General features: G+C 38.9%; 1 protein-coding gene and 1 long non-coding RNA gene across 2 annotated transcripts; both read right to left on the reverse strand.

Moving 5' to 3' along the window:
- Nucleotides 1-13,870: 13,870 nt before the first annotated feature.
- Nucleotides 13,871-17,041, reverse strand: LOC122873451. The gene is made up of 3 exons (XR_006377455.1): nucleotides 16,964-17,041; nucleotides 16,103-16,181; nucleotides 13,871-14,684 (listed from the first exon to the last, which is right to left on the reverse strand). It is a non-coding gene; the product is annotated as an uncharacterized LOC122873451 (long non-coding RNA).
- Nucleotides 17,042-29,415: 12,374 nt separating this feature from the next.
- mtnr1aa (melatonin receptor 1A a) lies at nucleotides 29,416-60,646 on the reverse strand. Its single transcript, XM_044190877.1, has 2 exons — nucleotides 60,145-60,646; nucleotides 29,416-30,972 (listed from the first exon to the last, which is right to left on the reverse strand). Exons 1-2 carry the CDS (start codon nucleotides 60,326-60,328, stop codon nucleotides 30,104-30,106), a joined length of 1,053 nt encoding a protein of 350 aa, XP_044046812.1. The 5' UTR covers nucleotides 60,329-60,646; the 3' UTR covers nucleotides 29,416-30,103.
- Between the last annotated feature and the right edge of the window lie 3,441 nt (nucleotides 60,647-64,087).

Here is a 64,087-nt window from a genome sequence, read left to right on the forward strand (position 1 = left end):
ATATTCATATATATAATTGCCTCTATAATACTTCACCCCCGTAATATTTTTGTATTTCCCTATGCCTTTTTATTTGCTTTCCTCTGTTTTATGTATGTACAACACTTTGTAACTCTGCTTTTGAAAAGTGCTATGGAAATAAAGTTATTATTAAAGTTTAAAATTATTATCTAACAGGCAGGACATTCTCTGTGTCTCTTGACAACTTTAAAATTGGCAATTATAACATTTGTTGTGGGGTCCCACAAGGCTCAGTTCTAGGTCCATTAATTTTCAATCTACTTTATATATGCTGCCCATTGGTTCCATCATACAGAAGCACAATGTATCTTACAATTCATATGCTGATGATGACAATTGTATATTTCACTTTCACATGATAATCTCAGCCCTATAAATGACCTTGTCAACTGTATCAGTGACATCCGACACTGGATGACCCAAAACTTTCTGCAGTTAAACAAAGACAAGACTGAGATCCTTGTGGTAGATGCTAGAGATCAGAGACAGGAGATCCACTCAAAACTGAGTGGATCTTAGAAATCTAGGTGTTATCTTGATTTCGGAACTCAACTACACAAGCCACATTACATGTCCAACTAAGACAGCATTTTACCACCTAAAAAATATTTCCAAAGTTAAATCCATCTTGTCTCAGTCAGACACTGAAAAACTGGTTCAAGCATTCATCTCCTCTAGGCTAGACTACTGTAATGCCTTTCTTGCTGGACTTCCCAAAAAGACTGTGAGATGGCTCCAGCTCATTCAAAATGGTGCAGCCACAGTATACTTAGATCACTTCACTGTGATCAATGAGCTGAAAGATGCTGTGGAGAGCTGAGGGGAACTGCAGAGTCGGGTGATAGTTCTCTGTGAGTTTTTTCACTATGAGCGACTACTTTCACATTACACATAGTCGTTTGATCCATTGTTCACATAAAAATATTGATTAGTGCAGCTTTAAGTAGATATCTTGCTAAGGGACAAAAAACACTGAACTGCTTTGGCGAAGGTAATGATCTCATCTCATTTGCAGAATCCCTTAATACAATTTAAATTTTTATTGTAAGACAGCAGCATTTCACTCCTGGGCTGAAAGTGAGTCCCACTCCTCCACTGTACAAATTATTGTCTATAAAATTTTACATCTGGCTAATGCATTTAGGTGCACTAACTCTGTCTCGCTGTCTGCCTCTCTTTTTATCTCTCTCTCTCCACACATGACTATACTATACCATAAATAGCAGCAGCATTCCCCCAAATCATCTTCTCACTGGGTGGAAAGGAGCGTTAAACCTAAATAACCATGCTTTTGCCTGACAGGCAAAAGGCCAGTGTTTCACCTCTAAGCCTGACGCTAATCATGGTGACAATATTTAGAAAAAATACATAAAGATACTCACAGCAGCTCTGTCATCTCTGACATTTCCCATTTTCCATCTTATCTGCAGCCTTCTGTTGACATTCCCAAAGCCTCACATGCAGAGCCAGAAACAGTCGAAGGAGGATCTAAAAATAGCAGCAGCACACAGCTCAGTTTGCCAAATATGAGTGAGCACGTTTTTAATATCTCCTCATTAAATATGCATGAGATTAAGTACTCTAGACTTCCATGTTTATTGAGTGACGAGCATTGTTTTTCAATCCATCATCTCCCTGCACCCAGCCCCCCAAATTTGTTGTTTTTCCAGTTCAATAGATGAATAATTCTTGACTGATTGACATGTGAATGGTATCAAAACAGATATGATAGAAAGCATCCTGTACATAGTGTTGTAATTATTTACAATTTACAATACAAAAAACAGGAAAGGAGGTACACCTTCTGTCTCTACCACTGTTAGACTTGCACTGTTCAATCTTTTAATCATGGTCTGAGTGAATGATGGTCAAAGGTTACTTTCTCTGTGCAAATTTATGCTATAGAGCTCTCTGAAGGGTTCCGGGGGAAAATGTTGCTCTGCTGCGTTTTCTCATTAAACTGTGCTCATATACCTCTAATAATCTGTGCAGGTGCCACTAATTCAAATGTGGGTCATCACTCAAGACCCAACAGACTGGGCAGCATATGCCACAGTAGATGCTGACAGATCTGGCCAAACTTCATACATGTATTTCATCAAGACCAACTGTCTGTGGCAGACTCTCTTATTCAATTTTCTTGTAATAATTTACCAAGAAGATGCCATGTTTGCGGTAAAATAGGTGCAAATGTTACCAGGCAGCTAAAATCCCTTTGCTGAATCGGCTCCAGTGACAGCCTCTATAATCCGAAGGAACAGGTGTTGCCATGACAACAGCTTGCCCTAAGCTGAGCTGGCAAAGCTTACAAACAAATGATTACATGAGTGAAAAAACTTATGTCTGTGCCAGATATGTGTGTGAAGAGTATACAAGGCATTCTGACTTCTCTGCTGCTCTGGAGCATGAAAGCAGAAAAAGTCCTCAGCCAATTGTCATGGTTTGAGGGTTTATGTATAGTATTTCTTGTTTTATTTTGAAATGCTCTTTTCCCTAGTTTTACTTCTTTTCTTTGTTTGCTTTTCCACCAGTTTTTATTGTTTGCTCCGCCCTGATTAGTTTCACCTGTGTCTCGTTATCTCCCTTCACCTGAGTGTATTTAGTCTATGTGCTTCCCTTGTCCCTTTTTCAGATTGTTATTGTCCCTGTGTCAAGTGTCTTGGCATTCGTTTCCTGTAAGTTCTGTTGGATTTATTCTTTGTCTCCCTTGGACCGTGTCTGGATTCTGCCCTTTAAACTTTGTCTCCCTGTCAGATTTGTTTAGCCTTGTTGGACCAGGGAATGTCTGTAACCCATGTACGTTTTTCTTTACCATTAAAATGTATTGAACTGCACCTGCTCAGCCTCAGTGTTTGGGCATTTGGGTCCAATCCCTGGGTTCTCCTGCTACCCTGCTTGACATGTATCACAACACCAGTGCCTCAAACGAGAGCTAGAGACACAAGGTGGATACGACACAGTAGGCATGAAATGACCTTGGATCTATCAGGAGATAACTTTGTACAGGCGCTGTGGACTGACAGTGCATGGTGGTTTCATCGCTCCATTGGCTGAAGGTAAAACTAATAGAGCTACTCTATCTTACAACAGAGTACAGCACTACCACCAAACGCAAAGGCAGAAAATGGCCTGACAATGTGCTTCAAGCAAAGTGAATCCATGAGGAAGAAACTGTGTTGCTGATGACCAACAGTTCACGTAATTTGTGACCTTCAAAATCACCCTTATTTATTACTACAAACCTCAATAGTGAGTGGTGACTGGACACTGCTGTATGTGTAACATGGGTTCAAGTTGTCCATTAAGGTCATAGACTTTTATCCACTGAGGGATACAGTATGTGCTGCTTTGACAGATTGAGCTTATTTGGAAGTCTCGTTTTTCCAAATCCCTACTTGTTTATTTGCTCTTTAGTTGTTATCAACTACTACTGTGGGTACTAATCTTTAAAGAGGATAAGAACAAATGCTGGGCTTGCAGTGTTTCAGCAAGGTTAGGTTATCAGGTTATCTCATTTTAATAGTCAGGTTATCTCATTTTAATAGTCTGACAGTTTGGGAAATTATCACTTTCTTGCAGAGAGTTAGAAGAGAAGATTGATGCCACTTTAACAACTGAATGCTAAATAGTTGAAGCTAAATCCAGCATTTGGTTAGCTTTGCTTAGCCTAAAGACTGGAAGCAGTGAGGGCTGGGCGATATAGCTGAAAAATCTCAAATCTTCAATTTCAGTCTATCGATAATTAATTATTGATTTTTAATGACCGATTTTTAAAGGTGCAATGTGTAAGAATTTAAGACATAAGAGTTTAAAACATTCAAAACAGAAAAATACAACCATACATCTTCTGAATTCAAGTTTCTCTCTTACCAAACTAAGACCAGGTTAACTGCTTTGTTAAATCATCGTAAAACACACTTTGTTCAAACTCGACAGAAACATAGTAAAACTCACTAAAAACCGTCTTAGTCTTTCCACTGTTCCAACAATCACCAACTCTGGTTTGGCGGAAATTAATCCTTCTGGCTCTACACGTTGTCGCTACCTCTCTGATGCTCCCGCTTGACGCCTCTCCTGTCTCTGCAATCCCCGCTGTGTCCCCCACACCTGCTTGTGAAATCCTCCTCCCCTCGGCCGTCCAAAGCTCCTGTGCTAAGGAGCTGCAAAGTTAGCTGCACATCTAACTGTGCTAATTTCAACAAGTTTCCTCACTGTCTGCACTCACTTTCTCACACCACACTGTTTCTGTTGTTGTTGTCATGTGTCGATGGCGCAACCAAACACCTAAATGAAACACATGCGTATTCCTTATGTCCTTTCATGGCAGTTTGCATTTAATGCATTTAAAGTGAACTATCGAACGTTCTATCAAACAATGTTTGTATTGCTATTGATGAAGTGTCTATCGCTGGTACATATTGCTATCATTTTATCACCAAGGCCTAGAAGCAGGGGGAAACAGCTAGCCTGGCTCTGTTCAAAGGTAACAAAGTCCACCAAAAAACACCTGTAAAGCTCACTAATTAACAGGTTTCATTAATATGTGCAGTACCGAAGTGGAAAAAGACAAGTTGTGGTTTTATCGGGGGGGTTGTATGCTGGATTATTTCTTGGCCAAGGGCAGCATCTTCCTCTCGGTGATGACGAGACTCCAGGAAGAGCTAAGTTACGCAGCCAGTAAGTTTCCCCCTCTCTTCACATTGCTGAAAAGAACCGATAGATGAAAATAACCCTACTCCTATTACCCTGTATTGTCACCATTGCATTCACTCCATTCATGGTTAGTACAGAGAACATATTCATTCCTGTCTGGAACAATGCAATGCTTTGAGCAAAATAGGGCAAACAGGACATGCCATTACTCACCTTATATAGGCAGAACAGTTAGGGGAGTTTCTCTACGACAGAACAACAGTTGACACATTATAACACATCAAAGACACTATAGTCCCAGCCACAAAAATCCCAGACTGAAATCCTTCTGCAATCTTACTTACTGCAGTCAGTAGCAGCTGATTTTCTTTGAAATCTGGGACTTATGGTGTGTGATATATTTTTGATGCTTAATTTGTCTTGTCATTACTTATACAATTATTATGATTATTATTATTATTATCATTATTAATGTGGTGATACAATAGGAATACATCTTGAATGTATCTTTTTTTTTTTACACCAGCAAGTAGCTCAGATGGAGAAGACGACATGATACAAACCTACAACAACAAAACATCCACACTAGAGAGAGTAACATTAAATTGAAATACTTTTTTTTAGTTCATTAAAATATTGATCCAGCTTACATAAGTAAGTTATATTGCATTAACCATATGAATTATGATACAGTATTATTGGATTTTTATTACATTGTAGGCTTTACTACACTTATTTTTTTCTTTTTACATTGCATTTTAAGTACTCAGCAGTAGATGGTGGCCTGAGATATGACTGCAACATCTGAGGATGCTTTACTATTTGGCCGACTCAGCACCTGTCAACAGGACAAACATAGTGCATTTACCTCACCACAGAGTATTTCTCTAAGTAGAAGAAACAGTTCTCTTCTTTTGTAGAGTAATAATTGAAAAAGGCAATGGGATAATCCTGTTTATCACTTCCTATCCAATAAAGAATGTTTTTGGCTTTGTACACCAGCACAGCAAACAAAAGTGAAGGACACTAAGATGTAAACATACTGGAAGTCTTTGTTTGGTTATACTTAGATATTGCGGCCTGAGCTGTTTTGTTTATTACATTATAAATTAGTCTCATGTACATCTGTTTTGTGAGAGAAAGTAAAATGGAACTGTGTTTTGTGGTCATACAAAAACACATGATGTTGAATATTGTAGAAAGGGTTTCAGTCATAGTCATCTGGACACTGTTTTCAGAATCATGACTACGACTGAAACCCTTTCTATGATAGAACACTCCTGGACGAATGAGGGACTACACTGTCTTATGATGTTGAATACATAAATATGTAAAGTTTCACTTTCATTGATGGTGATAGAAAAACAGGGACTAAATGACAGAAGGACTGCTAGCAGCCCCTAGTCTGTAATACTCATTAACACCCATAAAATGAAAGTGTTGGGCAGAATAGATATCATTAAGTACATTTCATGTAAATCTGCCAATTAGATATTCCTCGATACAACTGAAAATTTTGGCATTGATTGCACCAGGAAAATATCAACATAAACAGAAAAAGTCATGGAAATCCATCCATTGCTTTTTGAGATACTTTATCATGGACCAAGTGTTGGAGAAGAGGACATTTTGATGTGATGGTGATGCCAAAAGAAAGGTTAGTGGACCATAAATATCTTTACTGAATTCCTTTTGTGTCAGTTCTGTGAATCCCTCAGGTAACACAGTTTGTCTCATTTTGGCACGTAAAAATCTGTTTCATTTATATTGTGGAACTTATTTATTTGGCTTCCCATTACAGACTGCACGGGCATTAAAAATTTACAGAGTCAATGCCTTGTGAAATTATTTTTGGGAGCCACAACCCACAAAAGCTACCTTTCCCTGGGTAGCACAGGCTGCCAGGATAATTTACGTTTCTAAAACCAGCCTCACGTTTGCGCTTGTGATAGAGCATTAAAGCATGGAGGCATTATAAGTCCGTCTCTGTGGACTCCGGCTTATATTCTCGCAGAGCTGTCTCATCCAGGAACACTTCAAATTAGCATCTCTGCCCACAAGGCAGTACTAGGAAAACACTGGACTGTCTGTAACGTGGGAGCCAGGAGCTGGCTGACAAAGCCCAGAGGGCCAGAGCAGCCTTCTGCCTTTGGTTTGAGGTGGGAGAGATAGAAAGAGTAGGTGGACAGTTTCATCAGTGTGAAGAAAGGGAGGAAGGAGGGTGCTCTCTCAAATAGTTCTTGAGGGTGGTGGTAACAATTAAAGAAGAACAGAGTTGAGTTGATTACTAAATGTGAGAAAAAGCACACCTAAGTACCCTATCAGCCATTCAAACCCAACAATCGCTCCCAGGCATGTCTGTATACTCAAAATGAATTTGAGACTGCATGAGAAACAGTCAAATTAATAAAAAGGCAAATCACATCCATTGAACATGCAAGAGGCCTTTTCAACGATTCAGCAACCATAGCTTTCTAATTATACATATGCATATAAACATCATCAATTATGCACATGAATTAGTCACCTTACTAGAGTGTCAGAGAGAGCAGAAACAGGAAGAATTGGGCTTTGAATCTAATATCACAGGAAGGGATTTCCAATGTTTCTTTTCAGACAATTCCAAGTTGTTGCTAAATAGTAATCGGCAAAGTGAACAAAAATTACTGCTTCATATAACAATTCACATTCATCAATAGTTTTAGCCAGTGAAATCAGTTTTGGCCAGTGAAGTCAGTGTTTAACAGTCAGTGAAAGATGTGAAACCAACATACTTGTACCCCACAGGGTATTTTTCCAGGTACCCCCTGGTAATTGCAGACTAAAAAAATCGAAATTCATATTTTAGTATACAGTAATTATATATTCAAATATTTCTGTTTGAAAGAAAAAAATAGAAATACAAACTGGTGTGATGCTGAACTTTAACATATCTAACAACCAATAACCTTCCATCTAAGACAGGCCGACTGCACAGGACACACATTGTAACATTTTTACACCAAATTATGGTGTGATTACAGTTGCTACAAGGTGGTACAAGAATCATCAAAGTCCTGGCACTGCTTTGCCACCAGTTGTCAAAAGTTGAACATGCATATATGCATCTGGACATGTAGAGTGATCTAGGGCCAATATGGTCTGCATATGCTGCATTGTTTGGCTGTAATTTTGGACTTTTTAAACAATCTTTAAAAATGATCATGTCATGAGCAATGTTTATAACAAGACAATGTTTGGGAATGCCAAAAAAGACCGCTCAAGTCATTGATTTTGCACAAAAATAGCTGCATAAATTAACCTGCAACTTAATACCTAAAATTCTAAATTTCATCCACTATTTGTCAAGAATCTTAGAAAGCCTGCATTTTCTCTTCAACCAAGAAGCCTTCCACTTTCATCTTCCCATTTCTATTTTTGGATCTGTTCTGTGCTGTCCAGCATAGCCTTTCCTTCCAGAGGCTTGTTACTTAGAGCTGGTGGGATCTGGGCACATGTGTCCCTATTTGTTGCCGATGTATTTTCAGAGAGGTTAATGCGTGCTGACATCACATAAATGTCCTCTCATCCAACTGAGAATATGCCAACCATGCAGCAAGCAAGCCAACTGCACACACGCACTCACACTTTTTATCACTCTGTCCTTACCTCCTATCTGAGTTGATCTTTCTTACACTGTAATCCCATCTATCTTATTTCTATCTGTAACCAGGCTGTCCTGCTTACTCTGACAAGTTCATTTAACTGTATCGGTATGTCTGCCTTATATTCTGTAAGAGTGCAGGGAGTTTTCCAGATCTTCCATTCAGTAGTGTTGGAGCAATTAAGAGCTTTACAGTAAATACTTTTTTTTAAAAGTAGAAATAGAATTTTAAAGGGGAAATGCACCGTTTTTATACATCAAAGCAGGTTTATAAAAGTTTGAAAATGAAAAAAATCAGGGGATGTGAGGTTACCAGACTTCTGTACCCGCTCCTCATCTCTGCTTGAGGCTAGCAGCTCGAGGCTGCATTAGTTTCTGCTAACCTTAAAAGTCGCCGGTGGATGCCGATAGCCTTTGAGCGGCAGTCTGTAGCTAGCTAACGTTAACTAATAGAGATGAAAAGGCAGCAATCCTTTCATTCATGATTCACTCTTCTGACGGTTTCTTCATTTGTGATGCATTACAAAGCCAGCCTGTTAAACTTGGCCAGCTTGTGCTGAAACCACAATGCCTGCAGGAAATTAAAGCTTGCTTACCGGTAGCTCCGTTTTCAATGCCTAGCCTATTAGATAAGCTTGACCTCTGCCTGCACTACAACTTTTCCTCAGAATGGATGTTTCCAATGTGGGTTAATTTGCTTGGCACAAGTAAATGAAATAATTCAAAACACAAACTACTTGTGTTCATTCACCTATAAGTTACTGCTTAATGCCACGCTAATTACAACCTACTACATCCATGGTATCGCCTAATACTACTTAGCTAGATATTTGGCTGACTGCCACGTAATATTCTCAACATGATGAAACTAGTAATGAAGTCAGTCTAACATCATGTGGTCAGTTATATACACATATATCTTGCTGCCCAGTATGTATCAACATACCACAACCTGAGGGACAGTGATTGACCTACACACACACCCAAACACACACATTCATAAAAAACATTTTTGCAGTGTTTATGTAATTTTCACTGTTTGTATTTGCATTATAACTGCAAGTCTACAATTTATTATTATTTTTTTTTTAAATAAATATTATCTTATCTTACCTATCTGTATATATTTTAATATCACAATTCTTCTGTTTATGTATGTTTTTATTTTACACATCCTTTTTTTGGCAATGTTAACTTAATCTGTTTCCCATGCCAATAAAGCCCAATTGAATTGAGAGAGAAAGAACATCAGTATTTTAAATAATAGTTTAAATAATTACCTTATGAAATAAAATAGCCTATTGCTTGAATATTGTAGATCTTGTTTTATTATTTTTCACGTGCAGCTACACATTGCCGGTGTTCTGACGATTTATGCTGCCTTGTTGAAAAATGCCACATTATATGTTTCCATGTCAAGTTGTGTATATCCCGTAAGGGTACCATGCAGTTTCCCAAGCGAACAATGACACAGCAAGTAATATAACTAACCAATCGGTCCAAGCCACTTTGTTTCTTTCTCATGTACAGAGCCAGGGCAAACACCAGATTTTTTTTCAGCGCACACACAGAACGGACAGCTAGCGGACCATGAGAATATGTTCTCTGAATTTGACAAAAAGACGTGTATTGGATTAGAATTGCATACCCCACCTTAAAGTAGAATTTATAAGTTATATATTTTACCTGAAGTTCTTTAAATTATTTATATTAAATGACTGAGAAAGTTCTGCTATTTAACATTTACGTCACAATGAAGGGTGCTATTTGGATGTCTTTCTTGCACTTCCATAGACCCATTGTGTTTATTGTTAAACTGATAAAGCGATGTATTGGCACATCACTAGGTTTGTTAACCACTTTTGCTCCTACAGATAATGCAAGCAGTATATATATAAAATGCTTTACAGTGGGTGAATCCAATCATAAAATTCCACAGGCAAATGACAACGGAGAAGGAAATTAAATTCTTGTGTGAAATCGTGGTTTGACCGACCTTCAAAATGAAGCGTAACATGAAAAAAGAGATGACAACTGGTTATCTTAAATGTAAGTTTACAGAATTTATTGAACTTTATTTTCTGAAGAAAAATGCATATGATTGCTGAGAGCAAAATGTTATAAATTGATCAGCTCTAAACGGAGCATCCGTTGCGGTCAAAGCTGCAAAAACTTGCTACATTTTTACATTTTGAGACAGAAGTTGCTTGAGTGAACATCATGATGTCTGTGAAGAGTAAAAAAAAGTGGGACTTGGAGCACCCTTAACAGCTCTTCACAAAGAAGTACCCCGTGGAGTGTTTGACCACTAGTAGCGCTGTGGAGCAAACCTACCAATGTGTCAACAAAGGTTGTGAAGAAGAAGACTGCACAATTTAAAATGTTTAAACAATTGGCTTTGCAAATGCTTCATGATGAAGAAAATGCATTCAACACATAGGGTGAGAAACCTCTGAGTGTAAACATAACTTTTGTTTGTTTACAAGAAAACTCCACAGAGCACCCAAAAACTGTGATTTCTGAAAACAAAAAATATGAGATACAAAGCTGAATTAAAGTAAATAAAGTACAAAGAGAGGTGACCTGTTAAAAGTTTGAATTAACATTCTAGCTGAAACGTGGGAAGAGCTAAAAGAGAGGCGTGAATGAACATTACTCTTATGGACAGGGAAATATAAATATTATAACATTAAAAAGTTTCATAAAAGCAAAAATATCTGAATATTTCACAGTGTTCAGGCAAGATTTGTGTTTGGGTGTTTATATTAAAGAATTCAGTATTTCTATATGTCTCAGGGAAAGAAACTTTCTTTAAATATTGTACATACTTATGCAACACAACATATTGCATATAGCCATCTTGACAAACATTTCTTTTTTTTGCCAGTTATGTGAGGGGCATCCAGACAGGGCTGTCTGTCTCAACCTGATATACAGCTGCAGCAAGGCTGCAAAGAGAGAGGAGAACAAATGAGACTCAGACTTTTCACCTCCTGCAGTAAATGTTTTGGAATATTGCGTCCATTTCTGCAGAGATGTACAGTGGTGTGGAAAAGAGTTATACCCCTTCCAGATTTCTTATTTTTTTGCATATTTGTCACACTTAAATGTTTCAGGTGATCAAACAAATTTAAATATTAGTCAAAGATAACATAAGTAAACACAAAATGCAGTTATTAAATGAAGGTTGTTATTATTAAGGGAAAACAAAATCCAGCCTACATGGCCCTGTGTGAAAAAGTGATTGCCCCACCTGTTAAAACATAACTGTGGTTTATCACACCTGAGTTCAATTTCTCTAGCCACACCCAGGCCTGATTACTGCCACACCTGTTCTCAATCAAGAAATCACTTAAATAGGACCTGCCTGACAAAGTGAAGTAGAACAAAAGATTGTCCTCATGCTGAGATCCAAAGAAAGGCAGGAACAAATGAGAATGAAATTAATTGAGATCTATCAGTCTGGAAAAGGTTATAAAGCCATTTCTAAAACTTTGGGACTCCAGCAAACCACAGTGAGAGTCATTATCCACAAATGGCGAAAACATGGAACAGTGGTGAACCTTCCCAAGAGTGGCCGGCCGACCAAAATTACCCCAAGAGCGCAGCGACGACTCATCCAAGAGGTCACAAAAGACCCCACAACAACATCCAAAGAACTACAGGCCTCACTTGCCACAGTTAAGGTCAGTGTTCATGACTCCACCATAAGAAAGAGACAGGGCAAAAATGGCCTGCATGGCAGAGTTCCAAGACGAAAACCACTGCTGAGCAAAAAGAACATTAAGGCTCGTCTCTGTTTTGCCAGAAAACACTGTGATGATCCCCAAGACTTTTGGGAAAATACTCTGTGGACTGACAAGACAAAAGTTAAACTTTTTGGAAGGTGTGTGTCCCATTACATGTGGCATAAAAGTAACACCACATTTCAGAAAAAGAACATCATACTAACAGTAAAATATGGTGGTGGAAGACTTGCTGTGATAAATGGAACCATGAATTCTGCTGTCTACCAAAAACTCCTGAAGGAGAATGTCCGGCCATCTGTTCGTGACCTCAAGCTGAAGCGAACTTGGGTTCTGCAGCAGGACAATGATCCACAACACACCAGCAAGTCCACCTCTGAATGGCTAAAGAAGAACAAAATGAAGACTTTAGAGTGGCCTAGTCAAAGTCCTGACCTGAATCCTATTGAGATGCTGTGGCATGACCTTAAAAAGGCAGTTCATGCTCGAAAACCCTCCAATGTGGCTGAATTACAACAATTCTGCAAAGATGAGTGGGCCCAAATTCCTCCACAGCGCTGTAAAAGACTTATTGCAAGGTATTGCAAACTTGCTGCTTGATTGTAGTTGTTGCTGCTAACGGTGGCCCAACCAGTTATTAGGTTTAGGGGGCAATCACTTTTTCACACAGGGCCATGTAGGTTTGGATTTTGTTTTCCCTTAATAACAACCTTAATTTAAAAACTGCATTTTGTGTTATCTTTGACGATCTGAAACATTTAAGTGTGACAAATAAGGAAAAAAATAAATCAGGAAGGGGGCAAACACTTTTTCACACCACTGTATTAGGCGTTTTTGGACCGGAGGAACTTTTTCATGGTTCTAAGAACAGTTGGAGGACAACCAAACCCCCTCCAAGAACTGGTACATGTGTGTGCACTGTAGTTGCATATTCTAGAGAGATGTATAGTGTATAGAAAGCAGAGTACAAGTCTTGTACAAAAAGAGAAATGTATACTTAATAGACTGAAAAGTCTTCATTCCTGTGGGTGGAAATTGTGACATCTCTCATAATAACCTAATCAGTGCTGTGGCAGCATTGCTGACATGCTCCCAAGCAATAAAGGAACACATCTCTTTGAAAAAAAATTGTATGCATTGTTAGCATCCAATTTTACATATATCTTGTTCTTATAATCATACAAGCTGTTTTTCCTCCACTGCACCATTAACACAAACATTAATTAGTTTACCCTGTGGCTACATAATGAGCTATAATATCAAGTTAGATTGCTCTGTGTCTTACTATCACACTCAAATACTTACCACACTGGACCTCTTAGTCTAAAAGACTACTTAAATCTTCTGACTAGTTCTCTTGACTGAAAGTGTACTTGCTCCCTTGACAGCAGTGGTAATTTACTGCCATTAAATATGGAAGGAGACATGATCATTTCCATCACACCAGACTGGCCCAAATAATTAAATCGAGAGTGCTGCTTCCATGTATTATGGCTGGAAAAGTGGGTTCTGTCTGTTTTAAACATGTCTTTTTTGTCATTCAGTCACTGTCCTCAACTGTGACCTTCTCCAACCCATGTGCCCAGTAGCATCACTAAAATTACTGCACGAAACTTACAGTATATTACATTGAGTTTCTCGTGTTTGAAAAAAGGTGATTCAGGCTAAATGACACAAGATAGCCTCTTTGTCTCAACAAAGTGACACTGAAGGCCAAAAAGCAATACGAATCATCTATCAACACATTCACAGACATAGACACATACAGGAACATGCGCACATAGGAGCATAACACACTGACCTTTGGAGTGTTATCATACACAGTGGGGTATTATATGGCAGACATAGCCACCTGGAAAAAAGGAGGAACTGTTCTCTACCAAGCAAGAGAAGACATATGTCCTGTACAACACAGTTCATTAACCCCATATGTTAACCTCAGCACAACACACACACCACATACCAGCAGTGTACAATACAGGAGAAGAGTAAAGTCGTGTCAGTGCCAAAAAAACAAGCTGGTTCAATGTGACTCACTTTTATCCCTTTTTCTATATGGATAAAAAGATATTTTGGGATGATACATGTGAAACAAAATGTGTTTCTGAGAAGAAAAGGAATTCCTCATTATCAACAAGTAAAGCTAGAGTTAAAATAACTAAAACAACTTTTCTTCCACAAACTGTAATTTCTTGTATATTCTGTTTACATTTCTACCCTTTAACACACAGTTTCAGATGTGCACAATAAAAAGATGAGTCTGTTCAATACATACTGTATTTAATGTTTCATAGTATTAGCTGTTTGTGGAAGTTCTACCGTACATAGTGCAAAAATCAGATGGTATGTCAATGTGTGGCCACTGGGGACACTAGATTAGATTTGAGGTGAAAATTTAAAAATGTTTAATTTTCTCTAATTTTAATGTGTCCGAGTGGTACTATGGGAGTGTATGACCATCTTTATAATGCTGATCAGAGGTTATTCTTGCGTGGAGATAAAGGACAGGAAGATGAGGTTTGAAGAAGGCATCTTTGTTTCAGTGTATGACAGTCTTCAGTATGCAAACGCACAGGCACACACATGTTAAGAATCCTGTGTTCCTGCAGGTATTTTTTGCCCTAGAAAGGAAGAGGAAGATGATTTGAGTGAGTATCCCCAATAAGTACCACAATCTCAATTCCCAGAATTCAACCCTAGTAATGACAGATAAAAACTGATCCTTGTCCAATTCCCATTAGCATCTCAGTGTGTTGAGGGCCATCAAGGTAATCTGCTACCCAAATCTGATGGATCCTGAGAAAGCATCAGGGTTTGGGTCAGGCTTGGGTCATTTTGTCACTGCTTCAGGTTTGATTATTTCCAAATGTAATAAATTAAAATGGGTAGCTTAACACAAGCTGAAAAGCAGTGTTTGACTGCCCTCTCTAGCCGAAGGTCTAGAGTCTCACAGTTTCACAGTGATGTCAAGGTGTACTGATACAGTTTGGAGTAAACATCTACATCACAGCAGTGAAGAGACAGAGTGTAGCCAATGCATTGCATTAGCCTGCTGAGATAACATGATACATAATACATGCAGTCTTAGGTGGGTTCATGTCTTAGGCCTGTACAGAACTCTACATCCATTCCATCAGTCACCTGCAGCAGGAGGTTCATCTCCACAGTCCAGCAACACAAATGCTCTGTTATATATTGTATAATGTAAACCCTCTTTTTTGCTTTCATTGGGGGTGTTTACCCTTAAAAGCTACTTCAAAATGGGGACTAATCATTTTCTGTAAATTCAAACACGCAATAAAAAAAAGAAAGTGTCTCCTGGTTAGACCTGTATATTACATTATATAGTACAATAGAGCACAGCAAAACATGCAAGGTAATTAATCTTGTAACAACAAAATGACAAGGCAAGCACCCTTCCAGCTAAAGTGACAAGAATCTGAGCCCCTATTACATCCAGGGATTCTGTCACTGACTGTTTATTATAATTGGATATAGCGCATTAACATTCACAAGATTTAGAAGACAAAGTTCAAATAATCTGACAAGTTAAGCTAGGTCAGATGTCATCATCATTGAAAATGTTGAACAGCAAAAGCTGCAAAGAAATTAAAAACATATGTGCCACTTGGTCAGCTTTGGTACCAACTTACACATTTACAGATAAGATCTTTAAGGCATATTATTTCCATTAAGATCAGTGTCAGGTAATACAGTGACTGGGAGAGAGCGGTTACAGTGATATGAGCTCAGCAGAGAGAAAGAAAATGGCAAAGAATAACACTACTCCATGAGCATGACAGATAATTGGGCAGCAGCACCAACATGCCGTTGAAGGTATTTGAGTCTTGTCACAAAACAGTGTAACACATCAGATCCAGCCTAGTTGAGACAAGGTGACTTTGGATTTGGCAGCCCCATAAGGTATTCTGCCCCCTTGAGAAATGCTCTCGTATGTGAGTCTGGCAGGGGTACAAGGCTTGTATTTGTTTCCTTGACTTGTTTTTGAACAGATGTGCGACCATTTGTCTTTGCTCACCTTGGCTGCGTGAGTTCTAATTGTTCTGTAATTGATTGTAGAAGATGTTCATGTGCCATGTGGTCCTCAGGGTGACTGCCTGGAGGTTACACAACACAGAATAGAAATGGGTGTTAGGTGGTACAATTTTAATTTTGGTGTCTCAAAAGTTTAGTCTGTGCTGTATTTAATGTGATTTAAAACAATTATTTCATTGACAATACATAAAAATACACACACAAACCACAAAAGTTGTTTAAAGTCAAAATTGAAGTTGAAATGTGAATTCTCCTGACTCTTTTTGTGCAAGGAAATTTAAACTATGATACTGCAGCTATTGTGCACTTTTTTTTTCAGTGGAAACATCTGAGTGCCAGCCACATGCTGTCAACATCCAAATGGAGCACATCATAATCTTGTATAGACCACTGACATTGAAACAAGATGTTTTTTCCTCCCTTTATAAAACAACCCTATATAGCAAAAGTTTTCCAGACATCTAACCCTGTACAACAGACAATATTTTGAAGGACCCATCATGCTTTTAAGTGGAAGCACAAGCTAGGCTAACTAGCTTCCACTCTTATTGAGCATAGCTTGCTAAAGTTAGCAGTGATTCTCACTAGATGCAGAGCTGCCAAATCTCACCCATTGACCGTGAGACTCACGCAATTGACACTTTTCACACTTCACGTCCATTTTCTCATGCAGCAAAAAACAAATTTATAGGCTAATTGATAACAGCACGAGAAGAGGACAGTGCAAGGACAGACAGACAGTAGCACAGCGCAAGAGCAGCACCATGCAGCAGCAGCAGCAAGTTATTCAGACCATCAGGGGGAAAGCAAGAAATATCCACAAATCTATTATATTGTAATTTACTCCCATGCATGCTGCTCTGAGTAATCTCAGTCAGCAGCCTCTCAGCGGCAGCAGGCAGGCCCAACATAGCAACAGGGACGAACTGACAAAGAGCAAAGGAAGGACAGAGACTTAAATACACTAGTGAAGGAGACAACGAGACACAGGTGAAACTGATCAAGACACAGGTGAAAACAATCAAAGCAATCAAAGACAGGAAGCAAAACTAAAAGACACTTGAGGGAAGGAGACTATTATCAAAATAAAACAGGAAATGAACACAAACCCCAAAACCATGACACTCACTTAAATTAACATTTACATTACTGCCTAGGACAACATAATAACTGACATAATGACCTTAAGTGTCTTACTTAATTATACTCAACGGCTGTATTCAACAGATTGTAGCTTCTGTTCACTAATCATTTTCCATGATTTTGACATTGTTAAGTCAAGGTGATGAAATACCCGCACATGTGTTTGTTTTTGCTTTACAGAACTGAAAGAGAGAAATGTGAGATGAAGGAGAGATGAAAAATGTGGTTGTTGAGGTATGTACAGTATAAACGTGTGTGTGCAAGACTTCCTCAAAGAGAGAGAGTGAGCCATGCTAGTCAAGGAGGATATATTCTACCCCAGCTAGCCCAGTTAACACTATTAATGGCTTCCCAGCACGTCCAAAAGCTGTCTTGCTCCCTCATTAGGAGAAAGTGTAACTGCCTGGACCTTTGCTAAAAGGGACCCCTGCTATGAACGGAAACATTTTAATTACATATCTGTACACCAGCTTCTGTTCACTAATCAGTTTCCATGATTTTGACATTGTTAAATCAAGGTGATGAAATAGCTGAGCTGCACATCTGTTCGTCTTTGCTGTACAGAACTGAAAGAGAGATGAAAAATGTGGTTGTTGAGGTATGTACAGTATAAATGTGTGTGTGCAAGACTTCCACAAAGAGAGAGAGAGAGACATGCTATGTCATGGAGGATATATTCTGCCCCAGCTAGCCCAGTTAACACCATTAATGGCTACCCAGCACGTCCAAAAGCTGTCTTGCTCCCTCATTAGGAGAAAGTGTAACTGCCTGGACCTTTGCTAAAAGGGACCCCTGCTATGAACTGAAACAGAGCAGACCAATATCTCCTACTGGGGCCGCCCCTTGAGCGTCTCTCTCTCTCTCTTTCTGGCTCTCTCTCTCTCATCTCTAAACCCATCCATCATTGCGTTTCCTGTTTTATCCATGATCCGAGGAGGACTTCTTAATTAATGCAGTCATTAAAAGGAAAAAATCTTACAAAGACGCAGTGGAGCCATGCCCTAATTCCACATTCAGACGCCATCATTCCTCCATTGATGGGATAGATTGGATGGTCTGAATATGCCACTTTATAATGAAAAGGGCTAAAAAATAACTATTCACTCAGTTTAATACAGTGATTTATCCATTTGAAAAACCATCAAGACTTCCTCAATTCTCTTTGAGATGTCAATGCACTTGTACAGTATCTGTCTATTTAATGTGACGTCTACAGACATGTGGGAAGATATGAACTGGTGGTGAAACTTTGTTGTCACTATTGCTAAAGTAATTACACAATCTTGCACATGCACTGCCTTTAGTTTTATTGGAATAAAACATTAAAATGCAACTTTAAAAAGGCCATGGGTCTTAGAGAGATATGTATAGTTATAATTACAATGAAATAATTATCTTTATTTTATTTTCTTTCAGCACTGTGGAACATGAGTCCTATGCAGTCCCAGAGCCAGAGCAAAGTGTCAGGGGTTCAGAGTTGACAACTAGACAGAGCAGAGGTCGCTGTGGCGAGAGTCCTTCAACACCAACTCCGTCCACCTCGAAGCTATCAAGACCCTGCCTCCATGATCTCTGCCTGTGACACCTGGAGTGAGTGTGTTTTCGTTATTTTCATCTTTTGGGTGGTTGTGGAGTGCTTGGTGTGTTTTGGTTTTTGTTTGTCTGTTCGTTCTCTCTCCTCTGTGTTTGTGGGCGGTTCCCTGTTGCTCTCCTGGCTTGGCGCTCTCCACATACCTGCTAGTCATCTGCAATCAGCACACCGTTGTGCCATACACGGTTTGTGTAAACGGTTTGTGGTACAAATGTTAACATTACTTTAAAGGGACAGTTCACCCCAAAAGGAGGAGTTCTGCACCCCAATTTGACAGCGCGATTGTTTAGAGGGCGAGATGATGGCTCTCCATAGCCTATGTAGTTACTGATGCCTATGTCGTTGCCACAGCAACCAATGCAGATAGTTGCTGCATTGGTGATATTGATCACTTAATATAACAATACAAACAAATACAAACAATGTGGCAGTCTGTCTTAAAGATCTGATTTGAGAAACAAATCGAATTTGCCTGCAGTCTGTACAATGCCCAATTCACCTGTCACTCCAGATCCTGTTTTTATCAGACCAGCAGTATAGCCCTCAGTGTGTTCCCACCATTCCAGTCACCTGATTCCCACACCTATCCGTGCACCTGCTTCCCATTTCCTAATTAGTCTCCTACTCCCTTACAAAGGCAAGCAGAGTGCAGTAACTACAGAAGCAGTAAAGTGAGGGGGGAAAAGGGTCTAAAGCTTTCAGGCTAGACGTCTTTTTAGGTTGATTATTTTACTCCTAAAAATGCAGATTGTGCTCTGCCTTTAGACAATTTTAGACAATTTTCACTGAATGCTCAGAGAAACTGCTACCAACAAAATGTGTTCTCTCAGCTTTCTTATCCATTTTAACATTTGTTTAAGAAAATTGACTTTTATTATTTACAGTCCATAGCTTATATGAATCAAGTGGTTCTGTGTTTGACTCATTTTAACTGTGAGTACTATTAATATTTATATTGAAATCAATATAATACATTCATTTACAATTGATTACATTAAGTATGTGATTTAAAGGTAGCTTACACACCAAATCACATGGAATTCACCAGTCAAAAAATTTGATGGCAGCTCAATGAGATCTGCTAAGCTAGCAACCATTAGCAAGCCTTTAGCTGTTTTCTTTTCTTCTTCATCACTGATTGATTTAGCTGCTATCTTATTTATTTATGTGGAATAACCATAATGCCAGTTCATCTAAAAACGAGGGCATAATCAATAACTAAACTTAGCTTTAGTTTTAGTCAAGCTTTTTACAAAGTGTGTAATCCAGTTTCTTTCAGCATAGTGAAACTAGCAAATAAGTAATGAATTACAGCATGTAAGAGGTTGATTTAGACCAGCCAGCACTTTTTGGAAAAGAATAAAGGTGATTTTTTTTCTGTTTTTGAAAGCAGCTGCTGCTCGATTCCATAGATATCCAGCAACTGAGCTAATCTAGGCTATGTGAGTTTGTCTGAGTAAGTATGGAAAGTAGTCCCCATAAATCAGCTATCCCTTAAGTGTGTTAATTGTGATTAGTGAATCATTTGATCATTTAATTGTTTATTACACTGTTTTTCTATTTGCTGAAAGTTAATAACAGTAAATGTAAAGTTGTGTATTGGCAGTGTTGGTACCTACAGCAGTATTCACTGCTGTACTCCATGAGTTTTTTTAGAAAATGTATAGCCTTTACAGAGCAACTGTACTATCTCATTCATTAACTTGCACTTTGGTAAAACAGTGTCAGCTCCAACCAACCATTGCATAAACATACTCATGGATGCACCCAACCAAAAAAACCTATCCAGGCAGCAAGGGCATGCCTGCACTCAGTTGAACTTACACTTCAGGTACATTCAGTAGAAGAACAGTCAAACTGAATATAAAGACTTTGAAATAACATCTGCATTCGATTGTGTTTCTCATTTTAACACATGATTACTCACACCCTGCAGTGTCTTTTTCACATTTACCAGTGACTGATGACCACCTGAATGCAAATATCTGCTAAATACAATGTGGTCAAATATTTTCTGAAATAAGATCATGACGTTTGCCTGAATGTGTCATTTACAATAATTTACAATGTGCTATGGATTATGGGACATTGGGGACTGCAATGGATACACCACGGCCTTTGGGGGAATCGTTGAAATGGGGAAATAGGTCCTTGTTGACCCATTATGATGTATTTGGTCTAGAAATGAGGACTTATGAGGATCTAGCCTCTGAATTGGGGAACTGCCTAAGTGCATATGGAAGGGGGGGGGCTCCTGACTTTGAAATCTCAAAGGAACCTGCTCGTCCTTACATGATTGAGTGTATTATCCATGTAACCATCAGGACTACAAATATTAATTCATCTCAGCAAATTCAATTGACATTGATAGTGTTATGACAACTTCAGTGAGAAAAAGATACCTTTTCTTTGCCTTGTCACTGGGCTGTCAATTATTTTATTCTTTTCTAACTTGAAATGCACCCAAATGTTAAGTCAAAGTGAGTTTATTAGATTTCATGTTGTACCTGCATGTTCTCTTAACTGTCCTGCATCAACATCTGTGAATTGTATGTTTCTGAAACTGTGTCTCTATTAGCTTTTCTCTGCCTCACACAAACAGTGACACACACAAACATACACACACACATACACACACTGGGAATTTGACCCAGATAACCTTTCGTGCCTAAACTTCTCCATAAGTTCTAAAAATAGCTGCCAACATTAAATGAAATATGACTGCACTTCAGTGTAAATAATGCAATGAGTGGGTAAGGACATAGACATCTAGACTACCATGCTGGTTGTACATTCAGAGTTCTACACAAATGTTGATTTCCATTTGCTTCACTGATGGTTTCAAATGTGTTCTAAAAACAGTTTGACCATGAAAGACAAAATTTTACCATGGCGTGGATACTTTTCATTTTGAAAAATGTTTTGATTGTTATACAGAACATTTAACATCCTGTTGAACTAGTTTAGTTGAAGAGTACATGATTGACCCACTTTAAAAAATTTAACATTTTTAAGATTTTACGCATTATAGGGGACGCTGCAGACAAAAGGCACTGCAGCGCTGGTTTAGATGTCGGATCAACAACATGACGTTTTGATTTTATTAGTCGGATTTTGCACTATGAAGGTTTATTCTGTTCACAGAATGTGTGTGCGGTTGATGGTGACTTTTATCAGTCAGAGAGGCTGAATACATTCAGTTTGTATTACAGATAGTTCTCATAGACTGAATGCAATCTATGATATTCTTTACTTATGTAATTCTTTAAGTATCATGAAGTGACACAAAACTTTTGCTGTGGGATGTGGGGATTCTTAAAATGGCATCTGAGCTCTGACAGATCACTGAAAACTATTGTCCTCTTTTTCTGCTTTTCTCTGCTTTCCCCATCACCTGATCTCATCCACTTTCCAGGTGAGGTGCAGTTCATCTCGAGCAAGCCTATTGGCTTACTGAGACACTTAAATAGAACAGAGCCATTTTCACTGCAATTAGTAACACCTGTGCTTTTCCTGCTATGACAAGTATGTGTGTGATAAAGACATCACCTGCAAAGTGAGTTTTAAATAATTTTTAATTATCTCACAAAGTAAAAGTAGTATCACACTAATTAGGGCACAGACATCTCACCTCATTCTATTAGTACATCAGCCTCACACTCCCCTGGCAGGTGTTCCTCAAGAACACTGAAGGTGGTCACATGCACACATGACTGGAGCACGAAATTCATGTCCAAAGAAATGCATGTGTCCACATGTACCACACGTGATGTTTAAAACTAAAGTAATAAAAATGATGTGTGCTAGAAAAAATGTCAGTATTGTCTGAGAGCCACCTGAAACCCAGTTCCTCAAATATCATTGTGCCTTTCCTGGCAGTATCCTCTGATGAAATAATCGAGTGCTCACACACAGTATTGTACACACTCATACGAATAAAGAAAATGATGCTTGCTTAATGTCAACTACTCCAATTTGAAACCTGTCTTACCTCTCAAAGTAATTTTCTACAGTGTCTAATCACTTATCTGTCTCTGCATAGACATACTATATTTCTCATTCTGAACTCTCAAATTTCACTGAAGCTCATACTGAAATCATATGATCATATAACATATGTTATAATGTGTCATCTAGAGATGAAATTGTCTACCATTGATCCTTAAATGTGTACATTGTAAACTGTTTGGTTGAAAAACGTCATGTTGACGTCATAACCTTTTGAGATAAACACACAAAATTGGATATTGCGATTGGGAATTTGAATTAGCCAGGTGACTTTTCTAAATTAAACAAGGAACAGTTTAACTTCAGTCCATGTTCTAGATTTGAGAGGCCTCCAGGTTTTAAATTAATGACTTAATTTAGTAATCCATCTTAGTGAGACAGGCCTCAGGTACAGCTCTTCCTTAGTTTTTTTAGGCCATCTCTGCCAATGAGCTAATTGGATCGTAAATCAATTGTTACTGTCCCATAGCCATATCCAGTGAATTTCAACAATCCAACCATTCCCCAAAAGTTGTTGGCAAATGCACACTGATGCACATATAAGTGGATGAACTGATTTGAAATTTCAGGTATACTGGCGACTACAGTTGTTCATCTTTTGGAAGCTTTTGTTGATGTTTTTGTTTTTTTTAACCCTGATGCTGATGTTCTGTTTAAAGCTGAATTAAACATATAAGCAATCAATCTAGGTTACAGCAGTATTTGATTTTTTTCTTTTTGTGGCCATTTGGCAGCAGTACAAGCTTTAAACACAACACTGATATATTATCACCATCTAAAGTAGATATGGCAAATGTGTGGGCAAACAGTTGCCTAACTGCACATCCAGCAGGCACTACCATTCATTTGGAGCCGTATTTCTGGCCACCTCACGAATGATCCAATATCAACTCTACTTTTAGCTCTGTTTTGGTCTTTGCCAACTCCTAAAGGAAATGTCTGTCTCTTTAGCTGCTAAATGCTCCACTATGTTCACAAGCTAGTTGCTAATTGACTGCCGTTTGGTAGTGTACAATGGGTTTATCAAGGTTTTTTTTCCTTAAAACATCTGCTTGCTGGGGGTGGAAAGAAGATTGATGAAAATGATGAGAGTGAACCAGAACAGTAAAGCTGTGGGCAGTAAAACCAAAATGATCAGATGTAAGTCACTAAAATGTTCCTTAGCACTGATACATTTTCTGTGGGTTCAACACTACCCCTTTCACATTAAAGTGCAGCTTTAATGTTTTTGTTTTTGTTATTTGATGGTTTTAGATTGTTTTTAAATTGTATTTAATGTGTATACTTAATTGGCGACTTTACTTGCAGTTTTCAATTTTAGTTCAGAATTTAGGTTAAATTCTGACATCCTGATCTGATGCATTTTGTTTTAACTTTTTGTCTTTAACTCAGAAATCAGATTATTAAAATTGGTGATTGCTTCCTCACCAATCAACTACTTGATTAAGGGTTCATTGATGTGACTTTGTTTTGTTGTTTTTTTAGTCCAAAGCAGCGGTCAAAAAAATCACATAATGCAGCTTTAAGTTTGAGGTACTGTTCAAAATGTAGGCAATTTTGGATATTGGTAAGGTCAGTTCAGATAAAACTAGCTAAACTTCAGTATAAAGTGGAGGGTGAACTGAGAAATGGCAACTCATGTGTAGCCTGGAAGGTCATCAAATCTATGGTTGGAATGCAGAATAAAAAGAGAAATGTGGAGTGTTTTGATATGTCTGACATTGAATTAGCAGAGGAGTTAAATAAATTTTGTTTCAGGTTTGATGCACACTATTTTAATAATTTTTTGAGACAGAGTAGAGGGCTGTAAGATACAGATTGATGAAGCCACAGTATGTAAATCTTTCAGCCTTATCAAGGAGAGGAAAAGTCCTGGTCCTGGCCGCATTGGGTGTAAACTCCGGAAATGCTGTGCTAGACTGTGCTAGTCATTTTTACATATATCTTTCAGTCTTCTTTGGAACAGTAGGTACCCAGACTTTAGAAAGAATCTACTGTAGTTCTAGTGGCTAAAGTCAAAAGGTCACATGGCTCTTACCTCCCTTGTAATGAAAACCTGAACAAATTGTTAAAAACAAGATTTTACCTATGTCATTTGCACGTATACAGTATATATTCTATGGATTGCCATTTTTTTGTTAATTGTTGTATTTACTATTGACTGCTGCCTCTCTGCAAGCCAAATTGCCCCTCAGGGACATTAAAGTTTTACTCTACTCCATTTGAACCAGGTGAGCAGATAATCTGACCAATACAGGTGGTGTGTATTGAGAAGAAAAGGGGATCAAGCACCACTCCTTGTGGTACACCAGAGGAAAGTAAGTAATGCTTGGACACCTCTCCTTGCCAATCCACTTTAAAGAATCACCCTTTGGGGTAGGACTCAAATCAAAGGAGCACTGTAGGCCTACTCGAGATGACAGAATAACCGGAAGGATCTGGTTTGAATGAAGTACATCATTTTGTGCAAGGAAATTGGAAACATGAATATATTCCAAACAATCAACACTTTCACATTATATAATCTTATGTGACTCAGTCACCATGTTATGAAGAGGCAACATACTGCTGCTACTTCACCTATCAGCTAGCTGGTTGAGGGAAGCAAAACTAACTCTGGACAATAACTCTCCAATGTTTGCTGATGTTTTTGAATGAAAGCCATGAGCTGAAATGTGCTACTCTTCCAGTACATCAGTTAGAGCTACAGTGTGGTGAAGAAAAAAAGGTCACACATGTATCTCCATTATGGCATAACATATGAAAATGGTGCACAATTTTTTTTTTTTTTTTGTTAGAATGTAGAAAGAAACTGAAAAGCTTTTTTCCACTTTATCCTATAGATTCAGATTTTTTTTAATGATACAAAATAAGAGCATTTTCAGCCTACATTGTTACTCTCTTTTTCTTTTCTGTTGGTATATTTCTCTCAATTCAATTCCTTCTGCTTTGAAGAAGTCTGTATCATTCTTGTGTGGTCAGGCAGAAACCAGAGTTGACATGCTCCACTGGGAAATGTGGTAAATGGTACTGTATGCGAAAACAACTATTATTGGATGAAAGCTGGAGAAAGCAAGACAAAACCTGCGAAAGAAAATGAATGAGGCGGGAAGCAAAGCTGCTGCTCATGTTGGAAAGAATTAAATAAATATGCAGTAGCAAAAAGAAGCAACAATGGTTTCTTGCAATTTTTCAAGCAAGATGCACTTTGTCATGCTGCTGAATATTATGAAAATAACTATTTTTTCACCACAAAAGTAGAGGATTGATGGTTTTGTGAAAGTGCAGTATAAAAATCATTCCTAGTGACATTTTGTAGAACTGTTACTGCCTGTATAAATTTTTGTATGGTGTCAGTTGGAACACAACTAGGCTGCTAATGGTTTCCATCTCTTTTCAACACATACCTTTGTCATGTCATTTTATGTAACTCCACTGGTGGTGATATCATTATAATCATCTCTCAGCCGGCTTTCTCAGACTATAGAGTGCAGTGTTTTCTCATACCAGGCTTTGACAGCTCTGGGGAGCTTTCAGGGGCCCAGGTGGCAGCACTGAATCCCCGGTGGATTATGTCTCTGTGAGAGAAAAATGGGGTCAATTTTAACAATTTTAGTTGGCTCTAAGACTCAGAGCCAACCAAAACAAATATCGAAGACACAGTGGCACCTTCCAAGCAAGATGATAGCAGGTCTCTTTATAGAATATCCATGACAGTGTCACAGTCACTGTGCTGTACAGCAGTGCTAATCAGTGAGAAAGAAGTAAGACAAAAGGAAAACTAAATGACTTCAATATATAAGAATTTTTCCAGGTTTATTGCTAACATGGGGGCTAGAATGTGTTTGTTGGATTTTTTAATCCAACAAACCCAGAGTCTGGTTCTGCTCGAGGTTTCTGCCCATAAAATGGGAGTTTTTCCTTGCCCCTGTTGACAAGTGCTTACTCATGGAGGGAATTGTTGGATCTCTTAAAATAAAGACTACGGTCTAGATCTGCTCTCTGTGAAAAGTGCCCTGAGATAACTTGTTATGATTTGGCGCTATATAAATAAAAATAAATTGCATTGAATTTCTTTTTAAATTTTTTCTTAAAATTCTCTAAAGCTACACCAAACTATTTTTATACTGACAATGAATCAAATGACTATGTGTAATGTAAAAGTTGCTGCTTGCAGTGACGAACCCACAGATAATTATTACCGACTGCAGTTCTCCTCAGCTCTACAGAGCTTTTTTAGCATCTTTCAGCTGATTGTTTTGATTTTATGGGTTTATACTGTTGTTGACTTTAATATTTTGGTTCACTTACCACTTTCATCAACCTCGTGTCCAACAGCAGCAGGCAGCTGCTCTGATAAACCCACTGTACACCACCTGTAGCACCAAACAGCAGACAGACAAGTTAACAACTAGATGGTGAAGGGTAGGATATTTCCCTCATAAGTTGGTTGAGACCAAAACAGAGCTAAAAGGAGAAGATGAGGAAAAGATGTGTATTCAACTTATATTCATCAGGTGGACAGAAATACAACTCGAAATAACCGGTAATGTTGCTCTGTGTCTGCTGGATGTGTAAATAGGCAACTATTTGCTAACACATTCACTATAGGAACTTTTTAAGGTTATTTTATATCCATGTTGTGTTCACAGCTTGTTGCACTGCCCCCAAGTGGCCAAAAACACAAATTAATGTAGGGTTAGTTCAGTTTAAATTGGAACAATTAGATGGAGAACTGACACCCTGCAAACACGTCAACATATCAAATTTGATCCAAAGTGAGATAATAAGACAGAGCAATTTTACTCAAAGGGTGGTTTACATCCTGTATCCATCAAGTGTTTTTAAAGAACAGTAGTCAGTTGAAAGTAAAAATATTAAAGAGTCCATTTTTTTATCAAGACAAATAAAATTGCAAGGAAAGGAGATTCAGGTTCAAAAATCAAGATTCATTGTAAGATAGTTGAAAAAGGCATGAAAAACAAATGAGAGAAAAAAATTCAAAAATGAGGCTTAGGGGTTAGGGGTAAGGGTTGGGGTTAGGGTTAGAATATCTGTCAAAATATTCTAAGACTCACTTACTTTTTTTCAGTGCTTTCGACAGCATCCCATGGCCTTCAGCAAATGGAACTTGCTTAGGTGTCATTAAGAGGTGGTTGTGTATGGCTGGAGACTGCAACAGGTTTTGTCACCCCCCCAAAGCTAGCAAGTAATAGTATATGGTTCAACAGAGTACCACTCCAGGGGCGGAATTTACTTGGCTGAGAGTCTAGTGGATAGATATTGTATAGACATGTTTAGTGTATGAATATTCTTCAATTTTACCGCCAACAACAACATTTTCCAAGAAACTGAAATCTTTCCTAGTTTACTCAGATTGCAGAACTTTACTGAAGCCCTTTACTGTTGTGTTTTTCTTTTCAGAGGAAAAGCTCTGCTGGAGCTTCGCTCTATGGCCTTGTCAAAGTGAAGGACACATTCAATACCAAGAAAAGAAAATAGAATCAGTAATAGAAGATGGGCCTAAATCAGTGCCATTGGTCATGTAACACCTGACTTCTACTATTTTGTTGTATATCCTCTGCAATAAAAATCTTTGGGCCCAGATTACAGTATAACTCTGTTTCGGGGCAGTGTAAATCCCTGGGATTTTTACATTTGCTCATCCCCAACCCATTCAATCTTTTCCTACCACACACAGCTCTTGGGATTAAACAGATAGAGAAGGGGGCAGGGAGGCCAGGGAGTTCAGCTCTTGCTTTGAGGATGATGGTCAGCGGCTGTTATGTAAGCCAAGTGGATTTCAGATGCATAGTTGAGCTGTTCTCCTCTATGATGCATGATGCCTTTGTCTGTGTTCCACTAACAGGGTTGCCCATGCACGCTATGCAACACACATGCAAACGCTGATGTACAGTAGGCTATATTGTCTCTGACTTCTATGCACTGCAGAGTCCTTCACATTGTTTGGGGAAAAAGAACAATTCAAATACACTCAGTTGCCAATTTATTAGGTACAGTGAAAAGTAGCAGCGTGCACAGCTCCAAATCTTAAACACTGCATCGAGTGCACAGTTGTAGTTACGATCAAAACAATGAGTGTCGGCATTCTGTTTGGTTTGTTTCAATTTATTAAGTACACCTAGCTAAATCTATTTGAGTCTACAGCCCTGCACTAAATCCCTCTTTAATGAAAGTTCATTTTTTGTTGAAATTGTTCAAGAGAGATTTAACTTTATTATTTAGGAGACCATAGTATATGGTGCTGTTGAATTGTATTGTTTTAGCAAGGTGTACCCAATAAACTGGCATCTGAGTGTACATTTTGTGGTATTTGTATAAAACCTTGATGACATTTTTCTGATCATCTAACAGCTCATATTTCCTGCTCTGTTAAACTCCTGTTTAGTGAGGCTGTGTACCGAGATCACAACAATTGCTTTGGGGAGTACACTGTTATGATAATGGTATATGGTGATAGTTCAGAATTGTTGAATGCATTTACAGAATTGCAATTAACTTTGTGAGTAAATTGGACACAGGACTAAAGGAGATCCACCATCATTATCAGATTTTATTTTGCATATGAATAATTCCTGATATCCATGCATACAGTATAATGAGCTCACAAGGTGGCAGAGAGAGAGAGAAAGAGAGAGAGAGAGAGAGAGAGAGAGAAAGAGACTAAAATATATATTCACCTAATGAATTGCAAGGTATAATAAGACAGCAGCAACCCACATTGCACTCAGTTAGTGTTACAGTGTCACAATGAGGTTATTAAAATTGGTTAACTTCATTTATAAACTTCTGGTTATATTTTCAACCAAGTTTTGTAGAAATGTTTAATTGGCCTGATACAATACAGTCTTCATTTAACTGGAACCTGATATATCTTACTATATATCTACATGACATTTCATACAAAATAAATACTTATATAATGCATGATACATTTATATCATCACTGTAAACATGAAAACAAAATGGACATCATATTTACTGTACTACAGGTACTGCAAACAAAAGTGCTTGATAAAAGACAAAGATAATACGCACCTCTGTTTTTACTGTGATTGTTCAGAGGTCAGATAGCACCAAAAGACAGTCTGTGGACAGCTTAGAGGATAGAAGCTGTTTTATATTTATTTTTGGTATTTTTCTAACTCAGATTTTTTTCTTTTTCTTTTTTACTCTCAGTTACAGCATATCAGTCCCTTCTATATTGCTCTCAGTTCCGGTTCAGACAGAGTCCACCTTGACCTGGTTATTGTTGGTCATGAGTGGTGATGGTTTACTCTTGAGCCTCTCCCCTGCATCGTTGGAGCTGTCCTGAAAAAAGATGCGTGCCGTGCACACTGACACTACAATGCGCTTGTACTCACGGCGGAAGTTCTGGTTCAGCACACCATACACAATGGCATTAAGGCAGCTATTGAAGTAGGCCATGAAGTAGCTGGCCACAAATAACCACTCAGGGATGAGGGGAACCACTACCTCTGGTTTGATTGCAACAGCCAGACCAATGAAGTTGAGTGGCGCCCAGCAAACAGCAAAGAGCACAAACACCACAAACATGGTGACAAAGTTTCTAACGTCGTGTGGTGTTAGCTTAGGCCGATTGTCTGGCTTGACCCGTCTCCTCACCTGTATGACCAGTATCCAAATGCGCAGGTAGCAGTAGGTGACAATCATGATGGGTAAAATAAAGTGAAAGAAAACCACTGCGATAGTGTACGCTGAGCTGGCTGACTGTTCAAAGGTGCAGGAGTAAACTCGCGGGTCATACTGAAGTGAACCCACAAACAGGTTGGGCACGATGGCCACCACAGTTAGTGCCCAGATTAACATCACATAGCAGACAGAGTTTTTGTCACTGTACAGTTTATCATACTTGAGGCTGTGGCAGATGTAACAGTATCGATTGATGGCGATGCCGGTGATGTTGAAGATGGAGCCGATGACGCTGACGCCCATGAGGAAGCCGCTGATCTGACAGTGGACGTAACCCAGGTTCCAGCCATTGTGGAAGATGGAGGTGAGAACCAGAGGGTATGGGTAGATGGCCACCACAAGGTCTGCCACTGCCAGGCTCACCACAAAGATGTTCCCTACAGACAAAACACACACCCACGGGAGAGACAAGGGAGGGCACATGAGTCATTGACAACAGAAGCAGAGCAGATTGGTCATCCAAATGAACGAGACAAAGACAGTGTGAGTGATTGTGCAGAGAGAATGCCAAATTATTCATTCAGAAACATTTTCTAATTATCTGCCTGAGAAAGGACTGTGCCACTATTTTGCTTGTTTTAGCATTTGCTTTTTCCCACCTTTCAGGCAGCCATTTGTTTCAGTATGGAGAAAGAAATGTCAGCTTACAGAGGACACAGTACAAAAACATGAACATCACAGAGAAAGAAAAAACACCTGTAATGTCACCCAGGTGGTTTCTGAAGGGACAATTTCAAGCTTGGGTTAAGGTTTACTAGTCACTGTCATCTTCGTCCTTTACTTAAGCCAGAAACTCCTAATTTAGACGATGAAGTTGAGTGGCAACTGCATTAGCACAGAACAATAACATAGCTTTGACAAATTTTAAACCATCACACTGAAGATCCATGTGATGATCTAAATCAAGGATCAAGGCTCTTCATTTTTATACCGCATTGACATTTAAAAGAAAAGCAAAAGCTGCCTGGCGGGAAGGATAATCCTTTTGAAAATCCAAAAAGCTATGGTATGCTTTGGAAAATGCCTGGCAGTAATTTAAGTATACATGATTTGTAAATATGCTAAAACATGCAGAAACTCCAGCACAATCCTTTAGAGACATTTGTTTTTGTTGCTACTTCGTTACATAAGCCAGAGGGAAAGGGCCTCAAGGCTAGATGTTGAGAGGGCATGCATCTGCAAATTTTGTATTGTTTGTGTGTATGTGTATACTTGTATGTGCGCTTGTGTGAACACATTTGGTAGTTTCCCCCCTGTGTAAACTTCAACTTGCATTCAATTGTCAGCTTTTGATGTTGGTGAATAATGAAAGGGAGGTCCCTGTCACAAAATAATGCATATTCTACTTGCAAGCATGGACTCCACTTTGTGCATCCCAGGCAAACATGATCTACAGGCCAGGTGGTAATCAAGGGCGCACGAGTATATTCTTTGACTGATGGGAATATTTGACCAAAAAACAAACAAAAATTTGGCTTGTTAGGGAACACACTGTTGCATGCAGAGAGATGATGGACAGCGACTGTGATCCTCAACCTCTTTTAAGTGAAATACATAACGTGCACTTGAAAGAGCAAATATCTTATTACGCTCTGTGGAAACAGCCTCACTTGTGTGTGTAGGCACACACTGCTTATCTCCAGTTTTCCTTAATTATGCAGACCTCTGTATTTTAGTATTATTTACTGTTGAGTGGCCTGTCATGTGATGTTGGAGGATCCTAACATCTAGCCACACAGCATTTTCACAGCTGCCACTTACCTATTATATTATGAATGTGTTGTATGTATATGTAAGCACCATATTATGAGGCCCAAATCCAGTTTTGCCTATGTGACAACACCGTGTCACAGATGATAAGATGCATTTACTGCATGTCAGATGGGAACTAACCATATCGTATAACTCCACAATCACTGTAGTGCAAGACGCAATTTCGTTTCTGTGCTGATGTTTGGCCTGTATTAGACACACTCCCCCGACCTGCAGGCAGACCTGTCAGTCTCACCTGAGCATTAGAAGCACACTACTCATCAGCCCGGTGGCCCGTTATCTCCCGTAGAACATACCAACCCTTCTACTGCTAGGGATCACATGTGGCTATTAATTACATTTCTTTTTTCCCCTTTTATATCTGTCATTCAGCTGCCCTCTATAGGGAATTAGGTGCACCTGCTGTTGTCATGGTCCCATGGCTGCTAGAAAGCTTCACTCTATGTATGTGTGTGAGCCTCTGTGTGTGAGTGTGAGGACACTTTTTGGAAAGTGAGAACATTTTTCCAATTCCATTTGTGGACAAACTAGCTGATCCCTACAATTTTATGGTTAAGGCTTGGTTATTGGTAAAGCTTCGGGTTGAGAATGTAGTGATTATAGTTAAGGTTAGACTAGGCTTCCAAGGAATTAATGTAAGTCAGTGCCAGGTCCTCTTAAATGACAAAAACAAGTGAATGTGTGTGTGTGTGTGTGTGTGTGTGTGTGTGTGTGTGTGTGTGTGTGTGTGTGTGTGTGTGTGTGTGTGTGTGCAGAGATAAGCGCTGGCTGCTCCATGCATACTGCCAAATGAGAACATGTTTTCCATGTTCAAAGGTGTTGAGCTAACGTGCAAACAGTCATCTTTAAGGGGCTCCCTTTCCCCCTTTTGACTATTCCTAACTGTAACAATCCTGTTATAGGATTTTAAACTCAAGTCACTCAGTATTAACAGTCGTGACCTTGACAAGGTCATGTTGTAAGAGGCCCACAGGCAGCTGGCTCTTTTGGCTGTTGGACTCTCTCACTCACTGTCTCTGTCACTGTGACTATTCCTGTGATTGACACATCACTCTGAGTTTTCATTTAGCTTGAGGAGAGATATGGCCTGGTGGTGCGTCCCTTTTCCATTTCTGCAATCCCACACTTTCTAACACTTTCTGTTAGGATTTAGGTACAAGCGAAGCCTATCTGAGCATTTTTTGCCACTGTAGCTCTCAATGAATTTTGACATACACTGCAAGCTAAAGATATATACAGTGCATTTGGACAGTATGCAGCATAATCTCAAAATGGAATTGATTTTTTTCAGGGGCGGACTAGGGGTGACTCACAAAAAAAAAGTTTTTAGAATTGTATTTTCATACATACATATATTTTGGCAGTAATGACACCTTTGAGTCTGTATCAGCCTGGACCATCTGAATTTGGATTTTGTCCCATTTTTCAGAGCACAGTTACTCCAGTTCAGTCAAGCTGAAAGTGAAGCATCTGTGAGCAGGTATACTGAAGTCTTCCCACAAATTTTCCAAAGGGATTTAAGGCCTGGCTTTTACTGGGTCATACCAGGACTTTCTTGTCCTGAAGCCACTGCAGTGATAAGGAAGGGCTGTGATTTGATATGGAGCTTAGTGTAAGTGCAGACAGAGGAGACGATTATATTATTAAGTCTTCTTCTACTTGTTCATTGACTAATTTGATCTAATCAATTAAGCTCCGCCTCTTGTCTCTTCACCATTCACAAATTTTGCCTCTTCTTTAAATCAAATCAGGTCAAATTCATGAGGCTACTCCCTATTGGTTCACATCATCCAATCAAATAATCTTAATACTGTCCACTCATTATATCCACACAGAAGCCACTTCTGCACTTCCATCTCACAATGCTGACCTCTCCCACAGATAGGGTTGGATGATATGACAGTAAATACCATGCAATGGTAGAAATGTGTCCACTGGTAGATATTTGGCAATACCGTTTCCACCGCGGAAGCTATCTCTTAGTGTTTCTGCTATATAATCAGGGCAGGCTATGTAGCAAATCAGGGCTGGATTCTCACGTGATCTTGTGATTCTCTCGGGATCTTGCAAATCCAGATGCCTCGCAAGGTAACATGATTTGGGCAGCAGGACTGTTTAACACGTTCTCTCGTGACGTGAGTGCGACATTCTAAGCTGGTTTGCCAACCACCGCAGAAGAAGAGAGTGACAAGAAAATATGGAGGAGGAGAGTGAATTGTTTCTGTTTGTTTGGAAGTTCCAAATAAAAGAAGAAAATAATCAAATGTGATTAAGTATGCTATGGTATGGTTATTTTAAACCATTTCTTAATTGAATTTAGAGAACAATGACTGTAACATTATATATACCTTTACTGTGATATAAAATTACATATACTGTGATAGAAGATTTTGGCCATATCGCCCACCCCTACCCACAGATAACTAAACATTGACACTGGCCAAGCCACAGGGCTGACCAATTATATGGTTATTCCCCATAATTGGGCATTAGCCCCGAATTAAGTCTTAGCCAAGAACTGATCTATGTTTAATCAGTGAGACTTTGGATTCATAAACATAGTCTCTCCTGACTGAATTGGCTGTATATCCCTCCTGTGGGAAGACAAACTGCCACCATAACATAAGGCTTCACATTTGGCTGCTTTTATTCTTCCTCCAACCTTACAAGTTCCCTGTTCCTCTGGGCTGAAAAGAGCACCCACAGCATGAGAGTGCCACCATCATGCTTTACAGTAAGGATGTTAGACTGGTGGTGAGCTGTCCGTTTCCTCCAGATGACTTTGGATGACATATGAAGAGTTACATTTTTCATTGGATCAGACCAATGTTTTCTAGCAATTTTTCCAGCGATGTTCCAGTGATATCTTTCAGTACTCCGATATGTCGCCCAGCAAGTGCTGCTCTGACTGTCCATTCAAAATGTGCTATCTCAACAAACTCTGTAGTTCTGTCAGTGGTCCTTGGATTCTTTGTCACCCCTCTGACTGAGGCCCTCATTGCCCAGTTTGTTTGGTAAAACAGCTTGCTGTGAATATTGTATTGCTGTGTGTATTTCCCAAAAAATCATTTCAAACCTCAGCAAATCACTTTGAATTTTAACCTAACTAAACATATTTTGAGTGCCATATGGGCGTATTTCTGGCAAAATATCAGACATCAACCTACTGGCAATCTGCGCAGACAACTGTCTACCAACTGTTATAGGCTGTTTTACTGATGAATAAATATGAATATGATGCCTCTTTCTTAAAATGGAAGAAACAAGTTCTGATAATGTTTGAACAGGAGAATGTGTGTGTTCAGTTTAATTTGAGATTTTGCGCAGTTAGTATACAGTGTAACATTTTTGCCTTCACCATATGATGCATGTTATGATTATGTTATGAGGTTAGCAGCAGGTGGAGCAAGTCTGAATACGTCAGCCTAGACACACTGGCCTTATGTCCCCAAGGCACTAATGAACTACTGTAGGCATTCCATTACCCACAGTCAAGTCTAACTGCATACCTTGTCAGGGGAGGTTACTGAGGCCAGAGCGGAATGTGCAGAAAAAGCATGTAAAGGCCTTAACTCCACCGCCCTTGGCAGAACATACTGCAAAACGTTAATTTTAATGTATGTGAGTGTATGAAAAACCAGCCCAGGAATATGAATACATTTCAAAGTGTAAATGTCAAGTATATATGTAAATTCTGATAATAATGACACTACATGTATAGTCAAATGCATATATAATATTATGAATTTCAATTATAAACATCTGGCTCTGTTTTAATGGCAGTGCAAAGACTATTAAAAGCTATGCTATAAGACGTGGGTATTTTCCTGACCTTGAAATGTACTTGTCATGCCCATTGCTGTGAGCAAGATGTATGAAGTAGCATAAAGGGACAGTGTTGATATTTTGCTGAAATGTCAGAAATAGTACTAAATACTCTTTAAAACACTTTAAAGTGCTCCGTCTCAAACCGGAAGACGCATTTAGTTCCAGATGAAAACTACTGTTTTTAACGCAACTATAGCGGTATTGCAGGTTAGTGCCACAACTGCTTTAGACAACATGAATGCCTTGCCCTAGAGTTGATCAAATCTCTAAAACCATCAAAAGGCAGAAGGGCAGATATATGTTTTCCTTCTGTGATGTCTAATTTGGAAAGTGTCATGGCAAAGTGCAGTACTATTGCACTTGGTAATATGCAGTTTTTCTTATTAAATCAACTGCAAACACCAGACTGCTGCAAAAATAACTACAAAAACTTCTGTGTTTCAGTGCACATCAAAAAGTATAACCTGTTATTTTCCAGTTTATCGGAATCAGAATCAGAAATACTTTATTGATCCCCGAGGGGAATCTCTTTTGCTACAGCAGCTCACTATCACGTCAGTGCTCACAGGAATAGAAATACTAAGCAAAAAAAAAAAAAAAAAGAAGCTTAATGCGTGATGTCACACGAAAGAAATCTTGAGACAATTCAAAACTCACTCCTCTCTCATTCTGGTTCCCATCCACTCTCCCTTCCTCTTTTATTATACACATTTTTATTGTAGCCTACAGCAGAGTCAGCAATTGAACAGAACAGTTTTTATGTGGATCACTTTGTTGCAAAACAAAAATGTTCAATATTACACCCCAAAAACTTGACACATAGATGAACAAAAAGAAAATCAAAATTGAAAATCAAAAAACAAAATAAAGACTTCAAATATCTCCACAAACGTAAATTCAACTTGACATTTATCTCCATTTGGTGAGCCATTTTCATCACGCATCACTGACTGACACAGCAGTTTAAATTGTATGGCACAAATAATGTGACACATCACCCATCCGACTTATATTCCACTTTGTTGGAAAAAAAAGAAACATCTTTTTGAACAGAAATAGAAGATGCACTTGGATACACATTAATTGACCTTGCCACCATGACCTAGTACTTTGTGTTGGTCTATGCCATTGCGCCATTTAAACAGAACCCTCAATGACTTAACTTTCTGCACATTTTCTTTTCCTCTAAGAGATCATATTCTTCTTGTGAATTTCCTTTCATCATTACTGAGCTCCTTACTGCTCATACATGATTCAGCGATCAGTAACTGTGCCAACAAATTCGTTAGTCTTGAATAAAGATGAGTCCTTGATGAATGAGAGGATATAATGTGTTTTTGTGAGTCTGTGACTGTGTGTTGGGGGCATTTAGCGAGGTCTTGTAGAATTCACTCAAAATATCTCCCAGCTACCGCTATGACAGGGAAGGAAAAAAGAATCAGATTATCATGGCACTCCATCTGGCACAACTAGGGTGGCAGCTCCCGGGTGTGCACAGAGAAATGTGACAAAATGCACACAAAACAGCAACTGTGATGTTGGATCTGCTTTAATAATAAGAGAAAGGGAAACACAGAGAGAGAGAAAGAGGTAGAGAAAGAGAGAGAAGAAGAAACACATAAAAAGAGAGAGAGATGGAGGCAGCCATATGAAGAAGCAGAGTGATTATGTCCCTGGGTCACTATTGGATTTGGGGATATTGTGTTTATGAATGAAGCCAGTGACAGGCGTGGATGATGAGACTCCGTGGGTTTAATCTCCTCACTTCTCTTACTGAAGCTATTTCAAGAGTCTAGGATGAGCACAAAAACACACCTAACGTACAGTACATTAATAATAAAACATGGATGCTGGAAGACAAAATCTGTCACTGGCCTTCTCCGTTGCTGTATGGAGAATTTGTTTTCAGCTGCTGAGAGAATAGTGAAAAAGGAAGCATTTTTGACATGGATTTAGGTAGAAGTGGTTTATTCCTACCCTGGTGTAACAAAGGAAAGAAGGGATTTACAAACTGACCTCAAGTGCCCTCTCTGCTGGGGAAGTACCAACCAGAAACAGCAGAGTGGAAAGCAGCATTATGCACTGCCAACCTGATTCTAGCTCACATCAAGCACCACGGCTGTTTTCATAAAGCAGCCTGGCGCAAGTAGCCCGGAGATTATCTAAATGTCAGAATCAAGTTTTAATCACAACAGTTAACACACAACACACAAACATTGGCAGTTAAGAAATGCTTATGACCATGACAGCTCAATGTATTTTTTGTGGGCTGTGTTTTAGTTCAAGGTTATTTCCTGACTCATGACATCCAACAATGTTTACCACTATGTGCTCTTGTGTAATTCTCTTATCAGATGGAGAACATTTTCCCATTGGGAAGGAAATTCCTTCAAGATATTCCCAGGTTAGCACACAATGTTCTTTGTCCAGCACAAATTTTGAAACAGCATTCTCTTTCACCAGTGAGAAAGGAATTTTGCTAACAGCTACACATTTCAGATCTCTATTAAGTATTTTGTCTTTGCTTTATTTAAGGAAAGACTAATGAGCTCCTGTTCTTCTTGGCAGTGTTATGATGTCCTGTGGGTGTTAGCACTGGGACACAACTTGAGTGAGATTTTAACATCTCAGATCCAGTGAGGTTTACCACCTAACTGTCCAGCCTCGTCAAACCTGAAAAACCTAAATAAGCAGTCTCAATCTTAAATTGCTGGGCCTCTTTCTTACAGTCACCACTGCAATTTTGAGGATCATGTGTTGTGAAAATACCTGTCCGCCACACTTACTTTCTCTGGTCAGGGAGCAGAGATGACAAAACACCACGGGTGGTGTCACACTGGATGTCAGCCAGGCCCCCACAGCTGGTGGACTGACACAGCCTGACAGGTCCAGTCACGTCTTCCAGATAAAGCCCCCTAGACAAGTTGTCCAATGTCATGTTGTCAATCTGATTACACAGTCGTCATGTGTCATGAACTACTGGCAAAACAGGATATAAAAAATTAACCTGTTTGTCAGACCAGGAATGAAAATTAACTATTTTTGCAACTCTAATATCTGTGAAACACCAGTATTGTCAGCTTTCGTCATAGATGTACAAGCATTTATCGTTCCATCACACTGATCTTGATGATCAGGTCAGTGTGTGGGGGATACTGTACTTTTAGATTCCCTGAGGAGCTGTGGGTTGGGTGAACCATGTGGCCACAGCTTTTGTAGCTGCTGGTGCTGCTAACATTTACAGTACTCCAGCTGCTCCCCAGTGAGGCACACTCAGTGTGGCTCAGCTACAGCATCTGTTATAGAGAAAAATTAAATACCGTTTGCAGTTCTATGCAATGTAGGATATTCTGTCTTCTTTTTACCATCCAAGACTACAGATAGAGGACATAAAGTAGGACAATGCCTGCAGGTGAGGCTGTTTGCTGACTTTGCAAAATGCAGCTGCCTTACAGTAACGGTAGCTTGTCACTCAAGTGAGGCAGCAGAAGAACCATGAATAATCAGAACAACATAAATTTTACAACACAGTTCAGGATTAGGCTAAATGGGTTGTGTTTAAATTAATTCTAACAAATGACTTACTAGGTCTACTTTGTTCGAACTTGAACTTTGAAAACAGCGCTACTAGTTTTAGCTAACACTGTATTCTCACGATGCTGCTGGAAATCCTTCATTATTTTCATAATTTAGACTTTTTCCATTATTTTTGCACAATGACCACATTTTACAGTGTCACTTTTGTGTTTTCTGAAGCTTAGCTTTGCTTTGAAAGCCGGTTTTCTTCACAAATCCCCAAAGAGCACAATTTCTCAAAACCTAATTCTAAAAGCATCATTGTTGCAAAACGGACCTTTACACATACAAACCCACAAACATGCACACTACATTACAACCACCAAAATAAGGGTTGGAGTTCTGTATGAATTAGTTTGTTTGCTGTGTGAAAATCCCTTCAAACATACAAAGAACAAAATGGAAGTGCAACATGTTTGAACACAATACAGACACATTATCTGCTCTAAATAGATTTTTGAGGCTGTTCTTACCCCACCTGTCCTACTCACAAAAGGGTACCTTTCCACCCCCCTCCATCCTGCCTCAGTGTTCAACAGGTGATTCCAGTCTGAGTAGTAGAGTAGCTGTCTGAAAGGCAGACCAGTGCAGAGCGTGGCAGAGGGCTGATGGGCTGACCCAGATAGGGGGAGACAGACTTAAAGTTCAACCAGGATAGGTTTGTGTACAGTGTTATGGTGACCAATGCTTCTCTCTCTCTCTCTGTATCTCTCACGCACCAGCTCTGCAGACAGAGGGCTACTGTATACATGAACAGAGGTACTGTCTGCAGATGGTCACATGGAGGGTGTTGAAACATCCGATTCTGCTCCTAGTTATGATCCAGCAGGTTAGTGGATGATGACAAAGAGCCTCAAGGCTTTAGAACATTACATGGAGCCATGTTTGATAGTTGAAATGATAAACAAGTCTGACACCCTTATGGTACAGCATATCTGATCTGATGTTTGTGGCCATTAAGAGTGGTGTTAAAAGGGTGGATACTTTTTTTTCAATGACAGCTATCAAGAAAAATATTTGCAGGCACCACAGTATCACCGGGTAGAGCGCTCACCACATATCAGGGCTGAGTCCTTACCGCAGTTCGAATCCGGCCCCGGGCCCTTGCTGCATGTCATCCCCTCTCTCTCTCCCTGCCTTTCCTGTCACTCTCTACTATCACTATCCAAATAAAGCAAAATGGAAAAAAAAGAAAGAATAAAGAAAAATATTTGTTGGTCACAGCAAATCCACAACAAAAACGAAACAATAACTTAATAGCTTGTAACTAAAAGCTGTGACAAAACTGAATGAACGTTCAGTCAGTCGTAAACAGGTAAACAGAGCCAGGTAACACTGTGTCACCATAGTGACAGTTCACAGCAAAGATGATGACTGTGGAATCCTTAAAGCCCTGTCATACCAGAAACTGATGCAGCAAAATTCTTCCACGCATCTTCAAGAAATAGGTGGTGCTAGAGTCTGCTGTAGCTGGTGAGCTAACCGCTAACAGGCTGGCAAGGGAACATGCTAGTGCTAGTCAGTCACAATAGCTCTCTGAGCTTCTTTCCATTTTCTAGCTCAATCGCTAACCGGATAACAGTTCACGCAGTTCATTCAAAAGACGTATTTGCACCATCAACTCCTGTCTCATAACTGTCTGCAAACAATTGATGTTTGTTGAGCAGTTTGTACTGCAACAGAGGTGGATAATTAAAACTGGATGGTGCAACACAGCCAATTTGAAAAGCTACATTAGCTTCCTCCATTTTGGATTCTCCAGCTCCCTGTTACCTCAAAGGACAGCATTATTAAGATGGCTTGCTAAGTCAACAGCAGAAATCTGCATGTCAAAGTTCACCAAAGTTGAACTTGACGCGAAAAATGTGCGCATTTATTTTTGCCCCCTCGAGTGATCCACTGATTTAGAAGACTTCATTCAAATTTATATATTTCCCAATATATTTGGGTTGACTGGGCTTTTCCAAAGTGTTTTATAGCAACTTTAATCAACCATAGACATAAATGTATCCATCACACTGTGATAAGCCAGCAGTGACAGCATTAAGTCACACAAAAACACAAAATTAGATTAAATCCTATACAGTTTTCTTCCAGTACAAGTCGACTAAAATCGACAAACAAACAACCAAATTGTGACTGAAATTAATAAATGTTTTTGGCAAAAGACTAAATGTAAAAAATCAAGTGCTACAGTTAACATTGGCACACAGCCTCCATCGAGCACTCACATTTCACTGAGTCACACACATACGCACACACAAACGCAATACACACAAACTTGCAGCAACCAATTACAGGGCGGGCGTGGATTCCCATTTGCAATTACCAAGCAGCTTGATCCTGTCAGAAGATTGGATTGATCCCATTTATGTCATTTAGGTCCCTGGGAAGCAAGAATTTAATGAGGAGTTACTGCCACTCATTATGAAATGAGCACACTCATCATGCTTCAAGGTTATTGAGGTTATTGTACAATAAAAGTCCAAGCTAAACTACAGTAAAATCCAGAATGTTTTTGTTAAAAATTTTAATATTGAGAACTGATTATACATACACTATACATGTACTGTATTGTAGATTTGAAATGGTTTTAAATCTTAATTTAAATATAGTATATGTATTTTTCTATAGTGCTCACAGAAATTATAAACAAACTTTCAGTAGCTGCCAAATTAATATAAACTACTTGCTGTAAAATGCTTTTAGTCCTTTTATCTAATGCCAACTTTTGCATTGCATATTTAAGTGAAAAAACGTCCTCTTTCCTTCAGCATTTTAAACAAGAGGACCAGTCTTGTGTTATGTATTACACTTTTGAGAGGAAATGAAAGGAAACATTTTGGTTAATTTGAAATAAAATGAACATGAAACTATAAAGAGCAGAGTCTCCCTGAATTGGGAAAAGCACAAAATTAACTACTGGTAAGAGACAATAAGGGAACCTGCAATGACATCAAAGGCCAAATGTTTGTACAGTTTATGAACACCCATCAAAACTCCCTGACCTCCACACCCGTATTATTTTCTATGCTGAACCTCACATTACTTCCTGAACTGACACTTGGCCACATAATGGAAAACACTAATGCAGGGTAGCTGCATATAGTGCTGGGAAGTATAACCTAAAAGTTATACACCATATATTTTGTATTAGAGTAATGATTTACAATATATAACCATATATCATTTTTCCCTGATAATTTAAATAAAATGTAATTTAAGCTGGAGTGCGGAACTTTTGTCTCCCCCTTCTGGCAGTGAGAGTGATTACACAAACACTGTCGACTCATGCTTATGACGTACGCCTACTGGTGAGCTCGCCCCAAGCTCATGTTCAGAAATAGTTTCAAAAATAGAGAGAAATTTCCACAGTTCCAAGACAATAATCCATTATTCAGGTAGAGTAAATGTAATAGCTACATAGCCTACTCCAAATATTTTACCAACCTGTCCAAGAGCAGTAACGTGACATCTGTGTCTGCCCTCAATCCCTTCTCTCAGCTCTCCAACAAGGAAAAGCTAAAGCTACACCAATGGCTATCCGTGTTTGTCCTTGCCGTCCATCGCTTTCTTGTTTTGACAGTAATCCTTCCTCTGAACGCAGAGTTTCTTTTTTATCTGGAGCAGCAGACACTTTTCTTGGAGCTTCTTAGGTTTTACTCCTAGTTGCTATAACCTACTCTTTCGCTATGGTTGCTCCAGAGCCATGTAGAGGGAGAATTGCGTCAACTCTGTTCAATTTCAATTCAAGTGGCTTTATTGGCATGACTACAATAAAAACGTTACCAAAGCATATTAACACAAACTATACAATCATAATAAACAAAATAAACAATGAACAATGCTCAATAATAAACATTCTCTCCAGTGGGTTGCTCCCACTTCCACTTTGGCAAACCAAATCAAATCAAAGCCAAACCAATCATTGCTGGTTGTAAAACATAAATGTAAAACGCATCATTACCGGTGTGCCAGCGCGGGATTGTCGCCACAAACACCAGATTTAAAAACTTAAAAATGATAGGCTTAATCAGCATTGCCTGAATGTAACGGATGTTCATTTATATGTAAAAGTCCCGCACTCCAGCTTTAAATACAGTACTAGACTCTACAATAGTAAATACTTATGCCTGGAGTTCATGTTATTTTCAATTAACTATTAATATACATTACAGTGGTTGTGGAGGCAGTCTCATACATGGTGGAAGTTCAGAGCTTATCATACTGCACAGCTGATGCCGAGTGTGCATCTGTGCATGTGTGTGTGTGGGTGTGTGGGTGTGTGTGCGGGTGTGTGTGTGTGTGTTGCTGTGCTGTTAGCTCCACTTTCTCACGACAGCTGCTGTACAATTTCAGGATCTTGTTTTGGGTGAAATATTTGCAGCTTGGTATTAGAAACCATGAATCCAGTGTTTTCACCAGTACCTCAAAGCCATCTGTCACCACAGCTTGGATGCGCACCATGTTTCTACATACAGTAGATTACGTGCATGATGACCTTTTATTTTGGCTCTTCGTACCTTTAAAGCTGACAAACCCACAGATATTTATCACCCAAATCTGCAGTTTCCATCAGCTCTATGGAGTGTTTTAATGTCTTTCAACTTGTTTTGGTTTCTTGAGCTATTAACTTTTCTGTTTTGGTTCACTCTCACTGTTCTCATCACATTTCCAGCAGCAGTAAGCAAGAGAAAGTAAATTGACTAGCTGGTGAACATAGTAAAACATTTAGCAGCTAAAGAGCCAGATATTTCCTTAAGAGCTGGTGGAGACCAAAACAGAGCTTTAAGGAGAGTGAATTTTAGACTTACATCCATCAGGTGGACACAAAGATGACTCCAAATGAATGACCACAATGAATGAATGCTAATGTTGCTTCATGCGAAACTTTGCAAACACATTTACCACAACAACCTTATCAGGTGATAATAAGTCAATGTTATGTTTACAGGTTGGTCCGCTGCCCCCTAGTGGCCAAAAGGAAAACACAGGCATTGATTTCTTCATTGACAATAGTACTAGAGCTACCTGTGTAGAGTTCATTCTCAAACATTCCTTGTGCTCGCTGACAACCTCTATAACCAGCAAAATGTTTTACGGTGGTTAAAGAGGTTACTGCAACAATTGCCCTGCAGAGCCTGTAGATACGTTTATTCTGCTCAACATCCAACTTTTTATAGATTGAAAGCGTCCTGTTTTGAACAATTTTGCAGAGCAATTTAAGTGACAATGTATCCATGGTACATCTGTCTACCGTTATCAGAATGATATGCAAGAGATGGGTTTGTATGATGTTTTAGGAGATGAATCTAATGTAAGGAGTTATATAACTGTCCTAAAGCCAACAATCTTTTGTATATTTTTGATATATTGTTGCTGTTCCCATGGAAAGTTGAGGTCAGACCACAGCTTTCGCATATGTTGAGCTTTATTATATATGATTAGTTTGTGCAGCAGTTATAGCCATTATCCTATATAACCCCAATTGACTTAAAAGAGCTCAATGTAATCTCCTTATACCATAGTTGGGATTCTTTCTGCATTTTTTGAATGCCATCTTTTTACTGTGTTTTCAGACTTACATACCATAAATTTGAGGGCTTTGAACAGATGAGCCGTACTTTATTGCTTTAACGGCTTATCTTACCATTTTTTCCAGAGTGTCACTGTGAGCATAAGCTTTGGACATAGTCTCTAATTTCCTATTTATTGCATGTAACAGCTCTGCTTCAAAGTCACATACAGAGCAGCCAGAATGTCATATTCTCACTAATCCCCATATTAAAAACCAACTATCGTGTTTTGTATCACTAGTATTTTCCACATTCATGTGTCTCTCAAACTCGTATCACATCCTGTGCAGCCATTCCCATCTTAATTATGATGACAAGATCAAAAGTTCACTTAAACACACAGTGCGTGTGTGTGTGTGTACAGTCACATAATGCACATAGAAATTGTATCTGCATGTGTAAAGAAGCTTCATGGGCCAACAGTAAATACACAGAAACATAAGCATCATGTGTAAACACACAGAGCAGTTGGCAGACAGACATCAATCACCCACCCACGCTTGTCATACAAACAAAATAGTCAAAATATTCTGTAACAATGACAAGCTGGTGGTAGAAAGGAGCACCCAAACACAACCAACATCACTCCGAATACAATATTTCTGTTAGATTATTTGCTTTTCAGGCATGGAACAAATGGACCCTGATGCATCTGAGTTTTTAGTTTGTTGTCGTCTGCAGGGGGACCTAAAGCTAAAGGATTTGGGGAAATAAATAAGCAAACCAAATTCAGCAACACGCAAGCATACCTTGGGCTGCAACTAAACCATATTTTCATTATAAAACAATCTCTCAATTATTTTTTCAATAAAAAAATAACTGTTTAGTCTATATAACGTCAGAAAATACTGAAAAATACCCTTCAGAAGTTCCCAGAGCCCAAAGTGTGTCTTCAAATGACGCTTGTTGCGCTGCCCCCAAGTGGCCAAAAAAAATCAATTAAAGCAGGTTAAACGATGGATCAAAAGAATTATTCAAAAATTATACATTTTCTGTTGATTGACTAATTATGTCCGCACTATTACAACATAATTCACACCTCAGCCTCACAGAAATTAACACATACATTCACAACCGAGAGTGTAGACATATGTGTATGCAAAGACACAACCACACACAGGGCCCTGAGAGCGTTTCTTTAGCCCCTAATCCTACTCGTAACCCTCAGCCCTACATGCCTAACGTTAGCCCTTCAACCAAAGTTAACTTAAATCTACTTCTTAGTCTTATTATATTAGTCTAACCTCAACTGTGAACACACACACACACACACACACACACACACACACACACACACACACACACACACACACACACTTAAGTGGCCTAAAATTACAGCACAGGGCAGTAATTTGGACTCTTGACAGGATGATTTAGCTTATGTGGAATTAATGGACGCAGATGATGAATGAATGATAAATTACTCATTTTGGATCTGACAATACTGTATTTAAGCCTCTGCACAGAATAGTTGACAGAATCTGCTGCATCCCATTCTGAAACCTAATTGAATTTCAAAAGAAGGGGAGGACAGATTCTCATATTCTGCTTTCACAATAATTTGACGTACAGCTCTCCAAACATTTTACACCCTCAGCAGGAAAGAGGTTCACATCCTCTGGTAACATCATCACCCTCTCCCCGAAGGCCTAGCACCAACTATGCATCTCTCCACACCAGGCCAGGCCAGGCCAAAATCTGATGTAACCATTTGGGGATTTATTTAGCATAACCTTGACCCCAAAACCAGGGATCATTTTATGTTGTTGTGAAAACACCAACTTAACAGCTTGCCTCGCACTCCTCTCACTATTCCAGTCATAATATGATCATCTCATGGTATGGTTGGTTCAGACCGACTTGCTTTATGAAGCATCTGTCTTATCAATATTTACTGGACCATAAATTCTTTAAGTTTCTCAAAGTTATTCAGTTGGTCATCTGTAAGTTTGTACATGAGAGCAGACCTGAAACTCAATTAATCATTTAAGTAATGTTTCAAGAACAAATACCAAACATTCCCTTGTCCTTGTTCTTTTCTCTGTTTTATATCGTTGTAAATTGAAAATCTTTGGGTTTGGAACTGTTAGGTGGACGAAACAAGAAATTTGAATTGTGACAGGCATTTTTCATTTTTTTAATGTTTTATTGGCCAAACAATTAGTTGATTATTGAGAAAATAATCGTTAGTAGAAGACCTAATTGTGTGTCCTCTGCCAACCTTCTGTATATGGTACCTTTGCTTTCATTAACAAAAAGTGTAGATGCAGTGTTTGCTGTGTAAATGCTGCACAGTACATCCATAGCAAATAAAAAGGAGCTGCAAAGAATTACTAAATTGTAATAAGCATTTGCTATGCCAACTACAGTAGGTATGGGCACTGAAAGAACTTCATCAATTCTGATCCCTTATCTATTTTTCTTGTTATCAAATTCAGGAATGCTCTAATATTAACACTATTTAATGTTAATACTACATTATATTTTTCTCACAGTTTGGTATAGCCAGTTCCCACTGCATGGTGGTCACAGTCAAATGACTCCTTTAATACACTAGAATCACTATATTGTCCTTTCACTTCCCCACCCTGCAGTGGTAGGGAGATGTTTTTACTCTGCACAGCCCACGTGCCTCCAACATCACATTTCACCATCAGCTGTCAAAAGCAGTAATCTATTTTAATGGAAAGCACTGCCACCAAATGTCAAAGCTTAAGAGTGGCATAGCCACCCTTGAAATTATTAGTTTTGAAAACACTGTATTTTTCTGTTGTTGTCCACTTTGGTAAAATGTAGAAGAATTAGAAAGTAGAAGAATTTAGAAGGCTTAAATATCTTTTCTTCTCTGCCATGGCTTAAGCCTCAGTTCCCAACATTAAAGCTCCATTAAGTGAGATTTCTGATACAACAATGAACCATATTATGGCACTATGTGTAATGTGAAAAGGTTGCTAGTACTGCTAAACCCACTATGAATCAACACAGCTTTATCAGGTTTTAGCCACATTTATCTCATTATTTTGGTTATCAAGTTTATATTTAGACTCTATGGCTGCCTCCCAGTGGTTCTCACGGCATAGACCTGAAGTAAACAGCTGGCCAGTAAATAAAGTCAAAAATCTGGCAAGATAAAGACCAAGTTGGTGGACCAAACAGAACTAAAAGATAAGGGAATATTGAACTTTGATTCATGAGGGGGGCAGAAACAAGACTCCAATTAGATAAAATGATAATGTTGCTCTGTGTCTGCTGGATGTTTAAGTTAGCAGTTACATGCTCACATGGTTATCTCAGGCACTGTGTTTCTGTGTTCTGTTTCTGTTGTTTTGGAGTCTTTCTGCCCAAATAATGACCAAAACTGGAACCAGATGCATACATCCCTTTAAGACCGGGTGTGACATTTACGTGCTTCTTCATTTAGAGCCGGATGCGACGTGAACGCGTTTTAGACCATGTCATCGTTTTCAAGACACGTGACTGATTAAATGCACTGTGATTCGGGGATTATGGGATTTGTAGTTTTCAGCGCTCTTAACCAGTCTTAGCCTATGTGTGGACCACAAAAAAAGTTTTTAAAGTTGTGCTTCACACAGTGACAATGGCTGACAACCTGAACGAGCAGAGCGTCGTTGATGCAGTACGTCAGTTACTTTGAGGACGAAAACAACACTGAATTAGAAGATTCAGACCAAGATTATGATGTGACTGCTGACCCACATAAGCCAAGGCTCCATTGAATTAGGAGAGACAAGTGAATGAAGTAAAGATAGTGTTTATTGAAACAGATGATGTGTGATGTTAGTCTTGACAGAGTCTTTGGCGCTTAGACTCCGCTGGGAGATTTGGTAATGGTGGTGGCTGATGACTCTGCTGAAGCTGATGGCTGAAGAGACTTATGGATGAGCTGATGGAGCTACAAAGACTGGGCGGTGATGGGGAGGTGGAGGGGCGCACAACAGTTGCATTAACGTACTGAAGGCAGAGAGAGAATCATATTTAAACTGACGGCAGTAAGATGATAGGTTAACAATGAAGGGGTGTCGCTGTGCTATTGGATAGATGAGACCAGCTGATTGACAGCCCCGGATAATGACAGCAGGAAATATTAGTGAGCATGCATGAGAGGAGTGAATGGCAGGATGGTATGAGAAATAACTACAGCCTGCAGAAGTCTTCCTGACTGAACTTTCGCTAGAGCTTCATTGGATGAGAGACATGTTAGAGGAGGAGGAGGAGGAGGTAAGTAGGATGATGACATGCACTAACTGTGTACACTGTGAACAAACAGTGATATAATTATTGCACTACCAGTGCTAGTTTGTTTGTTTTATTGAAAATATGGCTGGAAACAACAAGCACATTTGTCAAAAGTTTCAGTTCAGTTGGATGATACATCTGCATACAGTGACTGTGTAACTTCAGAGAGAGTTAAGTAAGTTATGTTATGTTTATTACAGTGCCACTTTGTTTTTTCACAGTGCCACTTGTAAACAAATCACTGTATAATGTGTACAAATTTATAATTTTTTTTCAATGCGTTTTGTTTAAAAAAACGTTTTTAAATGTTAATGAACATTTGGGCAAAGGCAATCATTTCCAAATAAAGCCAAAAGTTTAAGCTCTCAACTGGTTTTTATTTAATGTTTCTATCTGCTACATAGGCTGAGAAATAAAGGTTTTAGTGAAGGTTAACAACTCTGTCAAGTTTTTCAGAAAACCTTCTGGTTTTAGGATGTTGTTTTCAAACAATGCTTAGGTTTTAAAATGCTTTTTTAGAAGGCGCCTTCGGTCTTAATGAGTTACAACTTCAAGTCATTTTGGGCAATGCACAGGCCTTGATAGAGGAGCTGAAAGCATCAGAGCTAAACAATTCTCAGGAACAAGACAATTTGGGACCAGATCTAAATGAAAACTAAATCTTGAATCCTATCCTTAATTACCTCATCCTTAACATGCTCTTATTGTGCACTACTATCAACAAAAACACCATCCTCTCATTAGAGCTCAGAGCAGATATAGAGGGTGATCCTGTGATGACAAAATGTGCAGTCTTCATAGTATTATTGGTGGAGAATAGGTGCACGTCCATAAGTGAAATAACCATTCAGTCCACTGAATGTCATCCCTTATTCACACATCTGTGTTATACTATTATATGTCATCTTACCTGTGATTTATTGTCACTGACTATTTTGATGTGAACACTTAACTTCCCCTCAACTTGCAGTATCTACTTCTACTTAAGTCACAGCAACCGCAGCAAAACAAAAATGTCTAATGTGGCGTAGAATCACACATGACGCGTCTAGTTAAAATTGGATTTTATAAGATATTAGGTCGACTGTGACAGCAGAGTCAGCAAAAAGCGGTTTAGTAAATGTTCCCAAGCAGCAATTATATCATACATATCTACTAACATCAACAATTTTATCACAGCGCAATATTTTCCATAAAATATATCAGATTATTTCTTCATAATACTACATGCCACATGAGTTAATTCTCATATTCTCTGAGAAACTGAGGCTTAGACTAGGTCACTGAGCACTGAACAGCATGAACATCTAACTTCCTACTGCATAATTCCCTATTGCTTTTGGACGGCACCCAAAGAATGCTGGAATGAACCCAAGTGAATGTGTCTGAGTGTGACAAAATACACTCATTTAGACAATAATCATGGGGAGCATGTTTATGGGTCATTAAATGAAAGTGTACTGTGATGAGGAAATCTTACACACTAAGCTCCTGCTCATTAGAGGGATGCGTTGGACTCAACTAATTACTTTACAAATGTGACAGGCCACGAAGAATGTGTCATAATCTTCCTCTTGACAATTAGTGCACACCTCTGCACTGCTAAGTGTGACTTGTTTTATCAGAAAAGGGCTGTTGAAAAGTTATTTCAACATGACTGTTCTCTTGGAACTCTGCAGGTAAAACAAAGTACAGGAGTCACTGACACTCATGTATCCACAATAAGAGCCCTTAACAACGGACTTCTTTACAATGGAGTCAGTTATATAAAGTGGATATTGAGTTAAGTGATCATAAGTGATACAAAACAGAAACAAAGAGAAGCTAAATATAACATATCTAATAATGGAAATATTCTTTGGTGATTAGACTGAATTAAATGGATGAGTGACTTTTTCAAACAAGCAGTTAATGATGGGATTGGCAGTTGGGTTGGATAACAACAAATCATCATCACAACCATAAGAACTGCATATGTGGAGTGTTGAGCACAGAGACATGCACTTCTAAGCACCTTTCCAGAGCCTGACTAATATATCGGCATATTATTGCTCAGTTTTAGCTTATCCCCATATACTGTATATCTCTCAGCATACATGTTGGCTGATAAGTAACAACAAACTGCAGCACGGAAATGTCAAAGAGAAGTAATTTAACCGTGTCGCCATCAGTGGTTTGGCAGTTTACTTTTCAATTGTAAAATGTCATTATGATAAAGTCATTAAGATAAAGCAAATCGCTAATTATTTCTCTAAGATTTTACTGAAGATTGCTTAACCTTGCTTAAGCTTCTACTGAATACTTGCACTTTACTTTTTGTGGATTGATTAAAGAGACCCTGTCTGATAAGCATTAGCACTGATACTTTGTTTCTGTTCCACAGTGGATCGAACAGAAAACATTTCTCGCTTCTGGTTGTAACATAATGCAAAAGTTCACATAAGGTTTCAGAGGAAATTCAGGATGAATCTTGTCTTGTGCAGACTGAAGGAACAAATATGGGTCTCCATGAATGTCTTAGGAAATACAGAATTTGGTGGTCAGACAAAACTTTCTCTTACCGTTTAAACATCCTGCTTTCATTTTCTGACAGTGCTTTTAAGTGTTCCCAAATTCTGACACCAAAATTAGGAGATAATATCAAACAAAAGACCTGTTGTTTTCCTATTTTAGACTTGGCTTTGTTGGAAATGTTTTACTAATCCTACAAAGACAGCATGCACCTCTCTAACCTCATGATTTTTATTAGAATGTTATGCCCTCACTTCCTTGCTTTATAGTTACTAAAATTGTTATTTTTATAACGGTACAGTCATCTGGAGTGTGTTGGCAGAACAGTGCTGTGTCTGAATGACAAAACACCTCTCTGAACCCAGAGAGAGAGGCAGTGTTCACAGGGTTACATCAAATGACATTCATGTGTCTGCCAGAATAATCATCATTACATGCCATTTAACTGGCTTTCTGATTGAGCGGTTTGCTTGTTAGTCCACTAGGTGAACTGTGCCCTGTTTTCATTAATGATAAAATAACAAAAAGGGCAGCAATAAGGGGAAGATAAGGAGGTCAGTTTATGTATTTGTCCTTTTTTCAAAATTCTATCTGAGGAGGATTGACTGACCCTGCATATTTTTCTTTCTTTCATCAGTGCCTTGCTTTAACAGTCATACAATCTGACGCATTCATAGCTGGAAGCTGCTGAGTCCAACCACAGTCTTCCACTGCTGGTCAATGAGTAGCAATGGTGGACTAAGTGCTTCATTCACGGGCACCTTGAACACGGAGGAGAGCGTTTGCGCTTCCCTGTTCTGGTTCTCTCAAATGGGATTCAAACTGGCACCTTTCTCATCAGCAGCCAGCATCTCTAACCTCTGAGCTCCTGCCGGCTCGCATGTGTGTGTAATCAAATAGTTGCCGGTCTACAGTAAGCACTCTACAGTATGCATGTGTTATGCATAGTTCCCCTTGGATGAGCATTAGGTTTTACTTGATCTCACTGCCTTAAGCTTCCCATGTGCGTCATCCCTAGCTCCTATCAAGCAGAAAGAAGTTTTCACTGTATAATATTGTAAATGATTAAAAATAGCACAGGGAAGCATGGAAAGAGGGAGGGAGGGTACCTGGAGTGGGAGGGATGGAATCTTAAATGGCTGCAAATATGCTCTCATGTATTTATAAGTATTTATAGACTCATTATGTCTCCCTTTTGAAGTTAAAACACACTCTCCTCTTTGAGTGTGTGAGACAGAGAGACAGACAGAGACAGAATGAGAGCAAGAGAAAGAAAACATGCACAGGGGGGGTTGCGACAGAGAAGACCAGATGCCAGACGCCTGTTCTGTTCTTGTTAAATGTGACCATGTCAGGCTGGTCATTGTTTAACACTTATCGAAATAACAAGCTCTATTCATTTTGCCCACTTGGCCATTATATAATCTTGAATCCAGAGGGTTTGTGTGATAACCGTCTTATTGTCTGACTGGCTTGATGCAAAGCGCTATTGGCAGAATTCCTCTACAGGTATGCAGTCTGACAACATAACGTCCTTAGAGAACGGTGGGGGTTTTGGATCAGAGTGATGCAAACAGACAGGGTGTCATGGAATATGAAGCCTGGAAGGTCAAATTTAAGTGAAAAGGAAAAAAAAAATCGAGCGTGCGTGTGTGAGGGTGAGTAAGCTTGGGAGGAGGAGGAGTACAAAGAAGGTGGGAGACTGAGATGAGGCGCAAAATGAAACGCTACGCAGAATGTAAAACAGAAAAAGAAAGAAACAGAAAGGTAGTTTCTAAGAGGGGAAATCTGGAAAAACACAGCCTACATTCTTATCAGATGCAAATCATAAATACAGAATTATTTTCCCATGATTGTTTTCTGTTAATGTGTTGTGAGCCTCTTTCTCTCTCCCTCTCTCTCTCTCTCTCTCTCTCTCTCTCTCTGAAGAGTGAAAAGCAGCAGCAAACAAGCTCGACAAGGTTGGCAACACAAACAACGATAACATCATGCCCAACTGCACTCATGCATATATCTGCTACCTAATTGGATCTGTGTGTGTGATCTAATGTTTGAGTTTTAATCCTTATGAGAGCCAAAAAGCCCCCTGACAGGAAATCTGTACAATGTAGATACGCAAGCTGGGCATAATTAATGAAAACGTATTTTACATTTTTCAGGACACACAGGAGCACTGAAAGAAACATTTAATGCTGACTGTAAGTTATTAGGTGCAAAGCAGCCTTGGGGTACGGTAGCAGGCGCTTCTTTTTTTCGTGTCCTGGCTGACAGTAGGGGCATTAACTAATCTATAGCTGGGAGATTAGTGCCTCATGAGTAAAAGGAGGAGATCCCTATCCTCTCCGACTCAGTGTTCATTTATTCAACTTGGGCAAACTATAAATTAATTGCTAAGTCGTGACCTGCTGGCTGTTGTGGGTCCCCAATTAGTCCATGTTTTTTACCCACTGAGCCCTTTTCTTTCAGTTCTGATATTTTTAAGCTGCTCCTCCCTACTGTGCGGCTCTGATGCTTATCACAGCAATCACCGCAGAAACTGACAAACCCAGTGAGCAGCTATGACTTCCGTGCCTTCGCATATCTGTTAGAGAACAGTGGGGATGATAGAACACCATCAGCCAAATATGGGCTTTAATTAAATAAAATTATCTTATTACATTAATGTTTGAATTACCTTGTGCTTTTCATCAAATTATAATGAACTATAGGATAAATACTCAGGATGGTATCAGATTCGAAACCAATATTTCAGTCATGCTGAGAAGCACAAAATATGCGACTGCTCTGAGATTGTGATTATTTTATTAGGAGTATAATCTGATAATGTCTTGGCAAAAAACATACAGTAGATACAGTACAGTACCTCTTGTGTCAACTTAAGCATGCAGGCATACTCTCTAACCTGTGGCCTTTTCAGTTACTGAGGGCCCCTTTCATAACTTAAGCTTTGAGGCTGACTTGAACTCCTGCAAAAATACTGCTATACTTTACAGAAAAGATGAATCTGCCCAAAGCACACAAAGGAGAAACTTTATAGATCCCTTCCATACCTGTTTTATGACATATAAAGATACTCTGCTTTGAATAATAATTTGTCTCATATGGTTTCCCACAAAAAAGTTCAATTACCTTCTTCAAAATTATAGCTACTCCTTCTCCATCGTTGAAAAGTCTAGAATGAATCTATGAACATGAAAAGATTTTTCATTTCAAAACTGCTGGACACAAAGTGTCTCCTACTTAACTGTAAAGCCCATTCTCAGTGTATATGCATTGAAGGTCTCAAGTTTCCACATCACAATTCTGTAAGTTGCATATTGGAGAATGATTAGCTTCCAAACTAGTTGTGAGATCACAAAATCATGCTTGTACGTACACATAAACTCAGATTTAAAGTTATAATCCTTAAGATCTTCATGAAATCAAACTGCACTTTTGATGCTATTTATGGTCGGCATTTTTTCTACAATAGCCTTTCAATGTATTTATATTCAGTGATATCAGTATATCCACTTTATATTGTAGTTTTAATTGTTAGTGGCGGAGTCCGCCATTCCCACACTGGATGAGGGATTCACAGGAAATGATGCATGCATGTAATCAACCGTTACTGTTTGGAATTTTTTCATTGATATCAGCCCCTCTTGTTTACTGTTCACTCTGTAAGTGAAGCTGTAATAAGTTACTGCTAATGGTACTGAGGCACAACAGGGTTCACAAAGAGGCAGTCTTGTCATCAGAGGTGGGAACACATGATACAGCAACCCGATACTGATACTGCTGTCAGAGGATACATTATGCAGTGTGGCTTGACAATGCCTGCCACCATTTTTAAGGACATGTGTCCTCTCCATGTTACTTTATTCTTCATCTAGACTTTACAATAAAAGTTTTTTGAACTGGTGTTTGGCCATGCAGGGAGCAGACAGTTTCAGATAGTACAATAAGTAGTAAACACAGCCATTCAAGCGTGCAGTGGTGTACAGTAGATGGTTCCTGAGAACAGCATGAATTGAGAAACTGATATTGTTTGAAAACTAAAGTGAGGATGCCTAAAATCAGAGGATGACACAGACATGGCCTGGTATTTCAGATGCAAGTGAAACATTAAAGCAAAGTTTAAAAAAGAGCTTGCCACCTAATTTCAACTCAGCAAAGAGACCTTAAAACAATGTTTTTAATTGAATAAAAGATAATATTTATCCATGAGACACGAGTACATTCTTTCCTTAAGCTCTGTTCCGGCATAACAAATTTAACCCAAGAAACTCGTTTTTCCCCAGTTTATTCACACTCGTGTGATTGATACAGATACCCAGATGAAGCCTGGTCTAAAGGATTTCAGTTTCAGTCTTTCAAATGGCTTCCCTCATGATGAAAATAAAACAGGATGCTGTGAAATCAACATCTACTGTACAACAACTACAGAAGGGGATTTGTTTTATTTTCACGGTCATCTCTTTATTAAGCTCCACAGTGCTGAGCCAATTTCCGTTTAGAATCTCCCAACAAAGCCAATGGATATTTAGAAACCCAAAATGTTCATTTTAATTCAAGACACATCCAAATACCACTTAATTCTGCATTAATGCCTCAAAATATTCATTACACTGAGAGCAATAATACTGTAACAGATACTAGAGGTGTAATGAACGATCAGAAATAACATTCTGCCGGCACACAGCCAAGTTACGCAATGCTGAAAAAGGATCAACTCTATGCCACACTCAAAAACAGACAGCCCTGCTTTAATGTTGAACTCCTTGGTTTATTTTGCAACAGCAGAACTCAGTGCACTGTGGTATCAGTCTTTGTCACTTCAGACTGTGAATGGTACAGTAGGTAAGCCACTGTTTCAACCTCCTGTGCTGTTGAATCTGTAAAGTTTTCTGCCTTGAGAACAATCAGCACGAAGAGAACAGTGATGGCGTGATGCAAATATTTTCAGACTTTCTAAAGACATCTCGCAAAAATGACACCTCTCTTTTGTTCTCATCCACTAACTCAAGCTGACAACACATGGAAAACACTGGAAAAGAGCATGATGCCATTGTTGTCCTATGAAGTCTGCTGACACCCAACCTAGCAGGGTCTCTATGTTGGCCATCAAGGACTGCTCAGATTTTCCATCTGCCACTGTGCTTACAAATTCAAATGTTAACCCCTTTTCGCAGCATGTCAAATCAGCATATTGTCTTCTTTGACATACAAGACATATATGGCTCTGGTTTAAACATAGCATAGAGGCTAAGAGTGTCGTACCAAAAAAGAAATCGACACAGTCTACAGGATGAAAAGGCATTACAAGGCATTGTGTCAGAACTCACATAGGGCTATGAGGTTTGGTATTCTCTTCTGTCGTCATCAAAAAAAAAAAAAAAAAGCTACATAAAACCATCTCCATGAGCTAATGTGCCACTCTAGCCAAACAGCTAAACGGTCAGTGGTGAATATTCCTTGTTGGCATCTTTTGTTTTTTCTTCAGCATGAATTGAAAAATTCCTTTATCTACAACAGAACAGGTACATTTAAGATGATTTATTGGCATTGAGCTCAGCTCACAGCACAGATTCTGTATCCAGCCATGCAGCTCAAACTGCTCACCATGTGTTGTTGGCTTCACGCTCACTCGCTCACTGGCCATTTCGTGCAGTGACGGAGAGTTTGGCTATGCAGAGACAGCAGTGATGCTGCTGCCTGCAATATGTGACCACAACACCTGCCAGGTTCTCCACTGAGTATATTTCATTTCTCATTATTTAATTTATCCCCTTGTTGTTTGACTGCTGTGCAATCTCTAACAGCATTTAGGTCTTGCCAAGAAAATATATGCCCACTTGTTTCTCCATGAAGGAGGTTCAATCTATTCAACACCAGGAAATTTAATTCTTTGTGGACAGAGAATGTGGCAGTTAAAACCCGCTCCTGAAAGTTTAGACTGGTGCTCAGTCCAAGTTAAATTTGTGGCTGCATTTCAAACAATTTTCTGTGGCATCAAATTCCCACAGATAAGGGCCAGTAAAACAAACAGTAACAGTTCACCCATCATAAAAACATTCCAACAGTTATGAAAGTATGAATGGGAAAGCTTTTATATCAATCAATATGTCTGCCAATTTGCATACAATTTGCCAATGGCTTTTTGAACAGAAAATTGTAAGAGCCTTAAGTTAGGCATGCACGTCTTCACAACTTGAAAGTAGCAAATACGCTTCGAGGGCATGAACTTGATGAACCACGTCATCAGTCTACGTGGTACTTGTTAGTATTCACGGACAGTTTTACAAAACACAATTAAGCTGAGAGATTTTTCATCAGCTCCTTTTGATCCTCAAACATCAGACTTTTTCTCAGGATGCATGGATGGAATTCAGCGTGGCAAAAAGAAATTTGAATTGTCCAATGAGCTGAATAAATAAGTGGTCATTCTAGCTGGTAATGCTCAACCATATACCATTAAAGTGTTGAATATGCAGGTAATATAAAGTAACTACATGCTTGATTAAATTCCTGCTGCTGCTGCTGCATTAGGACCTCCTTACATGTGATTAGCCATATTTAAGGGAACAACTTCACAGATGCAGTTTCCTAAATGTATCCCTGCTCTTGTCCCATAGGCCTACTTTGTTCCACAATTTAACATTTAATACAATAACTTACAAAATCACAAAGATACATTTTCAGTTTCAGAGACAAATTCTATCTCAAGGCAGATTGGCTAGAGCTGTGTTGTGAGCATCTCTGTTAAAATATTTAAATCCAGGGCAACTATTGCAGAGTTGAATGTGTTCTTTATCAAATTCGGATTATCATAAAGCAATGGGAGCTTGCAGGAATCTCAGTAAGAGGCAATTATATCCTTGTACATCCTAGATAACATTGAATATTCCTCACAGGGGCTCTTTGCTCTCTATCCACTTGATGGAAATCTATTCTGACCCTAACATTTCTGGGGTGAGTGAAATGGTAATGTCAGGAGTGTATTTAGCAAATCACCCTACTACAGCCTCCAAATGATGACAGCCATGATATGTGTAGCTGCCAGTTAAAGTGTGTGCAGACCTCAGCACGACAGGAGCCTCTTGGGTTTTCTCAGCAGCGGTCTGTCCTCTGACTATTAAATTATGAGCGTTTGACCACCTTCACTGGACAAGACAAACACTGCTGTGTCAATGTTGTCCATACTCGGGTGCGCACAATTTAATCCACAGCCCATATCATGATTAAATTCACGGTGAAGTGGTGCGTACATTAAAACACACACGGCACAAGTTTCATCATCGACCTGGTAATACAGTCAAAATTCTGTTGTCATTATCTTTATTAAATTAATCTCCTGGCAGGAGTAACATCAATAGTAGCAAAGCCTGGGAAGCATTGGTCTAAGCAATGGTGGGATGAGCGCTGGGCTTTCCCCGTGGCTTCTGACTGGCAATAATTGCTATAGTGTTTCTACGCTTTGCTCTCCTCTGAGCCCGCGTACTCGCTTTAGGTCAGTGATATTATATCTGCTTCAAAAGTAGGCTAGAGCAAGTCGAGGTCGATTTGAACTGTCCATTAGTGAAGAACTATACTGTAACCACAGAATGCATTTCAGAGCGAACATATGTAGACCTATTTGTAGTGATATTAAAGTGAAAAATCATGGGTAAGTATTTTAAAAAGACAACAATAACCTCCCCTAACGGGCGACTGTGTTATGGGTTGACAAGGTTGTATTATATCCCTGCAACAGCCATCTTCATGGTAGCTCGGATTTATAATGACCAGCTCGCCGGCAAAGATGGACAACCATAAAAAATTCCAAAAATAAATTGTTTCCATCACTTACAACAGTACAGCGCCTTAACGACAGAATATGTCACCCAAATATAGTCATAAAACTATATTTGTCTCAACTTAGATGAGCCGGTTTACCACTCCAAAAATGTGACAGGGTTTTTGTTTTGTTTTTAACGTAGCCGAGTTTAATCACGCGCGCGCCGCTCCATCGCCAAGCACGCACACTTTTCCTGACTTTTGACTCACCTGCGTTCCTGAGCTTCTTGTTCCGATACACAGAGAAGATGACCAAGAGGTTGCCCAGGATGTCAACGACGATAGTGAAGATGAGGAAGCACCCCAAAGTTGTGGTAACCCAAGGCGGGCGGCTCAGGACGGTGTCACTGGGGTCTGGCGAGGAGCTGTTCAGGTAAGACCCATTTATAACCATTGTATACAGTCGCTGAACTTTCTCAACTGGCCCAAATTCAACGTGCCGTGATGCCCCGTGCGTCCTAAAGCCTGGATTTCGGAGACGTCGGTGGTGGGATACTGTAGCCTCCCACGACTTTCATCTTCATCCTCACCACGCGCGCTTCTCCTCCTTCTTCTCCCCTGCGTGGACTTTCCCCAGCTGCCGTGGATCAGCTCTGGTAGTCTTCCCTTCTCTCCGGTCGCCTCGGTGTCACTTCTGCGCCCGTGTGCCATTCATTTTGTCGGTACGCATGTGTGACATGAAGCCGCAACTTCAAACCTTCCCAGCATGTGATCAAACAGTCCGGAGAGGAGCGCTTTTATTTTGAGGGAGAAATACTGTCGCTTGGTGGCCGAGAGCTGGAACAGCAATTTAATGGCTCGGAAGGCGTCCTACTTCTTTTCATTTACCGGATGCGTGTTCATTCATGGCTTAGCGGTCGCTCGCTATGCTTTATTTTAGCAGTCCATTCATTATCTTTTAGGAGAATCATTCATGTTTTCTCCGTTCCAGGAAACAGATATAGCCCACTTACGGAAGCTGTAAGACAATGGGAAACTGTCTTATTTTAACCTACATGAATGCACCATCATGCTGGTGATTGAAGGTGATTCAGTCTTCAAATTATCCAGATTTAAATTCCCCAGATTCACAGATTGGTGTAGAAAATGTATGTCTAAATTGATTCCACAGCTTCTACTTTGTCAACTTTTGCCCAATTATTGCCATTGGAAATGCTTTTTAGATGTGATTTAACACTGAATATATTCTGTATAGTTTAAGGCGATATTATTGGCTTCAGTGAAACTACTGACCCTCCCACTATGCAGACTTAAAATCACTGAAATACTAAGAGTTTTGTTTGAACATCCCTGAGAATGGATGGAGTTTCTATACAAAGAATGGCTGCTATGCTACTGTTAGTTAATGATGTTCATAATGATTGGGTCACTCGCCCCCTCATACACAACACACACACACACACACACACACACACACAGCCAATTGAGCTGTCTCACTTGACAGTTTGTCATAATAAAAAGTGAAACCTCTCATTTGAGTCAGTCAGCCAGTCTTCAAGTCCTCCAAATTAGTCCCCCTGTTTTTACACAATGTTTTGATATTATGATTTACACCAATGTTTATTGACACATTTTTAGAAGTCTAAAAAGGAAGTGTTAAACAAATTCACAAGAAAAAAGCAAAGATAAGAGCAAAGTCTGAAAAAATAAATCTAATTTTGTGTAGCAATTTGTTTTCTGCTTTCCTATCCTGTTATTTGTCTTGCGACCCCCTCACTGATACACCACTAGTCCCACTACTCACTGACAGTGAGTGATAAATTATACTGTCCCTTACTCAACCCTTTAAGCCAATTTACACTAGTCATTATATTTCACCTGCACTATAACAAATACTGTCTGTCAATATGTTTCGCTTTTGTCAGTACCAAATCAATTAATCACTCTCATGACATGAAAGTAAACAATCAAATTGTAACGTTGTAGTATTCTAGACACTCCTTTCAATAAAGGTTGTCATATGTGTTGTCTGTATCGTTATGTGTCACTGAAAAAGAAAAACATACCAGCTGCTAATGCTAAGCTAGACTTGTTGAGAGCCAAACACAAAATTTGTGAAAAGCTCTGATCTCTTTGGCTTTACCAAACCAAATCTATAAATAAATATATTAGTATATGAATCTTGCTAGAATCACGATCTTATTTATTCAGACACCATGAGGATACTTTTCTATGTAATGCAACTTTAGAACATAAAAAAATAAAGTAAAAAATATCTACTCCCCTCTTTATGAGTCATGCAGTTCTCTCTATCGTCTGTGCATGTTTCACTGATTTGCAAGTGCAGTATAATACAAGCCCTGACTTTTATTCTGAGGAGATTCATCTTTTATCCCTTTCTGTCCCTTATAACATCATTATGTTAGCACTCAACAACATCCCAAAAATGATTCGGCATAATAATCCTGAGCTGCTTTTTGAACTCTTCCTTTATAATAATAATAATACACTTTATTTGTATAGCACCTTTCATACAAGAAATGCAGTGCTTTAAAACAAAAAAAATGACATACACTGCTGCACCTCTTTTAGTGCAGAGTTTCTGACAGCTAATTAAAGGCTTAAGTGGAGATTTTAGCTTGCTTTTTTAAAAATATTTAGCGAGCTGGCGTCCATGATAATAGGTAGTGATGTTCCATAGCTTTAGGGCGTAATTGACAACAATAAAAATAATAATAACTTTATTTGTATAGCATATCTTATGCAAAGATGCAGGCCAAAGTGCTTCACAAGACATATCATATCAATAATAAACAAAGGTAATAAAAAACAAAACAGTTTGATAAATGATACCAGCAACATCAACCAAAATTAAAAGCCAAGTTAAAAAGATAGGTCTTTAATTTATTTAATATATTTAATTTATTAAATACCAAGGGAGTTTGCTGTCCTGACATCCAAGGGGAGGGAGTTCCACAGTTTAGGGCCATAAAAACAGAAAGCAGCCTCACCAGATTTCTTGTGGGACACTTTAGGAACTTCTAAAAGAAAGGCAGTGGGAGATCTGAGAGTTCTTTTTGGGGCATAAAATGAGGGTCAGTCGCTGATGTATGAGGGTGCTAGATTATGTAATGCTTTGTAGATAAGTAAAAAGACCCACCCATTTTTCAAGTCGATTGATTAAAATGCCACGATCAGTCATATCAAATGCTGTGCTCAAATCTAACAAAAAGAGGACTGCTACATTGTTTGAGTTGGTTGAAATTCGTAGGTCATTTACTACCTTTTAATAAAGCGGTTTCAGTGCTATGGTTGGATCGAAAACTGGAATTTATCTAAAATATTATTGGTAATCAGATGACCTTGTAACTGCTCAAATACAAGCTTGTTTATTATAAATTATTTGTGAATTGCATTTAAGCAAAATGTGATCGTTTTCTCTCCCCATACATTTCTCTATATTACATTGGAGGTCAGCCTGAACAGCTCTGCTGGCAGACATTGCATTCAGTGCATTCAAAAAACACATTACAAAAAGCCCTGTAGTATATCAAAATAAAGTGGAGGGAGGAAAAATGACTGATGTTAATAGTAATAACATCACTCATATAATAATAATTATAGCAGTTAATGAGACAGTACAGCAAACATATTGTAAGAAACAGTAAATGGGGACTGGGAGAGAGAAGACGGGAGGAAAGGAAAGAATCTTTGTGTGTCTTTTGCTGATGCTTTAGCAGCATCGGTAGAACAAGTGGAACATTTTGAGCTACTTCCCCAGAGCTGCAAAACTTAGAAATTATCGATGACTCGACATCTACAGGTTGTGGGAAAAGCGTTGCTGTTTTTTTTACTGTAAATGAACAGAATGAGTATTTTATGGCTTACTAACTAACAGTGAAATCTTAATTTCTGAAATTAAACCCCGTTTCACCCATTGCAAGTCAGTGATTGTCGTAACCCACCCTTGAGTCATGAATACTGTGGAGAGAGATCCCTGTTATTTCAAATTAACATGTTAACAATCTTATTAAACAAACAGCTTATGATTACTGCAATTTCAGCTGCACACAATTATTTTATCCTCTCACTTTTTGTTTAAGGAAGTATAAACTACGTCGATACTGCAGTTATTGTGCTTTTTTTTCAATTGTTCTGAAAAGGATAAAACCTTTTTTGGACATATTTGTGGAAACAGCATCTAAGCTTCTGG

The sequence above is a fragment of the Siniperca chuatsi genome, linkage group LG3, assembly GCF_020085105.1.
Source record: "Siniperca chuatsi isolate FFG_IHB_CAS linkage group LG3, ASM2008510v1, whole genome shotgun sequence".
Classification (NCBI taxonomy): Eukaryota; Metazoa; Chordata; class Actinopteri; order Centrarchiformes; family Sinipercidae; genus Siniperca; species Siniperca chuatsi.

Excerpts from the sequence above, each read along its gene's own strand:
- mtnr1aa (XM_044190877.1), bottom strand. The coding sequence starts at position 60,328 with ATGGTTATAAATGGGTCTTACCTGAACAGCTCCTCGCCAGACCCCAGT. Across the intron at positions 30,973-60,144 it reads CAAGAAGCTCAGGAACGCAG|GGAACATCTTTGTGGTGAGC; the intron begins GTGAGTCAAAAG and ends TTTTGTCTGTAG.